The sequence below is a fragment of the Lithobates pipiens genome, unplaced genomic scaffold, assembly GCF_037356315.1.
Source record: "Lithobates pipiens isolate NorthernLeopardFrog02 unplaced genomic scaffold, aLitPip1_a1.2 Scaffold_28, whole genome shotgun sequence".
Taxonomy (NCBI): Eukaryota; Metazoa; Chordata; class Amphibia; order Anura; family Ranidae; genus Lithobates; species Lithobates pipiens.
The window spans coordinates 6,889,317-6,961,405 of record NW_027507789.1 but is presented as its reverse complement, the minus strand read 5'-3'; the positions used below and the strand labels follow the sequence as shown (position 1 = coordinate 6,961,405).

The 72,089-nt window shown below is 46.3% G+C and overlaps 2 protein-coding genes and 1 long non-coding RNA gene across 3 annotated transcripts; 2 read left to right on the top strand and 1 right to left on the bottom strand.

Moving 5' to 3' along the window:
* Nucleotides 1–20,632: 20,632 nt before the first annotated feature.
* LOC143935040 (E3 ubiquitin-protein ligase TRIM39-like) lies at nucleotides 20,633–23,514 on the bottom strand. The gene has a single exon (XM_077458626.1). It carries the CDS (start codon nucleotides 23,286–23,288, stop codon nucleotides 21,717–21,719), a length of 1,572 nt encoding a protein of 523 aa, XP_077314752.1. The 5' UTR covers nucleotides 23,289–23,514; the 3' UTR covers nucleotides 20,633–21,716.
* Nucleotides 23,515–29,906: 6,392 nt separating this feature from the next.
* On the top strand, nucleotides 29,907–61,319 carry TRIM16 (tripartite motif containing 16). The gene is made up of 6 exons (XM_077458625.1): nucleotides 29,907–30,643; nucleotides 43,549–43,644; nucleotides 47,449–47,682; nucleotides 48,001–48,172; nucleotides 54,078–54,173; nucleotides 59,553–61,319. The coding sequence occupies exons 1-6, from the start codon at nucleotides 30,137–30,139 to the stop codon at nucleotides 60,323–60,325; spliced, it is 1,878 nt and encodes a 625-aa protein (XP_077314751.1). The 5' UTR covers nucleotides 29,907–30,136; the 3' UTR covers nucleotides 60,326–61,319.
* A 3,344-nt stretch (nucleotides 61,320–64,663) lies between these two features.
* On the top strand, nucleotides 64,664–70,553 carry LOC143935038 (uncharacterized). The gene is made up of 2 exons (XR_013263449.1): nucleotides 64,664–70,068; nucleotides 70,186–70,553. It is a non-coding gene; the product is annotated as an uncharacterized LOC143935038 (long non-coding RNA).
* Nucleotides 70,554–72,089: the final 1,536 nt, after the last annotated feature.

Sequence of the window (72,089 nt, the reverse complement as noted above, 5' to 3'; positions counted from 1 at the left end):
AGTTCTGTGCAGCCGCAGCACCCCCCTCAGTTCTGTGCAGCCGCAGCACCCCCCTCATCTCTGTCCTCATCTCTGTCCGTGCCACTGGTAGGGTTACAGTGAGACAAGCCTAGTTCTTGGGTGAGGAGTACCTGGAAATGTGCGGTGTGAATCCAGCTCAGGATAAAGGAGGATTATCTCTGCTTTACACAGCTGACTGCTCGGGTTTAGGTCTCACCCTTCACTCTCATCCCTCTTTTATGTTCTGCTTTGATCATCTTATTAGGGAGAGAATATGTCCTGATGGGGATGACACGTGCCAAAAATTCCGGCTCTTCATCTTCCTAATGAGTGCGCCGCGTATCTGCCACCTCGTTATGGAAAAATACTCAAATCCTCCTTCAAGGAGAAAAGTCGCCAGCGAACGTTCGATCCCCGGGCACCTTTTTTTTTTTTTGTTTCGGTGTCAGAACACACTTTTGTGTTTGGGTGCGTTGGGGGAGGAGGGGGGCCACGCACGCGCGCGATGTCTGTTAGAAGGTTGCGGTTCCATTTTAAATTTGAATGTCAATCCAACACACTGACACCCCCCTGCCTTAAACTCGATTTCATTGTGGGCTGCATCGGCATTATTGACGCCCTCAAAGGGTCGTTTGTATCTGTAAAAATATATGTCAAGGGCACCCCCCCACCCCTTACATCAGAAGTCCAGTAACCCCCCCACTCTCCCTTACATCACAGGGCACCCCCTTACCTTGTTCTGCTGCCAAGAAGAAGCTGGGGGCAGAGCTGGGAAACAGAAAGGGCAGGGTCTGGAGGAGGACCAGAGGAGGGCTGAAGTCAGCCGCTGGAAGCTGATAAATACTTTGAATGGGGTATTGGAGATGAGGGGGGGGGGGGGGTGCTGCGACCACACGGAGAGGTACAAGATCTGCAGGAGGAGTTCTATCCTCTTCTCTGCTGCCGACTGCTGAGATGGGAGGGAGGGGAGGGGCAGAGATGTACTGTATCTCTTCGTGGCTGCACAAAGAACTACAGGATCTGGAGGAGGAGTACTGTCCTCCCCTTTGCTTGATGAAGGAGCGCGGCTGTCAAACAACCTCAGCCTGTACGCTCACGAAACCGGTCGCACCCACCTCATGATGTCATCTCTCTCTGCGTCTGTGCCACTTCCTGGCCACTAGCGGCTACAGTGCCTCAGCTTAACGGACTACTAGATGACCACATCCATGCTCAGCTTTTAAAGTGACTGAATGCTCATAGACCACATCCAAAATGTGAGTTGCCTGTATTAAATACGTTTTTTTAATTAAAGTGTATGTTATCTCTACACCCAGAGGCGCCTCTTCCTTTGCTTTTTTTCTCCCCTTTGCTGCCGACTGCTGAGGGGGGGGGGGACAGATACAAGCCTTTCCGTGGCTGCACACAGAAGTGCAGGATCTGGAGGAGTACTGTCCTCCTGTCTGTTGCTGACTGCTGAGAGTGGGGGGGATGCAGAGACGAGCCTCTCGGTGGCTGCACACAGAAGTGCAGGATCTGGAGGAGTTCTGTCCTCCTGTCTGCTGCTGACTGCTGAGACTTGGGGCAGAGGTGAGCCTCTCTGTGGCTGCATGAAGAAGCACAGGATCTGGAGGAGTTCTTTCCTCCTCCCTGCTGTCAACTGATAAAAGAGGCTGGAGGCAGAGATGAGGGGGTGCTGTGGGTGAGGTGCGAGGGTCATATGAAATGGCCTGGCCTGGCAGGCCACATTCGGCCCCTGGACCTTGTGTTTGACAGGTGCGCGCTAAGAGACATGGGGGGATGGGAACAGACTCCTAACACACACACACACACCGCTGGAATGTCCCAGAATTCCACAAAAAAATCTGTGCAGAAAGGAATTAAGGAAAATGAAAATGTTGGAAACCTTGCTGAATCTGAAAAATATATAATTCATGATACCAAATACCAGAGCGCAAAATCTGGTGCAGCTCTGCATAGAAACCAATCAGCTTCCAGTTTTTATTGTCAAAAGCTCAATTGATGAAGCTGAAATTAGAAGCTGATTTACTATCATCATGCAGAGTTGCTTCAGATCCTCAGTGCTCCAGTTTTAGTAAATCTCCCCCCCCCATTAGAATTTTTACTTTGTCTTGCTATTGTGTCTTATGGGGGGATTTCATGATATGTGGTTATGGTGACATCTAGTGGTTAAAGTAGGTCCATGCACACGACCAGCAATTTGGTTAGTTCAATTTTTATTAGAAGATTTGGTCATAGCAATTCAGAGAAACGTATTAAAGATTTCCAAACAGAGTTAGAATATGATGTCCATACACCTGAAGAATTTCACTATCGGTATTTATTCACAGTGTATGGTGTGCTTTTCACGGTTTTGGATCTCCCATCTTTTTCAGTCTCGGTAACAACGGTAAGCAGGACCAATAGAGGAGGCGGCACACAAAGCAACAAAAAATCTGTATAGTTAACCCTTCCGTACGCTAAGAAAAAAAAAAGTTTTAGCTTTTGCTACACCTTAAAGTGTACACGCCTCCTGTAATGGAACTCCCCCCCCCCCACCCACTCTGGATGAAGGAGCACAGGGGGACACCTTTTGGCTGATTATCCGCTAAGTCGCATTTAGAATCAGCAGATTGTCACCCAGCCACCCCCGCATCCCCCCTTCCCACCACTCGCCCGGTGTTTCTCTGGCTTTCACCGGGAAGCCCGGGATCTGATCCGGCGGTCCGGGTGGCGGGCCATATAGGTGAAGAGAGACCAGATTGTCTCTGTTCACCTCTATGATCTTGGTCAGAGATATGCAATTAGCAGACTGTGCTAATTGTTTGCAACAACTCCAGCTGCTGCAAAACTACAAGTCCCATCATGCCTCTGCCTCTGCGTGTCATGCTCGTGGCTGTCGGAGTCTTGCTATGCCTCATGGGACTTGTAGTTCTGCAACAGCTGGAGGTCATCTTGATTGCATATCCCTGGTGTAGGTGGCTGCAAGCGATGTCATGACATCACTTCCAGGTTAGGGCAGATGGAAACAATTTATTTTTTTATTTTTTGAAAAGCATCAGATGAATTTTTTATTTTTGAATTTTTTTTTAATCGAAAGCTTTTTCAAGAAAAAAGAGGAGAGAGCTGGGGTCTTGTAGACCCCAGATGTCTCCATAATGATGACCTGTCATTCTTTATTGTTATCACAATGATTGCTTACATTTCTTGTGATATTGATAAAAGTGATTAAAAAAAAATAAAAGGACAGTGTAAAAATAAATTTTTTGAAATAAATATTTTTTTTTTAAAGCATTTTGAACTACATAATGAAATTTTTTTTTTTAAAAGCATCCCTGTACCCACCCCCCTCCCCCCCACCCCCACAGGGCGAACGCATACGTAGGTCGCGCACACATATGTAAATGTTGTTCGTGCCACACATGTGAAGTATCGCCGCAAACACTGTAGCAATAGCAATAATTCTAGCTCTAGACCTCTCTAAACTGGTAACCTGTAAAAAAAAAAAAAAAAAAAAAAATTTACAGCATCGCCTATGGAGTTTTTTAAATATCACAGTTTGCCACCATTCTACAAACATGCGCAATTTTAAAGCGTGACAGGTTAGGTATCTATTTACCTGGCGTAACATCATCTTTCACATTTTTCCTAAAAAAATATGGGTTATATATTGTGTTTAAAATGTAACAAAATTACATTTAAAAAACCTCTGAGCGAATACAGTGTGACATAAATAGTGATGGCCGAACGGTTCGCCCGGCGGTCGTTTCGCGGCGAATTTCCGACTTTCGCCGTCCGCGGGTTCGAACGCCTTTTTCCGTCGTTCGCCCCGGCGGACTTACGTGTTTAATGTATACAAGAACTTTAACCTTTCGTGACACGTTTATCATGTGTTACAGGACAACCAATTGAGACATGACAGCTCATGGACACTTGGACATTCCCCCTAACCTATAAATACACCCGATCCGGTGGCCATTTTACATTCTTTCTTCTGTCACTGTAGGGAAAGGATCCTGTGTGGAGTAGGGACAGAGAAAACGCTAGCTATTTGGTACACAAAAGTTCTTTTCAGGACTGGTATAGGTGTTAGGTCAGCAGCCTGAGTTTCTTTTGTCAGTTTAGATAAAGGGACAGAGCGCTGTATGCTGCTATTTTAGGGACAGCTCAGCCAGATTAGTCTTTCTTCATCATCATCATCATCATCATCATTAGCTGTTACTATCAGGTCCACAAAAGAGCTGTTCCAGCTAATCGTTCCAGCCTACTCTTTTTTGCCAATTTGTATAGGGACAGGCAGGAAGCAGTGTGTCAGGCAGTGAGGATAATTTTAAAGACTTGCTGTTACTATTAGTTCCACAAAGGTTCTTTTCAGGACTGGTATCAGTGGTACGGTAATAGGCTTGTACACGTATAATATTCTTTCTTCCAAATATAGAAAGAATATTATACTTGACTGCTGCCCTTCTGCTGCAGTCTGCTAATCATTCACAACTCACTTGTTCCACAAAGCTCTTTATCAGGACTGGTAACTTGGTCTGTCTAGGGTGCTACGGTACATAGGCTTGGGTGCGGTACAGTCTGCTGTTCTGTAAGGACCGCTATCGGTCCACAATACATAGGGTTGCCGTGCACTACTGCTGACCGCTGCCCTATACTGCAGCAGTCCTTCATTGGTATAGGGACTGACGTACAGTCTGCTAATCACTAACACACAACCTGCTTGGTCCACAAAAGTTCTTATAAGGACTGGTAACTTGGTATAGGGTGCTACGGTACATAGGCCTGAGTGCGTTACAGTCTGCTGTTCTGTAAGGACCGCTATCGGTCCACAATACATAGGGTTGCCGTGCACTACTGCTGACCGCTGCCCTATACTGCAGCAGTCCTTCAGCGGTATAGGGACTGACGCACAGTCTGCTAAACACTAACACACAACCTGCTTGGTCCACAAAAGTTTTTATAAGGACTGGTAACTTGGTATAGGGTGCTACGGTACATAGGCCTGAGTGCAGTACAGTCTGCTGTTCTGTAAGGACCGCTATCGGTCCACAATACATAGGGTTGCCGTGCACTACTGCTGACCGCTGCCCTATACTGCAGCAGTCCTTCATTGGTATAGGGACTGACGTACAGTCTGCTAATCACTAACACACAACCTGCTTGGTCCACAAAAGTTCTTATAAGGACTGGTAACTTGGTATAGGGTGCTACGGTACATAGGCCTGAGTGCGTTACAGTCTGCTGTTCTGTAAGGACCGCTATCGGTCCACAATACATAGGGTTGACGTGCACCACTGCTGACCGCTGCCCTATACTGCAGCAGTCCTTCAGCGGTATAGGGACTGACGTACAGTCTGCTAAACACTAATACACAACCTGCTTGGTCCACAAAAGTTCTTATAAGGACTGGTAACTTGGTATAGGGTGCTACGGTACATAGGCTTGAGTGCGGTACAGTCTGCTGTTCTGTAAGGACCGCTATCGGTCCACAATAGATAGGGTTGACGTGCACCACTGCTGACCGCTGCCCTATACTGCAGCAGTCCTTCAGCGGTATAGGGACTGACGCACAGTCTGCTAAACACTAACACACAACCTGCTTGGTCCACAAAAGTTTTTATAAGGACTGGTAACTTGGTATAGGGTGCTACGGTACATAGGCCTGAGTGCGTTACAGTCTGCTGTTCTGTAAGGACCGCTATCGGTCCACAATACATAGGGTTGCCGTGCACTACTGCTGACCGCTGCCCTATACTGCAGCAGTCCTTCATTGGTATAGGGACTGACGTACAGTCTGCTAATCACTAACACACAACCTGCTTGGTCCACAAAAGTTCTTATAAGGACTGGTAACTTGGTATAGGGTGCTACGGTACATAGGCCTGAGTGCGTTACAGTCTGCTGTTCTGTAAGGACCGCTATCGGTCCACAATACATAGGGTTGACGTGCACCACTGCTGACCGCTGCCCTATACTGCAGCAGTCCTTCAGCGGTATAGGGACTGACGTACAGTCTGCTAAACACTAATACACAACCTGCTTGGTCCACAAAAGTTCTTATAAGGACTGGTAACTTGGTATAGGGTGCTACGGTACATAGGCTTGAGTGCGGTACAGTCTGCTGTTCTGTAAGGACCGCTATCGGTCCACAATACATAGGGTTGCCGTGCACTACTGCTGACCGCTGCCCTATACTGCAGCAGTCCTTCATTGGTATAGGGACTGACGTACAGTCTGCTAATCACTAACACACAACCTGCTTGTTCCACAAAAGTTCTTATAAGGACTGGTAACTTGGTATAGGGTGCTACGGTACATAGGCTTGAGTGCGGTACAGTCTGCTGTTCTGTAAGGACCGCTATCGGTCCACAATAGATAGGGTTGACGTGCACCACTGCTGACCGCTGCCCTATACTGCAGCAGTCCTTCAGCGGTATAGGGACTGACGTACAGTCTGCTAAACACTAATACACAACCTGCTTGGTCCACAAAAGTTCTTATAAGGACTGGTAACTTGGTATAGGGTGCTACGGTACATAGGCTTGAGTGCGGTACAGTCTGCTGTTCTGTAAGGACCGCTATCGGTCCACAATAGATAGGGTTGACGTGCACCACTGCTGACCGCTGCCCTATACTGCAGCAGTCCTTCAGCGGTATAGGGACTGACGTACAGTCTGCTAAACACTAATACACAACCTGCTTGGTCCACAAAAGTTCTTATAAGGACTGGTAACTTGGTATAGGGTGCTACGGTACATAGGCTTGAGTGCGGTACAGTCTGCTGTTCTGTAAGGACCGCTATCGGTCCACAATACATAGGGTTGCCGTGCACTACTGCTGACCGCTGCCCTATACTGCAGCAGTCCTTCATTGGTATAGGGACTGACGTACAGTCTGCTAATCACTAACACACAACCTGCTTGTTCCACAAAAGTTCTTATAAGGACTGGTAACTTGGTATAGGGTGCTACGGTACATAGGCTTGAGTGCGGTACAGTCTGCTGTTCTGTAAGGACCGCTATCGGTCCACAATAGATAGGGTTGACGTGCACCACTGCTGACCGCTGCCCTATACTGCAGCAGTCCTTCAGCGGTATAGGGACTGACGTACAGTCTGCTAAACACTAATACACAACCTGCTTGGTCCACAAAAGTTCTTATAAGGACTGGTAACTTGGTATAGGGTGCTACGGTACATAGGCTTGAGTGCGGTACAGTCTGCTGTTCTGTAAGGACCGCTATCGGTCCACAATAGATAGGGTTGACGTGCACCACTGCTGACCGCTGCCCTATACTGCAGCAGTCCTTCAGCGGTATAGGGACTGACGTACAGTCTGCTAAACACTAATACACAACCTGCTTGGTCCACAAAAGTTCTTATAAGGACTGGTAACTTGGTATAGGGTGCTACGGTACATAGGCTTGAGTGCGGTACAGTCTGCTGTTCTGTAAGGACCGCTATAGGTCCACAATAGATAGGGTTGACGTGCACCACTGCTGACCGCTCACCTATACTGCAGCAGTCCTTCAGCGGTATAGGGACTAAGAGTTTTGTCACAGGGTCATTTAAAAAATGACATGCAGAGGAAGAGGCAGGCCCTTCCGCAGGGGTGGTAGGGGTAGGGCAGGAGCAACAGGCTTGAGCCAAAGTGGGAAGTTGCAGAAGGTGCGTTCAATTACTTTAAAGGATGCACCAGACTTGGTTGAGTGGCTCGCTCAGCCTTACTCTTCTGCACCCTCCTCATCCTCTCGATCTGCACCCTCTTCTTCACTCTCTGCTATGTGCACCCCCAAAGACACTACCACCAACAACACGACCACCACCACCACCACCACATACCTTCCGCTTGAGTCACTGGAATTATTTTCCGATCCATATCAAGAGGACATTTCTGATGCGCAGCCACTCTTGGTATTGGATCAGGAAGAGGAGGTAGCAACAAGCGCTACTCAGCAGTCTGACGCCAGTACCCAGATCAGCCCAAGGAGGAGGTTGGTCCCCGGTGTTGCTGCCTACTCTACTTATAGCGGTGGGGAAGGTGACGTTGATGATGACGTGTCTAGTGATGTCACGTGGGTGCCCACAAGAGAGGAAGAGGAGGGGAGTTCAGAGGGAGATATGGACCAGCAGATAGGGAGGAGAAGCAGCAATGACTTACATTGCACAGCAGGGACAAAGCAGACTGCAAATGTATCAGGAGCGAGTCATCGACCATGTACGGTCACATCTGGCGCTCCCAGGACACCGGCACATGGCTCCGCAGTGTGGGCTTTTTTTAACGTGTCCGCTGCTGACAATAGCGTTGCCATCTGCAATCTTTGCAGTCAACGCGTTAGTCGCGGTAAGCCCAATACTCACCTAGGGACGACCGCCTTAAGAAGGCACATGAGCAGCCATCACCGAGCCCAGTGGGAGCAACGGAACACACAAAGCCACACTGCAGGCTCTCACCGTCCAGCCTCGTCTTCTACTTCTCCTTCTCCTCTCTCCTCACAATTGTCCTCCACTCCACCTTCCATCACGCCAAGCTCACATTTTTCTGCAAAAAGGCAGGCTTCCGTGGGCCTAATGTTTGAGCGTAAAAAAATGATGACGCCGGATAACCCTCTTGCCCAACGGTTGGCGGCTGGCTTGTCAGAACTCATAGCCCGCCAACTACTGCCATATAAACTGGTGGACTCGGAGGCCTTTCGCAAATTTGTGGCCATTGGAACACCACAATGGAAGGTCCCAGGAAGGAAGTATTTCTCAGAGAAGGGCATCCCAGAGCTATATGGCCATGTTCAGCGGCAAGTGAATGTATCTCTGGCACACAGTGTCGGTGCCAAGATACATCTGACCACAGACACGTGGTCTAGCAAACACGGGCAGGGAAGGTATATCAGTTTTACTGCCCACTGGGTGAACCTTCTGACGGCCGTCAAGCATGTAACCCGTGGCACCCGTGTAGATTTGGTTTTACCGCCACGGATTGCATGCAGGCCTGACTCTTCTTCTCCTCCTCCTACTCCATCCTCCTCCCTCTCCTCCTCAGCTGCCTCCTCCTTTTCCGCTGCTAGCGTCTCTTCCACTGCACCGCCCAAGCTCCCCAGAACCTATTCCACATGCCAGGTGAGACGTTGCCATGCCGTGCTGCGTCTGTTGTGCCTGGAAGCAAAGAGCCACACTGGCCCGGCACTCCTTTCAGCTTTGCGTTCACAGGCAGATGAGTGGCTAACACCGCTCAATTTGACAGTTGGTAAAGTGGTGTGTGACAACGGTGCCAATCTGCTTAGCGCATTGAAACAGGGCAAAATCACGCACGTGCCGTGCATGGCACACGTCTTAAACTTGGTCGTGCAGCGATTCCTTGTCAAATACCCTGGGGTCCAGGACATCTTGCGGCAGGCAAGGAAAATCTCGGCCCATTTCAGAAGATCTTACACGGCCATGGCTCGCCTTGCTGACATTCAGCGGCGACACCATCTGCCGGTCAGACGTCTTATTTGCGATTGCCCGACGCGATGGAACTCAACCTTCTATATGCTTGATAGGCTGCTCCAGCAGAAACGTGCAGTTAACGTCTACCTGTATGAACTCTGCGAAAGAAACGGTTCTGGGGAGCTGGGTTTTTTTTCACCGCGCCAGTGGCTGCTCATGCGCGACACATGCAGACTTCTGCGGCCATTTGAGGAGATCACCAAACTGGTCAGTCGCAGCCATGGCGCCATCAGTGACATGGTACCTTATGCCTTCTTTCTGGAGCGTGCATTGCGTCGTGTCATTGATCAGGCTGTGGAGGAGCAGGAGCGGGAAGATGAGGAAGTCGCAATGCTGGATGAATTCCCAGGGGGGGCTACTCTATCTGAGACAAGTCAACAACAGGAGTCTGATGAGGAGTCAGAGGAGGATGGTGCCGGGGCGGATGAGCAGGAGCAAGAAGAGCATGCTTTAAACCTTTCTGGGATCCCTGTTGTGCGAGGATGGGGAGAGGAGAATGAAGAGGACGACATTATCCTGGATGATGAGCAGGAGCCAGGCCACCACACCGCTTCCACTTTAGTGCAAATGGGGGCCTTCATGCTCCAGTGTTTTAATAGGGACCCCCGTATAAAAAGCATGAGGGTCAAGGACCAGTACTGGGTGGCAACGTACTTAGACCCCCGGTACAAACACAAAATGGCGGAAATGTTACCGCCGTCGCAGAGGGCTGTCAGAATGCAGCACTTCCAGGCCTTGCTTCGAGAAATGCTGCATTCTGCTTTTGCGTGCGCTGGCAGAGGAGCAATTCCCACTCCCAGAGAAGGATTTGCGGGTACCAATCCAACAGCGCCTGCAAGAAGAGGCCGGTTTGAAGATGTGTTGGTGACTTCGGATATGAGGTCATTCTTTCAGCCGACCCATCGACAGGTGTCATCCGGATCCAGCATCAGGGAACGCCTAGACCGTCAGGTGTCCGACTACATTGGGTTAACGGCCGATGTGGACGCTCTGAGGAGTGATGAACCCCTAGACTACTGGGTGGGCAGGCTTGACCTCTGGCCAGAGCTTGCCCAATTTGCAATCGAACTGTTGGCTTGCCCCTCATCCAGTGTCCTGTCCGAAAGGACGTTCAGCGCAGCAGGGGGGATTGTGACCGATAAGCGTACTCGCCTAGCTCACCACAGTGTTAACTACCTCACATTTCTAAAAATGAATGAGGCATGGATCTCGGAGGAATTCAACACATGTGATCAGTAGACCATGTATATGTCTATAAACAATTTTTGGAATCAAGCACACAGACCTTCTTAATTCATTTGGCTCACTTCCCTGACCCAAAAAAGCACACCGTACTATATGCCCCTACCCTCCTCTTTGAAGAGGTTGAGCGGTGTCATATTTCTACTGGGGCTGCTTATTATGAGGGGTTCCCACCATCCCTGTGCTGTGCTGACTTCCTCCTGGGTGTTCTTATTATGAGGGGCTCCCACCATCCCTGTGCTGTGCTGACTTCCTCCTGGGGGTTCTTATTATGAGGGGATCACACCATCCCTGTGCTGTGCTGACTTCCTCCTGGGGCTGCTTACGGTGCTGCTGTCAGCGCTGTATGTCACGGAGCTGCTGTCAGCGCTGTATGTCACGGAGCTGCTGTCAGCGCTGTATGTCACGGAGCTGCTGTCAGCGCTGTATGTCACGGAGCTGCTGTCAGCGCTGTATGTCACGGAGCTGCTGTCAGCGCTGTATGTCACGGAGCTGCTGTCAGCGCTGTATGTCACGGAGCTGCTGTCAGCGCTGTATGTCACGGAGCTGCTGTCAGCGCTGTATGTCACGGAGCTGCTGTCAGCGCTGTATGTCACGGAGCTGCTGTCAGCGCTGTATGTCACGGAGCTGCTGTCAGCGCTGTATGTCACGGTGCTGCTGTCAGCGCTGTATGTCACGGAGCTGCTGTCAGCGCTGTATGTCACGGAGCTGCTGTCAGTGCTGTATGTCACGGAGCTGCTGTCAGCGCTGTATGTCACGGAGCTGCTGTCAGCGCTGTATGTCACGGAGCTGCTGTCAGCGCTGTATGTCACGGTGCTGCTGTCAGCGCTGTATGTCACGGAGCTGCTGTCAGCGCTGTATGTCACGGAGCTGCTGTCAGCGCTGTATGTCACGGAGCTGCTGTCAGCGCTGTATGTCACGGAGCTGCTGTCAGCGCTGTATGTCACGGAGCTGCTGTCAGCGCTGTATGTCACGGTGCTGCTGTCAGCGCTGTATGTCACGGAGCTGCTGTCAGCGCTGTATGTCACGGAGCTGCTGTCAGTGCTGTATGTCACGGAGCTGCTGTCAGCGCTGTATGTCACGGAGCTGCTGTCAGCGCTGTATGTCACGGAGCTGCTGTCAGCGCTGTATGTCACGGTGCTGCTGTCAGCGCTGTATGTCACGGAGCTGCTGTCAGCGCTGTATGTCACGGAGCTGCTGTCAGCGCTGTATGTCACGGAGCTGCTGTCAGCGCTGTATGTCACGGAGCTGCTGTCAGCGCTGTATGTCACGGAGCTGCTGTCAGCGCTGTATGTCACGGTGCTGATGTCAGTGCTCTGTATTACGGTGCTGCTGTCAGTGCTCTGTATCTCCTGCACCCTCTTGTTTGCCTACCCTGGTCCCTGACCTTCCCTCTCCTCCATTGCCTTCATTAGCTCCATAGTCCTGAATTGTCAGAACAATTTCCCAAATAAAAAAAAAATGCTTGTAGTTATCGATCCCAAATTCACCTCATACATGTATTATGCTATTGTCCAGGTGGTGGGACTACGTGCTACCCCCTAATAATTACCCCGTGGCCGCAAATTCGACCTAAAGGTTTGCGAAATTCGCCTCCCATTGAAGTCAATGGAGCCCGCGGCGAACGGTCGTTTTCGCGAACGTTTGTGTCCGTTCGCGTTTCGCGTTCGCGAAACGTCCCGTCGGAAGTTCGTCCATCACTAGACATAAACAAAATTGCAACAACCACCATTTTATTCTCTAGGGTCTCTGCAAAAAGAAATATATATGTACATATATATATATATATATATATACACACACACACATACTCTGAGGAGCTGTATGTCATGAATTGGTCCCGTTAGGCCAGTGATGACGAACCTTGGCACCCCAGATCATTTGGAACTACATTTCCCATGATGCTCAACTACACTACAGAGTGCCTGAGCATCATGGGAAATGTAGTTCCAAAACATCTGAGGTGCCAAGGTTCTCCATAACTGCCTTAGTTTCTTGAGGCACTATGAACCCGATATAACCAGCGCCACCCAGTAGTTGGTTCCATAGCTTCTTCAGGACTTATGGCAATGGACCCTAATATCAGTTTTCGCCCAGGACTTGTCCATTTCCAGAAGATGTTGCCTTTTGAGGTTAGGAGAAAGAAGAGTTCACATAACCCTTTACTGGAGGGCAGTTGGTTTATGAATATACATCTTTCCATTCATTCCAATGGTGATGGCACATGCCTGGGTTACAACCAGGGGTTCCCCTACCAAATGGAGATGAGTAGTCCCATTAGTCCTGGTACTCTACTTTCTTGCTCCCCCCCCCCCCCCCCCAAAGGGGAAGCTCTCTGAAGCTAGAACCTCAAAGATTACTTCTTTGCATGCCTTAATCATTGCACTGCTTCTCATGGCCAACTCCCTAGGTCAGTGATGGCGAACCTTGGCACCCCAGATGTTTTGGAACTACATTTCCCATGATGCTCCACTACACTGCAGAGTGCATGAGCATCATGGGAAATGTAGTTCCAAAACATCTGGGGTGCCAAGGTTCGCCATCACTGCCCTAGGTGGTCTCCTTCTAGATTATTTAAGCAGAGCCCTCTCACCCAAGATGCCCCAGATTGGCACGGGCAGGGCTGGCACTACCTAACTACGTATTCTACACCCCATTCACTATTCTGGGGATCTCCAGCGACCACCTTCACTGCCTGCTTTTCACTACAGGGTACCCAACCCTAACTATGGTGACTTCTAGTGGCCAATTTGGGGAACTACATTCGGAACTTTACCCTATTCCTAGCTGGAGCTAGTGGGAGGGGATGTCAGGGCACCCTTCTTTTACCTGTAGAGTGGGGCTGTGGGTGCCTGCATGGTCAATGATATGGGAGCAAGAAACTCTCACAGGCAGGGCTGGGGCAAGAGAGGGGCAGAAGGGGAAGCTGCCCTGGGCACAGTGCTTTCATATGTTAGACTTCCCTGCACTTTGTATGTTGGTAAGACAATTCGCAGAGGAGAGAGGAGCAATTTAGCATCTTGGTACTGGGTGCTGGGTGACCTTCTCCAGTCGCTGCTCAGAAAGACTCACAGATTGCACAAGTACAGGAACGGTGCAACACTTGCAGTTTATGGTTTTCTTCCTCTAGCTTCATAACAGAAGGTCCATGGGGCTGGATCTAAACAATGCAGGTACCTGTGCACTGCACCCACAATTGCTGTTGCAATGCTCTGCAGGCCTCAAAGCAAACATTTAATAAATACACTTTTTTTTCTAATTTTATTAATTTTTATTTTTTTATTTTTTTATTAATTTATTTTGTAAAAGGTGGACAATGCCTTTAAGATCTGCTCCTTACATCCCTATAGTGCAAAAGAACATTGCTTTAAAGGCTTTAGTAAATCTGCCAGAAACTTGGGGAAAGCTTTGCCTTAGTCACAAATCATGCAAAAAAAAAAAAAAAAAAATCCTTTGCTTAATATCAGCTGTAAATCTTTCTGTATCCTTCTCCATTTACAAAGAGCCATGGTAAGAGCTATTACACTAAATTGCATGTGAGCCTTAGCTTAAATCTTTGGTGCATGCTGGGAGATTTTACAATCCCTGTTGTAATCCTTTGATGTAAATTGAACAGGATCTGCAGCTTTAAAGAATCATTAGGGGCGTTGATCATTAGGGGGGTTGAATTTTTTTCCCATAAAAGTGGAGTTACCCTTTAAGCATTCTTTATAAAAAATACTCACAAATCTATATATTCTTGAGGTCCTTTAGTCTTGCCCACTTTTGCAAATATTTCCATCTGCCGTGGTTGATCCATACACACGTGGCTGTGCTATTTATCCAGAATAGAATGGTTGCTCCATGTGCTTATACCTGACAGCCATGCACAGTCCAATGCACAGCAGCCTCAGGAGAGAAGAAGCGGAAGCTTCAAAGTATCTATTATGTATAAAGTTCCACCTGTAGAATGAATCAAGTCACTAAGTATCTATATACCTGGTGCCCAATCCCAACCTGGTGCCCAAGCTGCAGCCCAAGGGCCACCTGTGGCCCTTTGGTGTAGAATCAAGTTACTAAGTATCTATAACCCTGATGCCCAGCCTGCGGCCCTCTGGTGTTTGCAGTGTGGCCCTCAGACCCAAGGACCACATGTGGCCCTCTGGTGTTTGCAGTGTGGCCCTCAGGCCCAAGGACCACATGTGGCCCTCTGGTGTTTGCAGTGTGGCCCCCTGCCCAAGCAATCATTTGGTTTGTAAAGAGGCCTTTAATATCAGTAATCTCTAGCAGTCTCATGTAACGTGGCCCTAGTCTCTGACTGTCCCATACAGCAACTCGAGTCTCCAACCATCTCCGGGAACACAGTCTTATTACTTGTACACACAGTCGGAAATTCTGACGGAAAAGGTCCGATCAGATTATATTGTTGGAAAATCCGATCGTGTATGCGGGCTCTATCGGACTTTTTCCATCGGAGATGCTGACAGAAAAAAATGTGAGAGCTGGATCTCAAATTTTCCGACAAAAAAATCTGATCGCACTTTTTCCGGTCGCTTGTAGAGAATTCCAATCGGACAAAGTGGCACACATACTCAGATCAAATTACGAGACCAAAGCTATTGGCTACTAGCCTCAACCTAGTCCTGTCGTAATGAACGAACATCACCACGTTCCGAGCGATCGGATTTTCCGACAACTTTGTCCGACCGTGTGTATGCAACACCAGTTTAGGACAAAATCCATCAGAAAATATCAGACTGATTTCTTGGTCGGAATGTCTGATGTGTGCATTAGACCATTTTCTCCTCTAAGTCTCCAGACTATATGTTCTGTAACATTACGTATAATTAATATTATTTACAGCCCTTTGGTGAAATCAGGGGCCACATATAAGGCCTCCTATAACTTGTACAGGCATACCCCACTTTTAAGTACACAATGGGACCAGAGCATGAATGTAAAACAAAAATGTACTTAAAGTGAAGCAATACCCCTTTTCTCTTCTGGGGTGTCAGGGGCTGTAGAGGGGGGGGGGCAGGGACTGTAGTGAGGGGGTTCAGGAACTATAGTGAGGGGGGTCAGGGACTGTAGTGAGGGGGTAAAGTACTGTAGTGAGCGGTCAGGGACTGTAGTGGGGGGGGTCAGGGACTGTAGTGGGGGGGTCAGGGACTGTAGTGAAGGGGTAAAGGACTGTAGTGAGTGGTCAGGGACTGTAGTGGGGGGGTCAGGGACTGTATTGGGGGGTCAGGGACTGTAGTGAGGGGGTAAAGGACTGTAGTGAGTGGTCAGGGACTGTAGTGGGGGGGGGTCAGGGACTGTAGTCAGGGGTCAGGGACTGTAGTGGAGGGGGTCAGGGACTGTAGTCGGGGGTCAGGGACTGTAGTGGGGGGATCAGGGACTGTAGTTGGGGAATCAGGGACTGTAGTTGGGGGGTCAGGGACTGTAGTGGGCGGTCAGGGACTGTAATGGGGGGTCAGGGGCTGTAATGGGGGGTCAGGGACTGTAGGGGGGGTCAGGGACTGTAGTGGGGGGTCAGAGACTGTAGTAGGGGGGTCAGTGACTGTAATGGGGGTCAGGGACTGTAATGGGGGTCAGGGACTGTAATGGGGGTCAGGGACTGTAGTTGGGGGATCAGGGACTGTAGTTGGGGGGTCAGGGACTATAGTGGGGGGGGGGGGGGGGTCAGGGACTGTAGTGGGGGGGTCAGGGACTGTAGTAGGGGGGTCTGGGAGTGTGTTTATAAGTAGCGGGGAATCTGAACTATCTCAGCTGCAGCTTTAGCTTGAGAGCCATACACTCACGGGTATGTCCTTACTCGCGAGTGTATGTAAAGTGAGTGTAAAGCGGGGTCTGCCTGTAAGTTGATCACCACTAATCTATAAGAACATGATATATAAAAAAAAATAAAAAAAATAAAGAAGCATCTTTTTTTTATTTATTTGTATTTTATTAAAGATAAATGTATATATATTGCTCATATATGATTTTTTTATAACAACACAATACAGAATGATAATGCACATAGCAAATGAGGGCTTGTTAACCACTACAATACAGGGCACTTTCGCCCCCTTGCTTCCCAGCCCAATTTTCAGCTTTCATCGTTCTCACAATTTCAGTGACAATTGCGCGGTCATGCTACACTGTACCCAAATTAAATTGTTATAATTTTGTTTGCACAAATAGAGCTTTATTTTGGTGTTATTTATTAACGACTCCGATTTTTATTTTTTGTGATATAAGTGAAAAAAGAGCGGAAATTTGGAAAAAAAACAATATTTTCTTCTTTCTATTTTAAAAGAAATCCAATAAAATCAAATTTTGGCATAAATTTAAGCCAAAATGTATTCTGCTACATGTTTTTGGTGAAGAAAATTTGGTTAAGTGTATAATAATTGGTTTGTGTGATCACGGACATATGTACGCAAATGATCATGTACATACGTGTGCAGGTGATCACGTACATATGTGTACAGATAATCATTGGGACATGTGATTTTAGTGGGACATATGTGGGGGTCATGTTTTTATTATTAGGGACGTGTGTTTTTATTATTTGGGGACATGTATGTTTTGGGGACATGTGTGTTTTGGGGACATATGTGGGGACATTGTGTTTATACTGTGTGGTATGTTGTGTGTTTACACTAGACTAGTGATCAGTGAGTAAAAAGCTGTAAAAACAGCTCATACTCACTGATCATCAGCCGGCTGCAGCGATCTGCTCTCCTCTCCTCAGCGATGACTTCCGTGTGAGGAGAGGAGGAGCCGATTACCTAGCAACCGGCTTGTTTGTTTACATCACATGATGGCTGTGATTGGACACGGCCATCATGTGATCAGGAGGGCCAATCACAGAGCCCTCCTGCTGATCCGAGATGCGCCGTGTCCGGCTGACACGAGCACATCGGGATCGCGCATCGGGATCGCGCTCTCTGCTTCTGAACGTCCACTCAGAAGCAGAGAGCTCCCACCCGGCCGTATATGTACATTGGCTGGGTGGGAAGTAGTTAAAGTGGACCTGTCATTAGATCTTGTGTAGTGAAGTACATGCATAGTAAGTACAGTTAGTAATGCACTGATCACAATGTGAGCCTCAGGCTCTAATCACGTGCTTCAAAAAAAAAAAAAAACCCCCATTGGAATCCATGCATCCGGCTCCCTGCATGTAGATTAGGGGCTGGACGCATGGATCAGGGGAGCGGCACCCCCGCGACCCCAATGGAGTGGCCGCCACTGGTTATAACCCTCACTTACTCTATTTAAAATTCAAAGACGTTCTGCCTTCAGGTCTAATTTAAGCCCTCGTTCACATTGAACACAGCTTTGAAATCACATCATTTCAAAGCCACATTTTAGAGCGACTTTTGGATGCAGCCTGAAAGACATCTATGTGGCTTCAGGCTTCATGCACAGATGTCTATTGAAGTCGCACCCGACATCGCAAAGAAGTAGCGCAGGAACTACTTTTGCAAATCGATGTGGCGGCGCCGCAAACTCGGCGTCGGACCGTTTGGAGCGGGGCCATTGTCGGCAATAGGCTGGAACATTTGTTATGTGAATTGACCTGTCAAATCGCATGACAAATCGCTCCAATGTGGACGAGGGCTAAAGAAGAATTCCAGGTATGGATATTGTTACATAGTTACACTGGTTCAACTTGGACCAATGTAATTACGTATACACTATACCTGTTGAATCCCCCTGGAAGCTGGAAACCATTATATTAGGCACCACTACTACAATGGTCTCCACCAGCTTCCAGGTCCTGTGCCGAGTCCTGTGCCGAGTCCTGTGCCGAGCGGCTGCCCTGCTGCATTGTGAATACAGAAAGGTCGCTATGCTCAGCACAGGCACCATTGAGAGAATATGTAGCTTTTTCTCAATGAATGCAAAGAATTCTCTGATTGGCCAAGGTGGAGAGCGCGACTTCACCACCCTGCCTCTCCACCCTGTCCAATCAGTGGGTACTTTGCATTCACTGAGAAAATGCAAAGCAGTCTCTGCATGGTGCCCAGGCCAAGCGGGGGCGACCTCCCGTGCTCACAGTGCAGCAGGGCAGCATATTTTGTCTGGCAGAAAACGACCATGAAGACAAGACTACAATATAAGAGATTGTATCAGCCTATGCAAAACCTATCCACTATAAAACATCCGGGGTTGCCCAATGGCCAATCCAATGGACCAATATGTTCAAATTCATGTGTCATGCAATTCATACAAACAATAAATATTACAATGTCGAGTAAATATCTGATCAGAAAAAAAAAATGGGGGGCAAGGAGGGACAAACAGAAAAGGAATATCTAGGCAGGGGGTCAGTGGAAGATAAATCTACAGCAGTGGTTTCCAAATTGTGGCCTGCAGGCTGGATGTGGTCCTTTATCTGGGCCTTGGGGCACTAGTCCTCCCACTTATAGGGACACTATTTCTCCCACTGACACCAATAATGAGGATGAGGAACAATTCCTTCCACTGAGACCAACAGTGGTGCAGAATTCCTTCCACTGACACCAATGATGGGGCACTATTCCTCCCACTGCCACCAATTATGGGGCCCTATTCCTCCCACTGATACCAATGATGGGTCACTCTTCCTTCCTTTGACACCAATGATGGTGCACTATTCCTCCCACTGACACCAATGATGGGGCACTATTTCTCCCACTAACACCAATGATGGGGCACTATTCCTCCCACTGATACCAATGATGGGGCATTATTCCTCCCACTGTTACCAATGATGGGGCATTATTCCTTCCATTGACATCAACAATGGGACACTATTCCTTCCATTGACATCAACAATGGGACACTATTCCTTCCATTTGCACCAATGAAGGGATAATATTCATCCTACTGACACCAGTGATGGGACACTCTTCCTTCCTTTGACGCCAATGATGGGCCACTCTTCCTTCCTTTGGCACCAATGATGGGGCATAATTCCTCCCACTGACACCAATGATGAACTGTTCCTTCCATTGACATCAACAATAGGATGCTATTCCTTCCATTGCATCAATGATGGGACACTATTCCTCCCACTGACACCAATGGTGGGGCACTAATCATCTCACTGACACCAATGGTGGGGCACTATTCCTCTTATAGACATCAGGTGCTATGCAATTTTTTTACCCTTACTTGCAACCAAACCTGAGACATTATCTATTCCCACTGATGCCAGGATATTTTTTCGACTACCACTGGCCAAAATCCAGCCCCCCCCCCCCCCCCCAGGTCTGAAGGACAGTTATCTGACCCGTTATTTAGAAAATTTGGAGACCCTTGGTCTACAGAGGAACAAACGAGAGGAAAAATAGAGAGAAAGGAAATTAAAGAGAAGAATATAAAAGATGGGGTGTCCCGCATACATTTATGCCTCACACGCAAGTAAATAAAATATTTTACAGAATTAGAACCATGCCATTTATTAAGGCTCCAGTCTGCTCTCTTCATGGAAGATCATCTGTTCAACTGGTTTTGTTTAAAGAGGTTGTAAAGCTTTGTTTTTTTTATTTTCTAAATAGGTTCCTTTAAGCTAGTTCTTTGTTTTTTTTCCTTTGTCTGAATTTCTCACTTCCTGTTTCTCCTCAGTAAACTTCACACCATCAGCTGAGCGGTGTTTAGTCAGCCAGAACAGCTTACTGAACAGCTTACTGAGGAGGAACAGGAAGTGAGAAATTCAGACAAAGAAAACAAAGAAAAAAAAACATTTAGAAGGGAAATCGAAGGAAAGGGTAAGCGAAAAAAACAATGCACTAGCTTAAAGGAACCTATTTAGAAAATAAAAAACAAACCTTTACAACCCCTTTAAAGCATTTCGCACACCAGCTCCATAATGGTTTGGGAAATCTCCAAATGCCAACGTCAAGCAATAAACAAATGAGTGCCAACCAGAACACGCCAGAGAAGATCTTTTTTGATACATTTAAAAGAACTTAGTAAGATGAACAGCAGGTTGATGCAAGTTTTATTTTTGAGATCTTTACCCATTGCACATGCTATATTTTCTATCAAGCAAATATTTGTAAAGAAGAGCCTAAATACTGACATTTCCTGGTGTCCACTGTGCTAAAGGCAACTCTGATCACTAAAATAGTCCCCTGAAGAGTATGGTGGAAAACACCCTTCTCCACTTGACCAACCATCACCCTACCTCAACCCTATGCGGGAAACCAAGTGTCACTCTCTTGGGTCTCCTGCAGCTTTCATTGGTTCCTTCCATCGACCTCCACATCACTACAGGAGTGTGGAGGTCAGGAGTGGCAGGAGGAACTCTTGAAAGCTTCAAGGGAACTAGGAGATGTTCATGGAAGTAGACTTCATTTGAAGATTTGTGAGGATCGGCTGGGCACTCAGCAGGAAAGGTGAGGAGGTAAGCTTTTCTTTCTGACTTGGATTGAAAAAAAAAATTGCATAGCATTTGACAGCTCAGACCAGATGGCCAGGCAGGGCCGTCTTAATAGCATTGTGAGCCCCAGGGCAAAGTAATGCACTGGGGCCCCCTACCAATTTGCCCCAACTTAAACGCCAACACGAAGTATAAGTAGTTAATAGCATTAAGCATATACTTATTAGTACTTTCAATGAAATCAATTTTAAACAATAAAAAGAAATGCCATAAATCAAAGACTAATCAACACAAAGAACACGGTATGGGGAGGCAGAAGGGCACAGTACAGGTTCTGGGACACTGTCCGGGACACAGCCATCCCGGGACAGCATAGTAAAAAGCATGACTGTCTTGGTAAATCCAGGACAGTTGGCAATTATGATATAATGCAAGATTATCATGGGGCCCCCATGCACCTGGGGCCCCTGAGCAGTGCCCACAATGCCCATGCATTAAGACAGCCTTGTGACAGGGCAATGTAGAGACTGGAGAGGCTTCCACTGCAGCATGGGGTCCAAAGCGTGTACCTGTGCTACCACTGCCTTGCCCCAGCCCTATGTATGCAATCAAATGTTCCTAAAAATTGAAATTTTTTTTTTTTTAATTAAAAGTATACGTGATCAATCCCCAAAACTATTCCTGACTCAGAATTGTCACATATGCGCTATCCCAGACACTTACGGCAGCATGGAGGGGCTGTGTAAAGGTGGTGACAAAGGTATGTACTGGTATAGTCAAGTTGTTTAAATCATAAAAGGCCAGGCGCCCGGCCTCGTAATCCAGACAGATCCTGAATTTCCTACAGCCAAACTTGACATTAAGTTGGATCTGTTTTCTGTTGTGCAATGTAAAATATAGATTACTCCATTTGCAAAGACTCCATGACTTATCGTTTTTCCCAATAATGGCCTGACTCCCCTCCCTCTCAATGTTGGGATAGGCCACTCCCACCATCCAGTTGCCCGTTTCACCCGTTTCTACCTCCCAATAATGTCTTCCACTTGAAAAAGCCTGAGAACTTAACACCTGGTGATACTGAAACCTTTCGGGCACCTTCGGGCGCCCTTGGTTCACTTGCCACAAGGCAGTTTTGCAGTCATCTGAAATAAAAACATTATTAGCCGCCGTTTGGATATCTAGCGTTATTTTTGCCTCGCTCTCTGACAGCAACTTATTCTTATAGCTACTGAAAATATCAGATAAACCCTTATGTAACATCTTTAAAAAACAAGACTCGTCCACGTCTTCTTTCGTTGTCTTGCTACAATCCTTTAAATCGTCTTGATCCTTACTTTCAAAATGTAAAATCTGGTTGCTGCCCACGTCTAGCTCTTGCAAGGCGGTGATGGGATTGGTCATGCTGCACAGCTCCTTGATGTGATCCATCTTCTCGCTCAGTTCCCGCTTCTTCGCGTCCAGCTCGGAGATTTGCTCCACGAAATGGTTCAACGTTTCTTTTTTCTGAGCTTTCAGATCTTGCAGGATCCTTTCCTTGAGCTTCTCCAGCTGTTGTCGGATGTCCTTAAAGATGGAGGACACTTTTTCTTGGGTTGTCTCAAACTTGCTCTCCAGTTTTTTCATGGGCAACTCCAAACCTTGTATCTTTTTCTCAAGGTCCGTTTTCACGAGGTTGAGTTCAGTGTAGACTTCCATTAACTTTTCCTTTTGCTTTTTGCAGAAGTCACTTAGTAGCTCCAGCTGGTGCCCAGTGTGCTGTCCTGACAAGGCACATGAAGCGCACAAGTGGGCAGCGTCTTCGACGCAGTAGTACATGAACACTTGATGGTGAGTGGAACATTTCACTTTGTTGAAGGAGGAGATGGGCTCACACAGGACGTGCTCTGGTGACTTGCTGTGGACTTTGAGATGTGTTTCGCACAGAGAAGCTTCGCACATTAGACACGATTGAATAGAAGGTACAGAAGATCCGATACAGTACGTGCAGTAAATCTCTTCCTTCTGCCTCTTTCCTGAATAACGTTCTGCAATATTTCGAAGGTTTATGTTCTTCTGTAGAGCAGGACATTTCCCAAATTCTGTCCTGCACTCAGGGCAATTATAAACCCCAGATGCCCCCTGGGTCTCCAGAACCTTATTAATACAGACCCGGCAGAAGTTGTGTCCACATTCGAGGGTCACGGGATCCGTAAAAATGCTCAGGCACACGGAACAATTCAGCTCGTTTGTGACATCTAAAGACGCCATGGTGGAGGACAAACTGAAAGTAAAAGCTGCTACATGTTTGTCAGGAAGTATGTATGGCGCTGAGCTATTAACCCCTCACGATCTCAGCTGTAGTTTGCTTTGTAGCTATGTGAAAATAATTGTAAAAAAATGACACGTCCGTGACAAGTTTCTTATATAAAGAGAAGAAATAGCCCATCCTCATAAAATACACAAAGGGCTTTGGTGTTACATTGTAACTTATTTTTTTTAAACTTGTGAATGTGCCTTTTAAGAAGGAAAAACATCAGAGCGTCGTGGGAGTGTCCTAAAAGGGTGGTTTTTTTTTACCATTACGACAAACGTAGAGGAATTGTACTCAATCTACAGGTCAAAAATGTTTAAGTGAGTTGAATAGTTATAAATAAACCTTATAATGTTCTACGGCTTCATTATGTCTCCCAAGATACAGTATGCTGCAGGAAAATATCTGCTATATTTCTTGACAAATTTGTTTATTGATTTTGAAAACATAAACATTGGTACAATTAACAAAATATTGATTACATTAAATGGTAGCATTAGTTGAATTTATATGTCAGATCTTAGTATTTCTGGTAGTTACAAGTATTTAAAGGTTTAAAGCGGGAGTTCCGCCGTTTTTTTTTTTTTAAAAGCCAGCAGCTACAAATACTGCAGCTGCTGACTTTTAAAATAAGGACACTTACCCGCCCAGCGCGCCCGCGATGTCGTCACCCGAAGCCAATCTCTCGATCGTCTCTCGGGTGCTGCCGCCGCCATCTTGGGTATGGGAATCAGGAAGTGGAGCCTTTCGGCTTCATTTCCCGGTTCCCTACTGCGCATGCGCGAGTCGCGCTGCGCAATAAGGATGGACCCGCTGCCTCTGGGATCTGTGTGTTTCCCAGCAGGCAGCGGGGGACTTTCGGAAAGGGGCATAGTCTACGCCCCTTTCCGCAGAGAGCTATCCCGGAAGTGGGTGCAGATACCTGTACTGTACAGGTACCTGCACCCCCCTCCCCCCTGAAAGGTGCCAATTGTGGCGCCGGAGGGGGGGAAGGATTCCAATGAGCGGAAGGTCCACTTTAGGGTGGACCTCCGCTTTAAGTAGGCTATATGTTTTTTAGAAAGACTAAGGTGTTACAATCAATTTTAACAATTATATAATCAAGAGCAACAAAAATGTAAAAGTTGTTAAAGTTGAGTAATATGTCATGAAGAATTAGTATTAATTACTATGAGATTCAGTTACTTATAATAGGACAGTAGAGCTTACTCAATTATAATACAATAATAGTTAGTATCTGCTATATTTCATTCTCTTGACATATTTATTACTACTGCCGCACTGGACTATGCAAAATATGTGACTCTTTGAACCCTGCTTTGCACTTTTTTTTTGTTGCTTGTGTTCAAATTTTTGGCGCTGAATAATAATGTGAAATTAGTAACAGGAAAAGAAAACAAGAATAAAATGAAAGAGGTATAAAACCCCAAAAGAAAACATTTATTATATTGCAGTTTACCAATTCTTAGCCCCCCCCCCGTACACACGGTCGGAGAATCCGTCGGAATGTGTCCTATCGGACCGTGTTGTCGGATAATGCGACTGTGTGTGGTCTGCATTGGACTGTTTCCGTCAGAATATCCGTCGGACCAAATTTTCCAACTTGTTGGAAATATTTTCCGACAAACTGGTCCGATCGGACATACTCCGATCATGTGTAGAAAAATCCGATCGGACAAAGTGCCACGCATGCTCAGATCAAATTCCTACATCAAAGCTATTGGCTACTAGCCTGAACGTAGTCCCATCGTAACGAAATTACGTCATCACGTTCTGAAAGATCAGATTTTTCGACAACTTTGTCCGACCGTGTGTATGCAACAGTTTCAGACACAATCTGACGGACAAAATCCGACGGATTTGGTTGTCAGAATGTCCGACCGTGTGTACGGGGGCTTAGACCCCTTTCACACCAGGGCGTTTTGCAGGCGCTATAGCGTCAGAACTAGCGCCTGCAATCTGCCCTAAAAAAGCTGCACAATTGTCTGTAGTGTGAAAGCCCGAGGGCTAAAAAATGTACATTTTTTAGTTATTTTTTACACTGTCTCTTTAACCACTTCAGCCCCGGAAGATTTGGTGGCTCAATGACCAGGGCATTTTTTGCGATGCGGCAATGCGTCGCTTTGACTGACAATTGCGCGGTCGTGTGGCGTTGTACCCAAACAAAATTTACGTCCTTTTTTTCCCACAAATAGAGCTTTCTTTTGGTGGTATTTGCAGTTTAGATTTTTTGCGCTATAAACAAAAAAAGAGCAACATATTTAAAAAAAACACAATATTTTGTACTTTTTGCTATAATAAATAGCCCCAATTTTTTTTTTAAAAAGCATATTTTTTCCTCAGTTTAGACCGATACGTATTCTTCTACATATTTTTGGTAATAAAAATCACAATAAGCATATATAGATTGGTTTGCACAAAAGTTATAGCGTCTACAAAATAGGGGAAAGATTTATGGCATTTTTATTATTATTTTTTTTTTTACTAGTAATGGCGGCAATCTGTGATTTTTATTGGGTCTTTGACATTATGGCGGACAGATCTGACACTTTTTACACTTTTTTGGGTCTATTGACAATTATACAGCGATCAGTGCTATAAAAATGCTATAAAAATGCACAGATTACTGTATAAATGTGGTGGGTGGGACTGACAGTAGGAACACACGATCTGTCTCTCCTCTCCTCACAAAACAGGGATTTGTGTGTTTACACACATACGTCCCTGTCCTGGCTCCTGTGCCCGTGATCGCACGTGGCCGTCAGTCATCACAACTGCCAGCCGCGCGCATTGACACCCCCGCAGTGCAGCGAGCACGTGCCGCCAGATGGGACCATGATATAAAAGGAGGGGGACTTTTGGGTCTCTGATGTGAGGTGAGGAATCTGGGAACCCTGATCTATGGAGGTGGACACTGAGGACCCTGATATATTGGGGGGGAATTTGGGGACCCTAATGAAAGGGTGGACTTTGATGTAAGGCAAGATCTTTGAGAAACCTAATGAAGGGGGGACCCTGATGTAAGGAAGGGGGACTGTAGGGAACCTGATTTAGGGGGACTCTGGAAGCCCCGATGAAAGAGGGGAAGGGGACCTTTGGAGACCCTAATGAAAGGGGGAACCCTGATGTAAGTAAGGGGGACTCTAGGGAATCTGATTTAGGAGGACTCTGGAAAACTTGATGTAAGAGGGAAAGGGGAACTTTTGGGACCCTAGTGAAGGGGGGGGGCTCTGATGTAAAGAGGGAACTCTGGGGACCCTGATGTAAGGGGGAGACTCAGAGGACCCTAAAGAAGGGGCGGACTCTGATATAAGGGGGAGGGACTTTAAGGACCCTGATGTAAGTGGGTAGGTTGGGTGCATTTCTCTCTTCTGCCAATAGGTGGCACTGCTGCCTTTGGCATTAGAATGACTATAGTGAGTTCAGGTTGTGAATAGACATATTTTCTCAGAGTAGCTACTTGACAAGCTGGGATATTCTATTTAAGGGTAATGAGTCAGATTACCAGTGTTCTTTAAGCCCCAGGCTAAGGCCTGGGGGGCTGTATGTGAAGCAGCAGCTGAAGGTTAGGCCTAAGCCTTAGGCCTAGTAGCCACATGTGTAGAGGCTCAGCCCAAGGGGAGCCTGATCGTTACAGAGGTTCAGCCGGACGGTGAACTGAGTGTTGCCAGAGGTGAACAGAAAACATTTGTGTATAGATATAAAAAGCTCTTCTCTTCCACTGGCTTACTCCTGTGCTTCCTTGTGCCCTGGGGCAGAGCCCTCCCCCCCTCCAGGCATGGGGAGAGCCCTCCAGGCTACTGGAGCCTGGATTCTGCACACTCACTGCCACTATTACTCCTGAACATTTATGGCCTGTCTCCCCACCTTCTGGGCCTTGCCTACCCAGGGATTGGTGGACCCACCATAAACAATCCAGCTTTAGCCTCTGTTCCTCCACCCTCTACGTTCCAGAACTATCCAGCAAATTCTGGAAGACAGGGGGAGGTAACGTAGAGCCAGCCCTTGGAGCTCTGCACAGCTAACACAAACAAATTAGCTCCCAGATCCTCTGCCTACAGGGGAGCCAAATTCAATTTCCCTACTCTGTACACTCAGGGTGCTACACTTATTCTTCCATTAAGAAATAACGTCATCACGAACGCGTTTCGTGTTTTTGAAGCAATTCTATAATCCAGAGTCCCGTCACATGCCCGGCCCAGGGCTGAGGCAGGAAATCCAAACCAAAGCAGGGAGTCAGCTAGGTGGCAGTTCAGGACATGCCATTTTTTTTTCACAATTCATTCATTTTACACACCACTCACCATACAATCATTATCTTCCAGATTGGTGCGGATTGTTATTAGACCATCTATCCTCTCTGGGATTGCATTGTGATGACCTGACCTGCCAACTAGCTGACCCCCTGATTTGGTTTGGGTTTCCCGCCTCAGCTCCAGGCCGGGAATGTGATGGGGACCCCCGCTCTCCCACTCTCTTCTTCCTCACATGAGCCACTTCAGTTCTTGGGCTGTTCTGTAAGTATCAGTTTATCTTAGTACTCTGGAACCTTTTTCTAAGTCGGAGCAACTTGTGTCGCTCCGATTAGAACGGTTCCATTGTACAGAACGGGACGCGACTTGTCAGTCGCCTGACACGTCATCCTAGTGTGAACCGACCCTTAAGGGAACTTTTTTGGATCCTTCAGAAAGTTTTCCCTCCCTCATTTTTATGAAGGGTTTATTGTATTTATATATCAGATTTTCTGTACTTACAGTGAATGAATTTTTGCATCCATACTCCTGATGAGTGAATGTGATTCACACAACCAGTAGAGTTTTTCCATTCATGTGATCCCAAGACAATTTAGGCTTTTATATAGGATGTACTCAGTTGTATATACAGTATCTCACAAAAGTGAGTACACGCCTCACATTTTTGTAAATAGTTTCTTCTCTCTTTTCATGTAACAACGCTGAAGAAATGACACTTGTCTACAATGTAAAGTAGTGAGTGTACAGCTTGTATAACAGTGTAAATTTGCCACTGTGGTTCCACGGAGGAGTAGCAAAGCAACTGACATTGAGCAGGCTTGAGGCCTATCTACCTTGGCTCCTCAAGCGTTGTAGACAAGTTATTGGAGTTACACCAGGAGCACTTCAGCTTAACCCTCCACAGACTTTGGATTACAAATAACAAAGGAGTGACTTTTAGCTAGCGAAGAAAGAAGACCCCGGATAAAGTACTTTAAGTGAGATCTCACGTTTAGCCTTTAAAGTAGGGGGAGCTCCCAGGTCTATATATACTGTGGTTCCACGGAGGAGTAGCAGAGCAACTGACATTGAGCAGGCTTGAGGCCTATCTACCTTGGCGCCTCAAGCGTTGTAGACAAGTTATTGGAGTTACACCAGGAACACTTCAGCTTAACCCTCCACAGACTTCGGATTACAAATAACAAAGGAGTGACTTTTAACTAGCGAAGAAAGAAGACCCCGGATGAAGTACTTTAAGTGAGATCTCACTTTTAGCCTTTAAAGTAGGGGGAGCTCCCAGGTCTATATATATATATATATTATAAATATACAGTTAATATTGTTTTTATATTGAAATATATTGTGCCGTTGTCCTATGTTGGGATGACAGCGAAATTTCTGTAACCACCTGTCGAAATATTTAGCAGTAAACAATATTTCTGGTTAAGTATCCAGTTGTATGCTAATTAGAGAATGTATCTCACACAGAGTGGTGCTGTGGATACATAGAGGTATAATAAGTGCCACGTCCCAATTAATATTCTACAACAATGACAAAAAGTGGGGCTTCTGGACTAAAAAGTCCAGAAGCCCCACTTTTTGTCTTTGTTGTAGAAGTATCCAGTTGTGTTGCGTACTGTTTTTTCCCCACCAGGTGGAGCCAGCGGATCCTGAGGGTATAATTCAGGTACTTTGCATTGTCTTATATTGTACTGTATTACATTGCACCACAGCTGTATCAAGTGGATTTAGTCAAGTTAGTGAGGTTTCTTCGGGGGTCAGTGCTACATATATATATACTCCATAGACCAGGGATATGCAATTAGCGGACCTCCAGCTGTTGCAGAACTACAAGTCCCATGAGGCATAGCAAGACTCTGACAGCCACAAGCATGACACCCAGAGGCAGAGGCATGATGGGACTTGTAGTTTTGCAACAGCTGGAGGTCCGCTAATAGCATATCCCTGCACTAGACTTATTTTTGCAGCAATAAGCCTCATTTAAAGTCCCATTCTTTTTCCTTTGTTTTTATTCTTGTAGTCAGGAATGGAGGTCTTTTACTGTGGACATGGCAAGTCACACTTCTCTCTCTTTTATATAAAAACGTTCCATATAATACATGACAATCTTAAAATGTATTGTTTAAATGCATGTAATTTTTTAACATAATAAAATAATTTACTTATTACAAAGGTTACAAGACGAAACAGTGCTCCTTTAAATATTTTTTTAATTTTCGGCATTAATAGGAATACTGTACATACTTCACATTGTCCTTGCATGCCTGATGTTCAGATGACATTCTTGACTGCTGTCTGGTTGTTTGTTCATGGTCAGGGCTAAACCAGTAGAGTCTGTTTGGAGGAAGAGAAACTAATTTGGGGAAGGAGCCTACTCCTTGCGTTAACCCACTCCTCGCTCATTATCTTCCTGCCTTTTCCTTCTTCTTCTGGCACGCAGTTGGTTAATTGCTCCTGGCTGCATTGCTCATTCAGGTGTGGCTTTCTCACAGCCTGCTGATATCCTGCTGTGGAGTTGGAAACTGCAGAGAAAGTTAGAGAGCTCCAAAGACATGGCTGACACTTTCATCAAGCCCGTCTCCAAATGCCAAAGCTGCATAGAAATTTCAACCCTTACAGCGACAGAGGACCCTAAGGTGGCCAAGTATTGTAAGAGCCACTCCGTGACGGAGCTGGGATCATTAAAGGTCACGTCCAATGGCTCCACAACTGGAACTTCAAGTAATGTGCATCTTCCAGGCAACAAGGAGGCTGAGGGTGAGGCAGTCCTTTGTGACTTCTGCTTGGAGGAGAAGGTGAAAGCGGTGAAGACTTGCCTTACCTGCATGGTGAACTACTGCACCACCCACCTCAGACCCCACTTAGATAACCCCAAGCTGCACTCCCACCAGCTGGTGTCCCCTCTGAGCGATGCCGACTTGCGGACTTGCGCGTTGCACAACAAACCACTGGAACTGTTCTGCAAGTTGGACCTTGTGTGTATTTGCGAGGAATGCGCAGAGTGGGAGCATAAAGACCACCAACCGATACCCTGCGGTGAAGCAAAGAAGCAAGTAGAGGTATGTGGAACAACCTCGTATGGACAATCATTCATAAAAATCTGAGTACAAAATGTATCTTTGGATAGAGTTTATTTTACAAATTTTACCAAAATTTTATTGGGCTTTAAAATTTTCAAAAAGATGTACAAAGACATAGAATACCGGCATTGTAACCGACAAGAAAGGGACAACAGGGGATAACCAATGCCATTGATTTTCATATCAGAAATATCAGACAACCATTGTTGCAATCGGAAAGTCGAATAATCGGGGAGAGATAAATGATATATCAACTGTACTGTAGATCCCAGCGTGTGGAAGGTAATAATATAACATAGTAAATTAGATGCAAGCTCTTATTACAAGGTAGGGGGTGGAGTATGAATTAGAATGAGTTGCTGAGGCACAAAAGGGGAAAATACAAGAAAAATAGGAAAGAAAAGGTCGGATTGTGGGTTAAGAGAAGTCGGGGGGTTGCAGGAGAGATCCTTGGGATCCGGGTGGCCATACAGCTCAGTGAGCACCTTGCAAGTTATGTTAAAGTAAAAGCCCCTTCAAATACTAACCATACTTAACCTACTCCCACCCCCATTCTAAACCTATTCTAACTACCCTATTCTATACTTACATATTCTAAGGGCACACCGGTCCGGTCATATGATCTCTCCAGCTGCCGGCTTCAATGAAAAGGGGGATCGCCGACAAAGCCTGGGTGGTGACATCATCCACAGGCATCCATTTTCGGCGGTCCTTCCTCTATACCAGCGGTTCTCAACTCCAGTCCTCAGGACCCACCAACAGGCCAGATTTTAAGTATTACCTTGGCGGGAGATGCAGCCTAGAATACTGCAATCACTGAGCAGCAAATGATATCACCTGTGATGTATTTCAGTTATCTTGCAAACCTGGCCTGTTAGTGGGTCCTCCTGAGGACAGGAGTTGAGAACCACTGCTCTATACTGAAGCCGGCACTGGGAGCCAATCGTATGACCGCACCAGAGTGCCCTCAGAATAGGTAGGTATAAACATCTTTCCTTTCACAGGGTAGTGAGAATAGACTTAGAATGGGGATGGAGGTTTGTTTAAGTACTGTAAAGTTAGTATTTGAATTGAATTCCACTTGAAAGTGAGGGGGGGAAGACTGATCGAGGGTCAGGTGGCTACTGTAGTCCAGCCAAGGGGACCATATTTTCTGAATTTTAGGATGGGTGTCATTGAGCAGTTAACTTCTCATGCACCATAACGCCCATCATCCGTTGTTTAACTTCATTGTTGGTTGCCTCCATGCTTTAGCTAGCGTTTGCCTGGCTGCTAGAAACGCGAAAACCTGCCAGCTTCTGTTGACCTTTTAGAAAGGTCTGTCACTGGCCTACGAAGCCATGCTACCCAAGGATTCCTACTCAGATTGGTACTCAGAACCTAAGAATATGGTAAACATCCAGAAATGAGTAGCTTTGGGGCAATGCCATAAAGTGTATATCAAGGTCAGCCTCAAAAGCAGGTATAAGAGGCTTCTGAGCAGTGGCGTAAAAAGAAACTTCAGGGCCCCGATGCAAGAAACCATGAAGGGCCCCCCTGAACCCCAGCCCGTTCCCTCCAAGTCTGGCGGTGGAACTCCAGGGCGTGGTCACAGGTATGACCTTTGAGAGCCCTGTAGTTCCACCACTGGCATCAGTAGTTTTTTTTTTTCACTCTGGCTGGGGAGAACAGACATCGGACTGAGCGGCAATGCATGGAGCAGGAGTGGGGTACTCTGAGGAGCCGGCCGAGGACACAGGTCATGCGGGGAATGTACAACTAAAGAGCAGCCAGTGCGATAGTCGAGCATGGAGCTCTGCTAGTCACCCTCCACCTCCAGCCACCCTTGTGCATGGTGCACTGGTACCCCTAGCTGCCTATGCTGCTGCCGGCCATATGTAGAGGGGGCTGCATGGGCCCCCTGCAGCACAGGGCCTAGTTGCGGTCGTGACTGCTGCACCCCCTATAGTTACGCCCCTGCTTCTGAGGCAAATTTAGCAGTGTGGTCAGGTCAGGTGTCCTATACCATTATGGGAGAATCTTATAAAGGTTCTCTTGAGCTAAGATGTTGGGAGAGCACTTTGCTACCGCAGCCCAAATTTTGTTCCATCATGCTTGATCCAAAGATTACCTCAAGTCTTTTTAACATTTGCCTAAATATTGGAGTTTTGTTGGTCCACAGAATCAGTAAGAGCCGAGTACAAGGCAGAAGTTAGGCCTTTGGGGTGAGGGTCTTTTCAAGCAACGATTTTTCAATTGCATTAGCCAAATTGGACAATCTGCTCGGTTCTCAATCAAACTATTTATGTAGCTCCTTATTTGTATCTAGTGGAATGTTTTTGTGGGGGAAATTTCCATTGTACTTCAAGGTAACAGCGAGAGAAATTCTTTGGGTATACAGTAGTTTAAAGTCGAACCCTATCCAATGCTTGTAGGAGTTGGTCAAAGGTGAAGAAGAATGGCCACCTGACCATCACACCTATATGAGTTTTTCAGACATCCCATTCCACAATTATGGGTATCGGCATGGAATTGCTCCTACCTTTTAGACCAGGGTTTCTCAACCAGGGTTCCATGGAGATCTAGGGTTCCTCCTGAGGTTGTAGGGGTTCCTTGAGCAATGAGCAATTTCTGCCTTTCAGATAAGTTCCCAATGACACCATTGATCTTTTTAGCTATATCTAAGGAGCTCATTCTTCCCAATGTCCACAAGTGTAAGGAGCATTCTTCCTACCGACCATCACACTAATGTACCATGAATTTTAGATATAGTAATTTTTAGCAGGGGTTCCCTGAGACCAGAAAGTTATTTCAAGGGTTCCTCTGTGCTGAAAAGGTTGAGAAAGGCTTTTTTAGGCTATAGCAGCCTCCGCTTTTCCAGCAAATCTTTCCACAGATTTTGGAGTGTGTCCAATTGTGAGTTCAGGTACTGATGTTGGACGAGAAGACCTGGCTTTCATTCAGCATTCCAATTCATCCCAAAAGATATTCAGTAGGGTTGAGTTCAGGGCAATGTGCAGGACACTTCAGTTCCTCCACACCAAACTGGTCAAACCATGTCTTTATGGAGCTGGACACCATTTATGAGGTCAAGTACTGAAGTTGGATGAGAAGATCTGGCTTGCAATTGGTGTTCTAATTCTTCCCAAAGGTGTTTAGTAGGGTTGTGGTTAGGACCCTGTGCAAGACAGTCAAATGACTCCACACCAGACTGATCAAACCATTGACCGGTTATTCCTATTCTGGTGTCAACCCAAAATGAGGGGTTCTCTTTACGGAGCTGGCTTTGTACTCAGGAGTACGGTCATACAGGAACAGAAAAGGGTCTTCACCAAACTTTTACCACAATGTTGGAATCATCCAATTGTCTAAAATGTCTTTGTAACATTAAATGTGCTGCCCATTCAGCTGCAACTTGTATGTAATGTAGAAGAAGACATTTCATTGCTCTTCAATTAAAAAGGAGTGTTAGGCACATACCCCAATATTAGTTACACCATATAGACCAGGGATGTCCAACCTTTTGAAGAGCAAGGGCCACTTAAGCGACTTGGTAACCGGTCGCGGGCCACAATGAGCGGAGTGGGCGGATGACAGGTCCATGTACACTCCGCATATGCAGAGCGGACACATCCAACTCTACTGTATGGGCCCTCTGATCTGCCCAGATGGAAGGGGACAGGTCCCCTTCTGTTTTTTTTTCTTTTAGCGGATTGGATTGAAGGTATGCAGGTGTAAACGGACACAAGTCTGTTTACATTTGCCGCTCCATAGAGGTGAATGGAAAGTCTGATTGGGTTGGACCGATCATGTGAAAGGGGCCTAAGGCTGCTTTCACAATGATGTGCTGTGGTCTACCCAGAGCAGTGCACCTCTGGCTTTTCTTGGGGTTAGCTGCACTTTGCCATAGAATTCTATTATATCCTGCAGGTGTTGTGCACTTTCTGAAAGTGCACCAAACCCGTAGGTAATAACAGAGGTCTATGGCTCAGTGCAGTTTGAAAGCAGCACCTTAACCACTGCAGAACAGATATGCCCATATATACACTGTGATTATAGAATTAAACATACCTTTAATAACAACAGTCTTCAATTCGGGTATCGCCAGCTGTTGCTGTTCCAGGCAGAGTGCATTTGGTATCACTTTGGCTGTGACAGGAGGTGGCGCTATACAGGAAGCATCATCTTATGTGGCTCTGCTACACAACCGCTTGCTTCCTCTACCGCCGGCTTCATTCACAACACTGATGCACTGGGATGCCGGGCCAGGAACCTGCGATCTGGGCTTGCCAACCAGCCATCCCAGAGCAGAAGGTCGCGGGCCACATCAGAGGGCTCCGCGGGCCACTGGTTGGGCACCCCTGATATAGACAAACTTTTTTTGGGCACATGACCATCATACCTACCTACTGTATACAGCCAAAAAGTATTGAACACCCCTCCAAATTAATTCAGGTGTTCCTTCAATTGGTCATCTCAACCACGGCACTACCTGCCTGGAGTTTGCATGTTCTGCTGGGGGCCTGTGAGGGTTTCCTCCGGGTACTCCAGTTTCCTCACAAACTCCAAAGACATGCCAATAGGTTAATAGGTTAATTGGCTCCTGTCTAAATTAGAGCGGGGACTGCAAAGCCAGGCCTTCTCGTCCAACATCAGTGCCTGACCTCACAAATGTGCTTTTGGAAGAATGCTCAAACATTCCCATAGACACATCTCCTGGAAATTTTTTATCAGGTTCTGATGTTTGTGCACTTTCAGATTTCACGTCCTCACTTCCTCTTCCTGATGTGAGTGATCACATCTCCCGGACAGTGACACAACAATAAAAGGTTGTCAGAGATGAAAAGATATTTTAGGCTGAACACAGTATTTGGCACATAAAGGAAATAATAAACTTAGACTGAAGTGGAAAGTCTTTGTCGGGGTATAACTCTCACCATGAGGAGTCATCACATGTATGACACATAGATACAGAGAAGCAATTGTTATATAACAAAAGCCGAAATCACCCGGCCCTCCCCAGACTGGGCAGTTTTCGGAAACACTTGTAGTGAGAGTTTTTATTTTTTTTTATTTTTTTTAACAGCTTCCATAATGTATACAATACAAATATTAACTGCTTCAGCTCTGGAAGATCCACCCCCATTCCCGACCAGGCTATTTTTTGAGATACGGCACGGCGTCGCTTTAACTGAAAATTGCGCGGTCGTGTGACGCTGTACCCAAATAAAATCGATGTATTTTTTTTCCCCCACAAACAGTGTTTCGTTTGGTGGTATTTGATCACCTCTGCCATTTTTCTTTTTTGCACTATAAACAAAAAAGACAGACAATTAAAAAAATATATATATATATATAAATATATATATATATATATATATATATATATAAATATATTTTAGGACTGTGGAAATGAAAGATTAATTCCTCAATTAATCGATACATTTTTTTGATCAATCAAAATTCTTTTGATCAGTACTCACCTCTCCGCTGGAGGGAGTTCCGTCACCGGACTCCTCCCCCTTTCCCCGAGTGCCTCCGTCTGCTAACAAAGGGAAGGGGGAGGAGTCTGGTGACATCACGGACATCAATGTCACCAGACTTCTCCCCCCTTCCCCAAGTGCCTCCTTCTGCTATCGAAGGGAAGGGGGGAGGAGTCCGTTGACGTTCCAATTGAACGTAACGCGTAAGTGGGAGGAGCTACGCATGACTTCACCCACTGCTGCCCTACGGAACGAACACGATTGTCGGCCTTACATGCTGTGTTTTTATCATCTTTATGTAAATAGTTTGAACACAAAAATTTAATCTTATACTTAAGCGGTGAGCACTTAGATCTTTTCTTTCTACCCGTGACCCGGCGTCCTTGCTGAGATCTAAGGAGACGTGAGAGAAGTTTATGGTCCGTGTTAAACCTTTTGATACCCGCTTGCATGACCACCTGTCTGCACAGGGGTCCATGCCATAAGGTGAGAGTGATTAGTTAGACCGAAGGTGGAGGGATTGTCACGCTACTGTGGAAAAAAAAAAAGACTTACATCAGTGCTACAGATTGAATTTAGAACGTATTTGTGTGAACTGTGAAGTTAAGTCATGGATTGTGGAAACACTTACTAGTGTCAGGTGATTGTATATATAGTGTATACCACATTTACCACTGACTAATGTAGAGTTGCACAGAATTACAAGTTCCGTCCTTGTAATTCACACTGGAAAAAAAACAAAAAACGTTGTAGGTCCGGTCCACTTCTGGTTTGTTCACATTGTTGTCAATCAAGCCCTGATGAAGAGGGTGCTCTTGGACCCCCGAAACACATTGGCTACTTTTTGGATTGTACTACTTTTATCGTAATAACTTTTGTATATGGACCTCCTTAGTAGAGGTATGGTCAGTGGCGTCTCGTCGATTAGGGACGCTCAGGTGCCACCCCCTCAGCTATGCGGCCGGCCCCCTAATCTACAATCGGGGCGCTGAATGGATTCCAATTGGGTTTTTTCTTTTTTTTTTTTTAAGCACGGGATTAGAGCCTGAGGCTTTCATAGGCTTTGAAATAGATTGGGCTTGGGGCACAGAGCACTGTGCTCCGAGCCCACTCAGTTGTGTGACAATAGCGAATGAATAATTGCTATTCTCACACTGATCCTCCTCCCGGCCAATCAGGAGGTGGATGGTCATGAGACCCGTCACCCAATTGGCTGAAAGGATGCATAGCAGGAGGAGGAGGAAGGATGAGACGCACTGCGGAAGATGCCATGATGCAGGGGAGGAGGAGGAGACACCCGCCCATCGCAGAGCTGCCTGCCCGGAACCTAGATGGGGTAAGTGCTCGGTGACCGACGGATAGGGTTGCCACTTTTTATTCAAGCCAAACCCGAACACTATAGTGGCGTACAGCAACATTTTTCCTTTATTTTTTTTCATATACATACACTATAGGATGCACTAGAGCAGTGATGGCGAACCTTGGCTCCCCAGATGTTTTGGAACTACATTTCCCATGATGCTCTGGCACTCTGCAGTGTAGTGGAGCATCATGGGAAATGTAGTTCCAAAACATCTGGGGTGCCAAGGTTCGCCATCACTGCACTATAGGATTGTAATAGACATGGGACATCTTTTGGGCACTCCGAAGAGAATAGTAATGTGGCATGCATAGTGCATCATTCACCCTCCTATCAGGCCCTGTTCTGAGCCACATTCCTCTCCTGAAGCTTGTGTCCTGCCGGACACATGATTCAAAACCCGAACTGTCCGGGTAAATCCCGGAACAGGTGGCAACCGTACCGACTGACCACAAAACCCGGGGGGGGGGGGGGGGGGGTTGTTTGCACCCCCCTCCCCCCCAAAAAAAAAGAAGTCCACCAGCTGCCGCTGGGTATGTTGTATCAATTTTCATTTTTGTTACATTACAAGCCAAGGAGACTATGGAGATCTCCTGGGATGTAGAAGCTGCCTTTTCTTTCAGAGCGCATGCGCCGATGACGCAATCAGCGGAGTATACAGCAAATATCTCCTAAACGGTGCAAGTTTAGGAGATATTTACAATACCTATAGGTGAGTCTTACTATAGGCTTACCTTATAGGTACAAAAAGACCAGGGGAGTTTACTTCCTCTTTTTAATCCATCACAACTGTGAAGTCTTTGAAGCACCTGTATGGTCCCATTGTTAAATGAACGCTCATTAAAGCTGATTTTCTTAATGAGTCGAACGTCCATCTAGTGATGTGAAGCTGCGTTAACTTCAAACACCCAATTATGTGAGGGACAATTCTTATTTTTTTTTTTTTTATTCCCCTACACATAGCCAGGTATTAAAAGTGCTGTGTATTTCCCCAAAAAATTTGCATAGCTGTTTGTCTATCAAAACGGCACGGAAATTCCTTCTGTGCGATGCAAAATCGGATATTCTCAGACTATAGTCTCTTGCAGATCGAATGTTACTCATTGCAAAAAAAAGTGGTAATAAGGAAAATAACACATTTTGGCCACAAGATGGCGGTAAATGTCACAAGTGTGCCCCTCAGCTTCATCTAGTGGCCATAATGTGGTCATTTATTACCATTCAGGCTGTGTTTTTTTTTCCCCCAATGATAAACATTTGATCGGCAGTGAATATAAACATTTGATTTTGCCCCATTTGCACAAACGTTACACAGTTTCGATGGACGGACAGTTATGCAAATTGCCTTTATTATAAAACCCCATAGTGTATCTTCTCTTGTTTGCTTACTCATGGTCTGTTAAATATACCAAATAAAAACCCAGTTGGTCCTGCCATATTCAGTGTCTAGTGGGCTGATATCTTCCTGTGAGCCAACAAAAGCTGAAGTCTCAAAACCATCAGAAACCCATCGCAGCCAATCGGTTAAAGCCATTAAACCACGTTTATAAGGCCTCGTGCACACGACGTTATAAAACAGCCAGTAACCAGTGGCGGCTGGTGTTTTTTTTTTTTTTTGGGGGGGCCCCCCTCTGAGCGGCCGGCGACACCTTCCTCGCCCCCCTCGCTGTCTGCCAGTCTTACCCCAGTTTCTCAAGACCTGCTTCCTGATTGGCCGGGAGGAAGATCAGTGTTACAATAGCAGATATTCATTCGCTATTGTAACACACCTGGGCGGGCTTGGTTCGCATTCTCTGCAACCCGAGCCCACTCTATTGTGAAGCCTATTAGAGCCTCTGGTGCCCCTATTGTAATCCATGCATCCGACATCCTGCAAGGGGCCGGACGCATGGGTTTGGGTGGTGGCAGGTCCTTAATGGTCGGGCCCAGTGGCGGCTGGTGCCTAGCATTTTTGGGGGGGTGGCATAACCAACAAAACTATTGCCCCCCCCCGTGGGAGACACAGCCAGCGGCACCACTCCCCCACCCCCGGGGGAGGAGACACTGACACATCCAGTGGCGATCTCCCCGCAGCACCCCCCCAACTCTAGTCGTGGTAAGAAACCACGTGATCAGCTGGTGACCAATCACAGCTGATCATCGCGGGAAACCAGGAAGTGCCGGTAAACGGCATTCCTTGGTTCTGCGCTGCCAGGGAGAGCCGATCGGCATCTCTCCCTGTTCAAGGTTCTGTGCTGATAATCAGCCCCATCAGATGTGCCACCACAGCTGTCAAAAAAGTGCCCATCAGCTGCCAGTCGGTGCCCCCTCAGGATCGCCTGTCAGCGCCCAATAAAGCGCCAATCGGTGCCAATTGGGGCCCACCACAGTGCCAATCAGTGCCGTACAGTAACACCTGTCAGAACCTCATCAGTACCTCATCATCAGTGCTGCCCATCTGTGCCACTTATCGGTGCTGCATATCAGTGCCGCCTATTGTGCCCACCTGTCAGAACCTCATCAGTACCTCATCAGTGCTGCCCACCTGTGCCGCCTCATCAGTGCCCATCAGTGCCACCTCATCAGTGTCCATCAGTTCCACCTCATCAGTGACCATCATTGCTACCTCATCAGTGCCCATCAGTTCCACCTCATCAGTGACAATCGGTGCCGCCTCATCAGTGACCATCATTGCTGCCTTATCAGTGCCCATCAGTGAAGGAGAAAACAGAATTTTATAACCAAAACGAAGAAAAGCTTTTTTTTTCCCCAAAAATTTCGGTCTTTTTTAGTTTGTTTAGCAAAGAATAAAAACCCCAGAGGTGATAAAATACCACCAAAAGAAATCTCTATTTGTGGGAAGAAAATGATAAAAATTTGGTTTCGGGTGCAGCGTTGCATGACCGCGCAATTGTCATTCAAAGTGCGACAGCGCCGAAAGCTGAAAATTGTCCTGGGCAGGAAGGGGGTGAAAGTGCCTGGTATTGAAGTGGTTAAGCTTCAACAAAAAGAAAAACCTGGAAGCTGATTGGTCCCTATGAACAGCTGCACCAGGTTTTGCTCTCTCCAGTTTTGGTGGTAAATCAGCCCCCATTGTATTACACATTTAAAAGGATTATAATTGGCTGTACATCCTGGGACTTGTAGTTCTTCTAGAAGCTGCAGAGCCAATAACAGCATGCTGTATACCGCACACTCAGGCTGTATCCAAGCTGTAGTCAGACTGAGCAGCAGGCAAAATGCCCAGTAATTGTTTTCAACCAAAATATATTGTGTGTTCTCTCCGAGTTCCCAAGAATATGATGAAGTGGTCCCGGGATATGGGAGTGCACTGCTCTGCCCTGAGAAACATTTCCTGCTGTGATCCGGTTTAGATCAGATTGGACGGCATCAATGATGGGAATATGTTTGCCCTAAATAAACCTTGCAGTATCGGCTGACCTATTTGCAACTAATTAGTGCCCTGTACCATCCATCATTCTGATTGGGCACTTCAGGCATATAGCTGAACACAGACACAATATATATATGGGAGATGTCACCAATGGATTTGTATTTGCCCATCCAGTCCTGCAATTTGCTCAGCTCTGCTACACAGACCAGCGCTCCCTGGCAGGGCAGGGAGGTTCAGTAACACTTACAGGTCTGGTCTTGTGCTGTGGTTCAATAACACTTACAGGTCTTGTCCCCTCCTGCAGACAGGGCTGGTGTTACCACTAGGAAAACTAGGCAGCCGCCTAGGGGACACTGCTGCCTAGGGGCCCCCGGCCATTGGTGTTCCTACTCTCTTCTCTCTGCAACAAGCAACTAAGTCTCGGCATCAGCGGGCAGCCACCGCTCCGTCCTCACATAGTGTCAGAGGCGCAGTGGTGGCAGAGGACTGTGTCTGTGTCCCAACTGCCGAATGAATGGAAGCAAGCAAACGTTCATTGATGGGCGCTGGTGAGGCTGCATTTGATGGGTGCTGGTGAGGCTGCATTTGATGAGTGCTGGTGAGGCTGCATTTGATGGGTGCTAGTGAGGCTGCATTTGATGGGCGCTGGTGAGGCTGCATTTGATGGGCTCTGGTGAGGCTGCATTTGATGGGTGCTGGCTAGGCTGTATTGATGGGCGCTGGTGAGGCTACATTTGATGGCCGCTGGTGAGGCTGCATTTGATGGGCGCTGGTGAGGCTGCATTTGATTGGCACTGGTGAGGCTGTATTGATGGGCGCTGGTGAGACTGCATTTGATGGGCGCTGGTGAGACTGCATTTGATGGGCGCTGGTGAGGCTGAAATTGATGGGAGCTGGTGAGGCTGCATTTGATGGGTGCTGGTGAGGCTGAATTTGATGGGAGCTGGTGAGGCTGCATTTGATGGGCACTGGTGAGGCTGCATTTGATGGGCGCTGGTGAGGCTGCTTTTGATGGGCTCTGGTGAGGTTGCATTTGATGGGTGCTGGCTAGGCTGTATTGATGGGTGCTGGTGAGGCTACTTTTGATGGACGCTGGTGAGGCTGAATTTGATGGGCTCTGGTGAGGCTGTATTGATGGGTGCTGGTGAGGCTGCATTTGATGGGTGCTGGTGAGGCTGCTTTTGATGGGTGCTGGTGAGACTGTATTTGATGGGCGCTGGTGAGGCTGAATTTGATGGGTGCTGGTGAGGCTGCATTTGATGGGCGCTGGTGAGGCTGCATTTGATGGGCACTGGTGAGACTGCATTTGATGGGCGCTGGTGAGGTTGCATTTGATGGGTGCTGGCTAGGCTGTATTGATGGGCGCTGGTGAGGCTGATTTTGATGGGCGCTGGTGAGGCTGCATTTGATGGGCGCTGGTGAGGCTGCATTTGATGGGCGCTGGTAAGGCTGCATTTGATGGGTGCTGGTGAGACTGCTTTTGATGGGCGCTGGTGAGGCTGTATTTGATGGGTGCTGGCTAGGCTGTATTGATGGGCGCTGGTGAGGCTGATTTTGATGCGCGCTGGTGAGGCTGCATTTGATGGGCGCTGGTGAGGCTGCATTTGATGGGCGCTGGTGAGGCTGTATTTGATGGGCGCTGGTGAGGCTGCATTTGATGGGTATTGGTGAGGCTGCTTTTGATGGGCGCTGGTGAGGCTGCTTTTGATGGGCGCTGGTGAGGCTGCTTTTGATGGGTGCTGGTGAGGCTGCATTTGATGGGCTGAAGTTAAAAAGATGGAGTCAGGGGTGGAGCTAAGGGGGGGTGCAGCAAAATGAGGTTTCACCTATGGTGTCAAAAATCCTTGCACCAGCCCTGCCTGCAGACTGTGACTAGACCATGAAAGCAAAAGCAGCAGACTGATGAGCTCATCTCTCTGCCACTCTGCTCTCTCCCCCCATCAGCATACCTCTCGTTAACACATGGCTCAGACTCACTCTGCTTACCAACCTCAGAAATCAGCCACGATCGACTCAGTGTTGCAGCTCAGGCTTAATCAGCATGGAGAGTAACACGAGTATCTCCGCATCCATTGCGGGAGTGCAGGCGAGGGATGGAGCTTGTCCCAGCTCCTGCAATCATTGAGGGGGGAAAGGAAGAAAAAAAAATCCCTAATGTCGCACATCCACAGAGTCTTGTAGTGATGGTAGTGATACTGGCAACCCACCAGGCCACACCCACGAATGCATTTCGCTCCGCCCCCACCGGAGCTTTATTCAGAGATCAGCCACACAGGGAGTGCATTGTTTTCAGTAAGTTGACCGATTATTTTTATTTTTTTTGTTATGGGTTTCATTGTGAGCAGTAAAGCGCAACTGTTGTTCAGCTCTTCAAAGTAGAAAGCAAGAATAATAATAATAGGAATAATGAGAATAAAATGTCACCACACAAAATCGTTTGACCCATTAGCACAATGAAAGCTCTGCTGAATCTGCCTGCTCAGAATAATGATAGTCAGGGTGGATTTTAACACTTCTGCAGCTTCTCCCAGCAGCTCGGTGTTTGATGTTGCCTGGAGGGAGCGCGTACATTCAAGCCAGGGGGCGTGGGTTTGAAATAACAAAATGCAAAAACAGAGATCTAAAGTAAATTATTATTTTATATATATATATATATTAATATATATTTTTTATTTCATGTCCCCCCCAGGAGGAAATACTGCAAATAGTGACGGACTATGACTGGAAGCTGAAGTCTGCTGAGAACTCCATTGTCAAATTAGAAGCCAATAGCACATCAATACAGGTGAGCCAAAGATAAAGATCTCTCCATTCTATATAAAATGGTCAAAATTATTTTCCGTGAGAAAAAAAATAAATAAATAAAATAAAATTCTATAGCCAACAGGTGATATTGTCAGAGGAGGCTTGCCCATAGTACGGACAATGTTCCCAAGCGCATATGTGTGCGTATATGCAGGCCTGGCGACCGGACGGGCAGATGTGCACAGATGTGCGCGTATGCACGTGTGAATGTGTGCGCACGTATGCATGTCACCAATACCTTGGTGGAATGGGCTGTTTAAACAGGGCTGTAGCACAGCGTTCCATGTGCTTTATTTCCAGATTCCTGTGCCTGACCTCTGATCCTGACCCGGCTTGCCTCTGACCACGCTTGTTTCCACTGACCTCGGCTTGTCCTCGGACTCTGCTTCCGCCTTCTGCTCATGGCTGATCTGCTTCACCATTGTTGACCCTGGCCTGTGACTATTCTACTGCCTACCGTTTATGCCCAGTGGCAGCTGGTGCTAAAAAAAATTGGGGGGGGAGGAAGGGGTGCGAACAACACCTACAGGTCCGCAGTCACGGCTCCCCTGATACCGGATCTCGCGGCTTCTATGCTAACCTGGTCTTCCTGCGGTGTTACAAATATTCAGCCTCCTGGCCTGATTAGATGTGCGGATCGTTTTGTTGCAAATTAAAATTCAATCAAATTTTCATTATTCGGAAATTCGGATGTATCCAAATTTCCAAATTAGAATAGTACCGAACTTGAACGAATCCGAAATGACGAAAAAAAAAATTGGACGAAATTCTAATTCCATTCCTTTTCGAATTTGAAAACTTTTTGAATGGTTTTCCAATTTTCAAAGAATATAAAATAGAATAGAAAATAAAGGAATAGGATAGAATTATTTATTATTTTCTATCCTATTCCTTTATTTTCTATTCTATTTTATTCTTTTTGGAAATTGGAAAACTATTTATATTGAAAACTTTTCAAATTAGAAAACGATTTAAATTGAAAACTATTTAAATTCGAAAACTATTTAAATTGAAAACTTTTCAAATTCGAAAACTATTTAAATTGAAAACTATTTAAATTCGAAAACTATTTAAATTGAAAACTATTCAAATTCGAAAACTTTTCGAATCGATTCAAAAACGAAAAAACAAAACGACTTCTGAAAACAAAGCAAACAAATTTAATTAAACAAATTTTTGTAAATACCAAATCAAAACGAAACAAATTTTTTCGTTCTGCAAATATCTAGTCCTGATTGATTAGCCGGGACGAGAAGCCGGAAACTGATGCCGGTTCCTTAAAATCACAAAGTGGGAGGGTTTCGGGGCGCAGTGAAAACATAAAACAGACCAATTAGAGCATCAGGCTCTAATCATGCGCTTGTAAAAAAAAAAAAATGACTGACCGAAACCTACTAGTCCGGCGCCCCACGCAGTGCACAGCCACACACATAGAAAGAATGATTTTTACATAAATGATAATATGGCTAACATTTTTTTAACTTTAAGAAGTCATTTAAAAATAAATCGCTCTATGCAAACTAGGTGGGCGGCGCCGAGCGCCCCTTATGGACCGGCTGCCACTACTTATACCTGATCTGACTGTTTTTTACCGACCCGGCTTGTCTGACCCTGCATCCTACTTGCCCAGCCTGCAACAGCTCCTCCAGTCCAGCACGCTCTCATCTGGCTCCTCCTCTCCACCAAGCATTTGTCGCCAGTCAGCTCTTCACCTGCCAGTGGTGTCCCTATCGGGGTGCGGACCATCTCAGGGGTGACACCATCACTTAGGAAAAGATATCCGACCAAGAGGGTGCCACCCCTTCATCCGTGGTAGAGCATGGATCGGCACACCGGCACCAACAGCATGATTTACAGGGGCCGGTTTGGGGTGCCCACCATGACCATGTGCTGCCGGCCCGAAACTAGCGCCTGCAGGGCACTGTGACAGGCTAGGCAAGAGACAGCCCAATGCGCTAGCTTGCCAAGTGTCTACTGCTCTGTTTCTGCTGTCACTCCACAGCAGCAGGACAGAGCACTGTGCCAGGCTGGGGGGGCGGGTGACACCATGTTTTACAGCACCAGGTGACACCAAGTCTAGCCAGCAGCCTTCATTGACTGCCTTGCCTGCCTGCTGCCAGGTGCTTCTGTCTCCTGGCTTCCAACCAGGGGAGTGTCGCCTACCACCAGCACAGACTAGCGGAGTGATCACAGGCACTCATACCTCGCCGTGCTCTCGCGACCGCTGTTCCACTATCAGTGGCCCCTGAGCAGGGGCGTAACTATAGGGGGTGCAGCAGTCGTGACCGCAACTGGGCCCTGTGCTGCAGGGGGCCCATGCAGCCCCCTCTACATATGGCCGGCAGCAGCATAGGCAGCTAGGGGTACCAGTGCACCATGCACACGGGTGGCTGGAGGTGGAGGGTGACTAGCAGAGCTCCATGCTCGACTATCGCACTGGCTGCTCTTTAGTTGTGCATTCCCTGCATGACCTGTGTCCTCGGCCGGCTCATCAGAGTACCCCTCTCCTGCTCCATGCATTGCTGCTCAGTCTGATGTCTGTTCTCCCCAGCCAGAGTGAAAAAAAAAACTACTGATGCCAGTGGTGGAACTACAGGGTTCACAAAGGTCATACCTGTGACCACGCCCTGGAGTTCCACCATCGGACTCGGAGGGAAGAGGGAACAGGCTGGGGTTCAGGGGGGCCCTTCATGGTTTCTTGCATCGGGGCCCTGAAGATTCTAGTTACGCCACTGCCCCTGAGCCAGAGCTGTAAGAGACGCCTTCTTGTTTACATCAGGCTCAATAACCAGGTATGTGACAGATATCCGGAAAATAAACTCAGGTTTTGTGGGATTGAAAAGTGCTTTGGTACAAGCCAAAGTGTTTATTATTTGTAGTAGTGCCTCCTATTTCAGTGAATTTTCTGCTTTCCAGCTAGATTTTAGTTAAGATCTTCTTAGACCAGCAGGGGTGCATTGGATTTTTAAATGGTGAACTCCAATGGCATCTAAAAACAAACATTTCCAATGACGCTTTATATGGCCAAGAGTTTGTGGACACCTGATCGTAGCACCTATATGAGCTTGTTGGACATCCCATTTCAGACCCATGACCAATAATATGGAGTTGCCCCCCTTTGTTGCTATTATAGGTTCGACTCTTCTGGGAAGGCTTTCCACAAAATTTTCAAGAATGCCTCTGAGAATTTGTGCCCATTTGTAAGGTCAGGTACAGTTGTTGGACGAAAAGGCCTGGCTCACAATTATCATTCCGGAACCATGGCCATTAACATGGAGTTGCCCCCTCCTGTGTGACCATAACAGCTTTGGCACTTCTAGTAAGGCTTTCCACAATGTTTTCAAGGTTGTCTATAGGAATTTGCACCCATTTATGAGGTCAGGTACTGATGTTGGATTAGAAGACCTGGCTCACAATTGGCCTTATGATTCATCCCAAAGGTGTTCAGTAGAGTTGAGGTCAGGACTCTGTGGAGGACAATTGATTCCTCCACACCAAACTAGTCAAACCATGACTTTTTGAGCTGGCTTTGTGCACCTGGGCTGGTTCATGCTGGAACAGAAAAGGGTCTTCTCCAAATTGTTACCGCAAGGTTAGTAGAGCACAAGATGTCTGTGTATGATGTAGTATCAACAATACCCTTCACTGGAGATACCCAAACTTAATCATTTGGAAAGGGGTCCTCATACCTATGGCCATAGAGTGTATATTGCAGCTTTGAATGCTTTCCACACCATACTTGGATAATTTTAGGCCTTTCTCTTTTTTTTTCTGCATTCCTCAGAATTCTGTCTTGGAAGCCAGAAGGTCCATCGACCTCCAGTTTGAAGAATTACAGGAAGCAGTGAAGAAAGCCCACACGAAAGTCCTAGAATTCCTGGATCAAAGGGAGAAGGCCGCTATCAACCAGTCTGTAGGGATCAAGACCCACCTTGAACAGAAATGCAATGACCTGAAGAAGACCAAAGCCAAAGTGGAGGGCATCGCCAAACACAAGAGCAAGTCCTGTTTCCTTCAGGTATGAGTTGTCAAATAAATATTAAGACAAAAAAATAAAGAACAATAAGTTATGGCAACTAGTCTATAATTATCTTTAAAGTTTATCCAAAGTCCAGTTTTTGTTTTTTTAATTCTTGGGTTGCACGAAGGGTGGTTAAAAAGCAAAGAAAGGGGAAAACCACTCTTAGATAGTTGCCACCAGGACAGGTGATCCCATTGGAAGATTTCTCCTCTACTCCCTTCACCATTCTATCCAAAACAAAAAAAAATTTTTGTCTTTGTTCGCTTTTGTTTTTACACCCCTCTTCTAATCATGCCTTCTGCGTTGCATTCAAAGGAATACTGTGAATTTAAGAAGACTGTGGGTGACGACACGATCCCCAGCGTTTATATCGGGCTCAAAGACAAGTTGTCTGGGATCAGGAAGGTGGTGACGGAGTCAACGGAAAAACTTATTCAGCTGCTGCAACCCTCGTACATAGATACGCTTGAAGAGTTTGCAAAGGAAGGTGGGTCGGCGTGTTGTTACATTGGCCATACACACATGGATCTGACATGATCTTTTTAATTATGTTTTGATATCCATTTCATCTGAAGAACTTGTAGGCCTGTGGTCAGGGGTGTCTTGTATTTGGGTTCTGGTCCCTTCCTACCTCAATCCAAACACAGATTCTAGTAGTATATGATAACCTCAGGCCATGTTTCACAGTTTATGCCAGAGGTGCCCAACCAGTGGCCCGGGGGCCACATTTGGCCCGCGGAGCCCTCTGAAGTGGCCCGCGACCTCCTGCTCTGGGATAGAATTGAAAGAATACTGTTATTAAAGGTCGGTTTATTGCTAAAATCACAGTACATACATGGGCATATCTTTTCTGCAGTGGTTATTGGGCTGCTTTCAAACTGGTGCAGGTGCACTGAGCCATAGACTTCTATTATTACCTGCGAGTTTGGTGAGCTTTCTGAAAGCGCACCAAACCTGCCGAATATAATAGAAGTCTATTGCAAACTGCAGGAAAGCCAAAGGTACACTGCGTTGCACAAGTGTAAACCGCAGCGCATCAGTATAAAAGCAGCCTTGGACCCCTTTCACACGGTCAGTCCAACAGTCCGACCAACTGTATCCTTCATTCACCTCTAAGTAGTGACAGACATAAACCGACTTGTGTTCTACTTCCAAATACAATCCGCTAAAAACTATTGTGGGCTGCGTCCGTGTCCGCTCTTTAAATGCAGAGCGGACACGGACATGCCATCCACCCGCTCCGCTCATTGTGGCCCGTGACCAGTTACCAAGTCACTCAAGTAGCCCTCAACAAGTAGAGGCACAAAAATCACATAATAATATACTCAAACAGGCTGTCTGTATAGAGTTATATGAGACGATAATACATATGAGGTCTTTTTGTTATCAAGTCCCAGGAAAGTGTCTTTCGTTCCTTGGGTGGGAATTCAACATGCAGGGCTGCCACCGCAGGGAGCTGAAACCAGGCTCCTAGACTGTTACAGAGAAAAAAAGAAGGAGAAGGGGGCGCCTCTGGGTGTAGATTTTTTTAAAAGCAATTTATTCACAAGTCTAAAACAGAGAGATTTTGCACTCACATTTTCCAAAGCATAAAATGGCATGAAGGAGAAGAGGGGTCATCTGATTTGTCCGTCACTTCAAATCCGGTCTGCAAGTGTCCTATTGTCCTCTCTTGGCGTTACCACTGGTTTGTTGTTTCGAAAAAGCCGGCTCGGTGGACGCAGAGGATGTTTATCCAAAACGAGGCTTGGTTGACTGTGACACGCGGGTCGCGGAATTGTGACGTCACGGCGGGCGACGCGTTTCCTGAGCGTTCGGGTCGAGGTGGAGAGACGACCGCGCTCTTTCATCAGGCCAATCAGATGTGGCCCGCCACCTCCTGCTCTGGGATAGAATTGAAAGAATACTGTTATTAAAGGTCGGTTTATTGCTAAAATCACAGTACATACATGGGCATATCTTTTCTGCAGTGGTTATTGGGCTGCTTTCAAACTGATCCGCAGGTGCACTTAGCCATAGACTTCTATTATTACCTGCGAGTTTGGTGAGCTTTCCGAAAGTGCACCAAACCTGCCGAATATAATAGAAGTCGATTGCAAACTGCAGGAAAGCCAAAGGTACACTGCGTTGCACAAGTGTAAACCGCAGCGCATCAGTATGAAAGCAGCCTTGGACCCCTTTCACATGGTCAGTCCGACAGTCCGACCAACTGGACCCTCCAATCACCTCTAAGTAGTGGCAGACATAAACCGACTTGTATTCTACCTCCAAATACGATCCGCTAAAAAATATTGTGGGCTGAGTCCGTGTCCGCTCTTCAAATGCAGAGCGGACACGGACATGCCATCCACCCGCTCCGCTCATTGTGGCCCGTGACCAGTTACCAAGTCGCTCAAGTGGTCCTCGCTCTTCAAAAGGTTGGTCACCCCTGATTTATGGTATTGTATTACATTGTTTTTTTTTGTTTTTTAAAACCAACCTTCCATAGCAAACAGAAGGTTCTCTTTTTTTTTTTTTGCCAGACCTCAATACAAATGGCTTTAACCTCTTGCTGGCCGCCAGCAGTACATTTACTGCTGGTAGGTGGCAGCTCCAGGCAACGCAATGTACCCATACATTGCCGTGTATTTCTTGGTTGTCTTCCAGCTATGTTTGTTTGTTTATTTATTTGTAAAAGAAGTTGCTTAATTCACTTAAATGAAGATGTGTACTTAGGAATAGAAGACTAAATAGTACTGTATTATAACTTTGTACTTTTGTGTCATTAGTAATGATGGTATTAGGGGTGTAGTTAGGGGTGTATAGCATACATTAGTAAGGCTCTGTAGTGCATAATTCGGTTCCACCCCAACGGTAAATTCCTTCCCTCAATGACCGCACCTTACAGAACACGTCAAGCGTTGCATGCAAACACAGGAACATGATTATGGATTTGACACGGGCAGATAAACAATCTCAACACAGATTATGGTTCAGGATAGTTATCGGCTCCTTTTGGTACACGGCGTGTCGGTTGACCGTTTTTAGTGAGCAAATGTTTAAACTTTGTGCTTTAAGCGACCTAAATGACCTCGGTAAGAGGCTGGTGAAATGTCCTCGTGACTGAAAAACAGAACTGAGGATAAAAACAATTTGAAGTTGAAGTTACATGTTTAAGGCGCAGGCTCGGTCTGTCTCCACTTGACTTCACACACAACAATCAACTGCTTTGTTACAATAGACTTCACCAGCCGCCCCGTTGGTTCCAGGTCATTGATCCATTAAGGTTTTAGATTGCAGTTCTGGATCTTGTGCTAATAAAGGCAAGGTAATAATGGCAGCTCCCATAAGTTTCCCTTTAACCACTTGCTTACTGGGCACTTAAACCCCCCTCCTGCCCAGACCAATTTTCAGCTTTCAGCGCTGATGCACTTTGAATGACAATTGCGCGGGCATACAACACTGCACCCAAATTCTTTTGGTGGTATTTAATTACAGCTGGGAGTTTCATTTTTTTGCTAAACAAACAAAAAAAAGATGCAAAAAAAAAAAAAAAATCATGTTTCATAGTTTGTTATAAAATTTAGCAAACAGGTCATTTTTCTCCTTCATTGAAATGCGCTGATGAGGCAGCACTGGTGGGCACTGATAGGCACAGTTAAGGCAGCACTAATAGGCACAGATAAGGCAGTACTGATGGGCACAGATAAGGCAGTACTGATGGGCACAGATAAGGCGGCACTGATGGGCAAAGATGGGCACAGATAAGATGGCACTGATGGGTGGCACGGATGGGTGGCACGGATGGGTGGCACTAAGGGACACTGATAGATACCACTGATAGATGGGACTGATGGGCACTGATAGGTGGCACCGATAGGTGGCTCTGATAGGTGGCACTGCTGGGCACTGATGGGCGGCACTGATGGGCACTGGTAGATGACACTGATGGGCACGGATATGTGGCACTGGGGTGCAGCACTGTCGTTGAGGCAGATTGTGGGCACTGATGGGTGGCACTGTGGGTACTGATGGGTGGCACTGTGGGCACTGATGGGTGGCACTGTGGGTACTGATGGGTGGCACTGTGGGCACTGATGGGTGGCACTGATGGGGGGCACTTTTTATCATTTAGGTGGCATTGGCAGGGGGCAGGTGGGCACTGACAAGCTGGCCGTGATCGGGACTAATGTCCCGATCACGGCCGCCGGTGATCGGCTTTTTTTTTTCTCCTCGCGCTGTCAGCGCGAGGAGGAAAAATAGCCGATTAGCAGCTCTGTCATGTCACATGATCAGCTGTCATTGGCTGACAGCTGATCACGTGGTAAGGGGTCAGGATCGACCCCTTGCTTCGATCCGTGATCAGGCGAGTCTCATAGACTCGCTGATCACAGAGCGCGCCGCGCGCGCCCCTCAGACATAGTCCCGGCAAAGCAGGTCCCTAGTGGTTAAAGTGGAAGTTAAAGTTGAATTCCAGGCATAGTTTTTAATTGCATGGTCATATTGGTCCAGCTTGGACCAATGTAAATATACATACCCCATACCTGTGGAAGCTTAGACTCGCTATAGTAGTCAATGCTACTACAGCGACTGCCATGCTCTTTTGGGTCTTGTTCCAAGCGTTTGTAATTTTGCATAGTGATTACAGGGCTCACTCGCTTAGCACAGGCTCCATTCACAGAACACTTTTTTTTCCGATGAATACATGGCGTTGTTTGAATGAATGATGTGGGGCAGCAACATCACGTTACATACAAGACCTGGAAGACTGCTGTAGCCGTCGCAACTACAGTGATCACTATGGTCTTCTGGGTCCTGTGCCGCTCGTGACATCACCGTCCTGCCTCATCCAATCACAGCGTGCCTTGTATTCATTGATACAAATACACAGTGTTCTGTGAAAGGTGGCAATGTATGTCCCTGACTCTCTAGGGCCAGGACGCAGGATACCATTTATTGGTATGGTGTTGGCGGTTGGTTCATCTGCACCACGGCAATTCAGGTCTCTGATTCAGGGCATGCAGCATGCAGGCCCACCCCATATAATCATGGAAGTTAGAAGTCCGCCTCCCCCAGACGTTGTTTTCCCCAGGGCCTGCTGCCGGAGCCAAAAGATAGGGCTCTGATGTGAAGTGGAACCGTATAGTGATGGGGGGACTCATTTTTAGGTGGGATTCTAATGTATGTGTGGAGATTCTGATTTGATTGGGGGGGGGGCTCTAAAATGATAGGTGGACTCTGATGTTCAGAGGGGCTCTGATTTGAATGGGACCTTTGATGTGGAGGGGGGACCTCTGATGTGATGGGGGACCTCTAATGTGAAGGGGTAGCTCTGATGTGAAGTTGGGACCTCTGATGTGAAGGGGTGGCTTTGATGTGAAGGTTGGACCACTGATATGATGGGGCGGCTTCTAACATGATAGGGGGCCTCTGATGTGACAGAGGACCTCTAATGTGAAGGGGTGGCTCTGATGTGAAGTTGGGACCTCTGATGTGATGGAGGACCTCTAATGTGAAGGGGTGGCTCTGATGTGAAGTTGGGACCTCTGATGTGATGGAGGACCTCTAATGTGAAGGGGTGGCTCTGATGTGAAGTTGGGACCTCTGATGTGATGGAGGACCTCTAATGTGAAGGGGTAGCTCTGATGTGAAGTTGGGACCTCTGATGTGAGGGAGGACCTCTAATGTGAAGGGGTAGCTCTGATGTGAAGTTGGGATCTCTGATGTGATGGAGGACCTCTAATGTGAAGGGGTAGCTCTGATGTGAAGTTGGGACCTCTGATGTGAAGGGGTGGCTTTGATGTGAAGGTTGGACCACTGATGTAATGGGGCAGCTTCTAACATGATAGGGGACCTCTGATGTGATGGAGGACCTCTAATGTGAAGGGTTGGCTCTGATGTGAAGTTGGGACCTCTTATGTGATGGAGGACCTCTAATGTGAAGTTGGGACCTCTGATCTGATGGAGGACCTCTAATGTGAAGTTGGGACCTCTGATCTGATGGAGGACCTCTAATGTGAAGTTGGGACCTCTGATCTGATGGAGGACCTCTAATGTGAAGTTGAGACCTCTGATGTGATGGAGGACCTCTAATGTGAAGGAGTAGCTCTGATGTGAAGTTGGGACCTCTAATGTGAAGGAGTGGCTCTGATGTGAAGTTGGGACCTCTGATGTGATGGGGCGGCTTCTAACATGATAGGGGACCTCTGATGGGATGGGAGGACCTCTGACATGATGGACGACCTCTTATATGAAGGGGGGGGGGGCATTGACCCAGGCCCAGTTTTCTCATTGATATTTATGAACATTTTAAAATGGGCTGCTTTGAGACTGTGCATACTTTTAAGGGGTGCCATGAATGAAAATATAAATATAGAAGAAACTCAATTGTTCATTTTTGCTACATTTTTCAGATGAGCTTCTGATTAAGAACGTGGTGTCGGCAATTGTCCCTGCCAATCACAGGATATCGGCTCCGGAGCCCTCGACCAGAGAAGAGTTCCTAAAATGTGAGTGATTTTAAAGAAATTCTAATTGTTTTAAAGAGAAGAGAACTTAGATCCGCTGGCTCTACCACAAACATGAATATCTGTATTCAGAGAAGGGTGGTGTTGTCAGATTCTACTGGAGCTATTTGATAGTTATCCAGATCTGTTCTTTCCAAGTCCTATATTAAAGTTTAAATTTGGTCAAAACTTTTCAACAGGGAAGGATTTGAACCCTTGTCGGGTTTTTATTTTGTCCCCGCCAGGTAGATTCATCCTCCTTTTTTTTTTTTTTGTCCTGTCACTGAGACAGTAAGTGATACAGAGACAGAGTACATTAGCCTTTACATTTAAGGTTGTACATGAGTTCACTGAACATATTTATTGAACTTCTCATTCTGTTCAAGTTTTTGGTTTTCCTTCACCTGACCGGTGAAACCATTTTTACCACAACAGAAATGGGTAAAATCTCTCTAACGAGTTTCAGATAGCAGTAGAAACCCAATTCAGGACTGTCTTAATGCATGGGCACTGCACAGGGGCCCCAGGTGCATAAGGGACCCATGATACTCTTGCATTACATCATACTTGCAAACTGTCCCAGATTTGCTGGGCCAGTCACGCTTTTTACTAAGTTGTCCCAAAAGTGTCCTGAGCAGCATCCTGGAACCTGTATTGTGCCCTCCTGACCCCCCCTGTATTTTGCCCTCCTGACCCCCCTGTATTGTGCCCTCCTGCCCCCCCCCGTATTGTGCCCTCCTGACCCCCCCTGTATTGTTCCCTCCTGACCCTCCCCGTATTGTGCCCTCCTGACCCCCCCCGTATTGTGCCCTCTTGACCCCCCCGTATTGTGCCCTCCTGACCCCCCCCCCGTATTGTGCCCTTCTGCCCCCACCCCTATACTGTGCCCTTTATCTTGATTAGTCTTTCATTTATGGAATGCTTTTTATATTGTTTAAAAGTGATTTTATTGAAAGCACTGATAAATATAGGTTTAATTCTATCAACTATATATAGTTTAATTCTCGAGAGTAGGTGCATACAATGGGGCAGTCTGGTAGGGGCCCAGTGGATTACTTTGCCCGGGGGCCCATGATGCTATTAAGACAGCCCTGGCCCAATTTGGGTTCTATTCCAATCCTTCCTCACTCCATCCAAAACTAAAAGAAAAGCTTTTGATTGGACCTCCACTTAAAAGATGTACTTCACCCTCCCCCAACATTTATTTTTACCTCCACTTACCTCTATAGTTGGGTTGTGCACAAAAGACATACTTACTCATCTAGAACTCCAGTCATAGATCCATGTTTCCATCTTCCTCTGATGTCATCAGGGGGCTGCTCGTCTCTTCTGGGTTCCTGCAGCCGGCCCCATAATGATGCGCCTGCCAGGGGGGGCCAGCTGCACAACCAGGAAAAGAAAGCTGGTTTGCCCTTATGATGCTGCGAGGTGTAGAGCACCATACCTCCCAACAGTCCCATATTCTGCGGGACTGTCTTGGATTTTGATACAAGCCCCAGAGTCCTGCAGTTCCAAGCCATGTCCCACAACTCCCCTGCCCTGCATTGAACAGCAGTGTAGGGGAAATGACAGCCAACAGGACTTAATCAGCGCCATTCAACCGTTTATGACGTTCAGAAGTTCTACAATGATGGCCAATCAGGAGGTTCTGACACCGTTTCCTGAATCCTAGGTCAGGAACCAGGATGTGCAGGGATGTGTTTCCTTGTAAAATGTACTGTATACAAAAAATAAAATAAAAATCAACATTTCTGATGATGTGAGAGGAGTCGGGTAGGAAGGGAATGAGAAAAAGTGGGTGGGAAGGTTCACTTTAACACAGGTGACTGAATTATAAACATGTTCTCCTTATCCTAATTATGCGCTAAACTCTCTTCCTGCGTGCTCAGACATGCTTTCTATAAATTCGGCATCCCTGTTCCACAAACATCTCATGGTCTGCTACTGCTTGTAAAAGTTTCCCATTCACATCTACTGTATATATTTTAAACTGCTTGCATCCCATGGCGTGTTTCCGCACGTGTTTTGGCGTGCTTTTTCATGTGTTAAAAAAAAAGGAACAATGTATGAAATGCATTAGCAAAAAAAAAAAATGTAAACATGCATGAGGGTTGATGGGGGAATCTCTCCTGCAGAGCTATTGTGTTCTCCAGGTGGGCGGGGGGGGGGGGGGGCGGGGGGGGAGCCCTCCTCGCCAGGAGAACACAGCGATTACCGCTAGCGGCTATAATAGCTGCTAGCAATGATTGCATGTAAAGTCCATCTACGGCCGGCTTGACCGTTTTTGGTTTTAAGCATTGGGGTCATTTGGTATGGATAAATATTAGAGCTGCACAATTGTGGAAAAAATCTGAATTGTGATTTTTTTTTTTTTGCTTAGAATAAAGATCACGATTCTGACAGCGTACCATCATCTTTCACATTAGACCAAAAAATTGGGCTAACATTACTGTTTTTTTTTTTTTTAATTCATTAAATTGTATTTCCAAAAAAACTGCATTTGAAAGACCGCTGCGCAAATACAGTGTGATATAAAATATTGCAACAACCGCTGTTATATGTGTGTGTTTATAGTGTATATTTGTGTGTGTGTGTGTGAGTATATGTATATATATATTTTATATATATATATATATATAATTTTTATTTTTTTATTTTTGAATGAGCCCTAAAATATTTCCTGCATTGCACCTTTATAGACGGCCTGAATGAGCGGTGCTGGGATTCGCCCAATGTTTCCTTGTAACAATGCCATTCCTCAGGTTACTGTGGTTGCTGACGCTGTAACTTTATACCCAGGGTTGTATGTAGGTCACCCTCACAGTCAGATTATCTTTATCTGAGGACATAGTGATACTGGGTGGAGGGCGTGACTTTAAATGCATTATAATGAACTCTGCCAAGCATTTCCTCTGTTGATCTTACAAACTCATAAACGCCAAAATGTTGCAATTTGGATTGCAGAAAGTTTCAACAGACATCTAATATTCACTCCTTATGTACACAAACTCCATACTATCGATTTATAAAAGTGTCGTGATAAGAACTTTTTTTGTCTACAGCCAATCATATTCAGATTAGTACTGGAAATTGACTTTTGTTAATCCCATTGTTTGCTGTAGGGCAATACAGATCATTCTTATTGAACAGAAGTGCGGCCTAATTGGAGCTGTCTGTAACTTTTATATACAAACTGTTTAGGGCTGATAATTGTCCAAGAATAGGCGGTTAACCACTTGAAGACCGAGCCTCTTTCTGAGTTTTTTTGTTTACAAGTTAAAAACTGTTTTTTTTTGCTAGAAAATTACTTAGAACCCCCAAACATTATACATTTTTTTTCCTAACACCCTAGAGAATAAAATGGCGGTCGTTGCAATACTTTCTGTCACACCGTATTTGCGCAGCGTTCTTACAAGCGCACTATTTTTGGAAAAAATACACTTTTTAAATTAAAAAATAAGACAACAGTAAAGTTAGCCCAATTTTCTTTTTTTTTGTGAAAGATAATATTGATACCCAACATGTCACGCTTCAAAATTGCACCCGCTCGTGGAATGGCAACAAACCTTTATGCCACGTACACACGACCGGACTTTTTGACAGCAAAGGTCCGACGGAACGAGTCCGTTGGACAATTCGATTGTGTGTGGGCTCCATCGGACCTTTGCTTGCCAAAAATCCGGTGTTCTGGCATATTCAGTCCGGCAAGAAGCTTCGTAAAATTTCCGAAGCTGAACGGCGCCTGCGCCGTGAGTGGAGGTGGTTGCCCCACCATCCAAACGGACATAGGGCTTTGCTCGCCACGCTTCATCCTCGGCGCAGGCGCCGTTCATCCTCGGCTATTTTTGGAATCTGTGTTGCTGTGTACTGTGCATGCGCAGTACACAGCGGACACTATCTGATGGGGGACCTTATATGATGGGACACCGGCGGACTTTAGAAATGGAACATGTTTTAAATTTTCTCACCGGAACTCTGCCGGACTGAGAAATCTGTTTGTGTGTATGCTGGTCCGACAGACAAAAACCGACGCTAGGGCAGCTATTGGCTACCGGCTATGAATTTCCTTATTCTAGTTCGGTCGTACGTCATCACGTTCGAATCCGTCGGACTTTGGTGTGAATGTGTGTGGCCAAGTCCGTTCATTCGGAAAGTCCGTCGGAACTCCGCCGAAAGACCGTCGGACCTAGTCCCTCGAAACGTCCGGTCGTGTGTACGCGGCATTACCCTTAAAAATCTCCATAGGCGACGTTTAATAAATTGTACAGGTTGCATTTTTTGAGTTACAGAGGAGGTCTAGGGGCTGGAATTATTGCTCTCGCTCTACTGATCGTGGCGATACCTCACATGTGTGGTTTGAACACCGTTTTCATATGCAGGCGCTACTCATGTATGCGTTCACTTCTGCACGCAAGCTTGTCGGGACAGGGCTTGCTTAAAAAATTATTATTTTTATTTATTTCACTTTTTATTGTTAAAAAAATAAATAAAAAAATTTCACTTTTATTCCTATTACAAGGAATGTAAACATCCCTTGTAACAGAAAAAAAGCATGACAGGACGTCTTAAATATAATATCTGGGGTCAAAAAGATCTCAGATATCATATTTACACTAAAATACAATAAAAAAATAATAATTTTGTAATTTAAAAAAAGAAAAAAAAAATGTCCCTTTTAAGAGCTATGGGCGGAAGTGACGTTTTGATGTCACTTCCGCCCTGCAATGATATGGAGACGGGTTGGGGGCTTCTTCCCCTCACTCATCTCCATGTCAGGCCACAGGAAGGATCCGATCACCTGCGCCGCTGCCGGCGGCTCCGGTAAGGGGCGGAGGGCACCCGCCGCCGATAAAAGTGATCTCGCGGCGAATCCGCCACAGAGACCACTTTTGTCTTAAAGCGGACCACTAGCTGCTGCCATAACAACGATATCCTCCTTCAAAGTACTGACGTATAACGATGGTGGGCGGTCCGGAAATGGTTAAAGGTGAACGCTCATCCATGTCTTTATGGACCTTGCTTTGTGCACTGGTCCAAATCATTTGGTGGAGAGGGGGGATTATGGTGTGGGGGTTGTTTTTCAGGGGTTGGGATTGGCCCCTTAGTTCCAGTGAAGGGGACTCTTAAGGCGTCAGCATAGCAAGACATTTTGGACAATTTCATGATCCCAACTTTGTGGGAACAGTTTGGGGATGTCTCCATCCTGTCCCAACATGACTGCCCACCAGTGCACAAAGCAAGGTCCATAAACACATGGATGAGCAAGGATGAGCGAGATCCTGCACCACTTATTTTATGGACTTTTTATAAATGTGTTTTTATTTCTATTGTCCGATTTTATATTTATACCTGTTTTGTTTTTCCTCCTATCTACCTTTGCAGATAAATCGAATGTTACATGGGACCCAGCGACGGCTCACTGTTTCCTGAGACTGTTACAAAACAACCGCAAAGTCTCCAACGCTTCCCCTTGGCAGCAGTCATACCCCGAATGCCCAGAACGATTTGAAAACTTCTGCCAGGTCCTCAGCGCAGAAAGTTTTTACGTGAGCCGCCACTATTTTGAAGCCGAGTTCAAAGGCGACCTCTTGTACATTGGCGTGACTTACAAATGTATCGACAGGAAGGGGTCGGAGAGCAACAGCACCATAACGGGCAACGACTTCTCCTGGACCCTAAAGTGGAACAGCAAAGAGTTCTCGGCCTGGCACAGCGACGTGGAGATTCCAATAAAGTCGGGGAAGTTCTCAAGGATCGGCGTCTACATTGACCACCAGAGAGGAACCGTGGAATTCTATGGTGTGACGGACTCAATGATACTCCTCCATAAGTTTGAGGGAGCTTTTGCTGAACCTTTGTATGCAGCCATTTGGCTTCCCAAGAAAGAAAATTGGGTGACCGTTATTGCACCCGAAAACATGGCCCAAACTGTGGAGGCGTTGCCACCACCTGAGACCAAGATGTCGCCAACCACCTCGAAAGAAACCATCACACCAAATACCAAGACCGAGGTTACCATCAGTACTACCACCGTTCAGATCATCAAGGTGGAGAAAAACATTACAGATGCCTCAACTGTGTCTATAGATGGAAAACCCAACGACCAAATAACGATGGAGTCAGAAAAAACATTGCCCAAAATCAGCACTGTGTAGTGCCTCAGCTTGTGTTAACCATAATGCCCCGTACACACGATCGGACATTGATCGGACATTCCGACGACAAAATCCATGGATTTTTTTTTCCGACGGATGTTGGCTCAAACTTTGTCTTGCATGCACACGGTCGCACAAATCTTGGAAATTCCGAACGTCATAGAACGTTCGACGAGCCGAGAAAAATGGAGTCTGATAGCCAATGCGGGTCTTCTGCTTGATTCCGAGCACGCGTGGAACTTTGCGCGTCGGAATTGTGTACAAACCGACGGATTTTGTTGTCGGAAAATTCGAGATCCACATCTCAAATTTTGCGTGACGGAAATTTCTGATGGAAAAATGTCCGATTTGAGCCTACGCACGGTCGGAATTTCCGACGACGAGCTCCCGTGGAACATTTTTCCGTCGGAAAATCCGAGCGTGCGTACGCGGCATAAATGTTTAAGACTGATATTGCCCATGTTGGTTTTATTTATACAATTGCACTTTAGCTAGAACTAAAATGTCAAAATATTGTCTACATGTAAAAATGAATACTTACCTGCCCTTCTCACGGTCACTCTCTCGGAGAGCTAAAGCTTTTTCCAGGATTCAGTCCCTTCTGTGTCCTGTGACGAGGCCAACATATCCAACAACAGAGGACTGCAAGGCATCCGGAACTCTCAGAAGTGTCAGATAACGATTCTTCGGGGAGCTTTAGCTGTTCAAGAGAGTGAAGAATGTGGAGGGACAGGTAAGTATTCATTATTTGCTTTACAGGTGGACCTTCTTTTGAAGTTTTTTTTTACCATCTAACCTCATAGAACCCTACGCTTTAACTGTTAATACACTACTGCTGACTCCTCCCTAACACTACATGGTAGTGTTAGCTTTCCTACGGGGCCATGTTTGAATAGACTCCTTTGCCTCACGAATGGAGTTTTTGTTATTTGATGCATTTTGTTACTACCATCTTTGTGAGTACACTAATAAATTTTAATTCAATACATTTTAATGGTGGTAATACACTAGGTTGGTGGTCTCTAAACTGCGGCGCTTTGCTCGCCTTTATCCAGCCCTTACGACACAATGCCTCTCACTGATATGGGCCACTATTCAAAACCAACGATGAGGCGCCATTTCTTCCACTGACACCAACAGTGGGGTATAAATTCTCCCACTGACGCCAAGAATAGGGGCACTATACCTCATACTACTACCAGGGCCGTCTTAAAAGTGGAGGTCCACCCTAAAGTGGACCTTCCTCTCATTGGAATCCCCCCCCCCTCCGGTGCCACAATTGGCACCTTTCAGGGGGGAGGGGGTGCAGGTACCTGTACAGTACAGGTATCTGCACCCACTTCCGGCATAGCTATCTGCGGAAAGGGGCGTAGATTACGCCCCTTTCCGAAAGTCCCCCGCTGCCTGCTGGGAAACACACGGATCCCAGAGGCAGTGGGACCATCCTTATTGCGCAGCGCGACTTGCGCATGCGCAGTAGGGAACCGGGAAATGAAGCCGAAAGGCTCCACTTCCTGATTCCCATTACCCAAGATGGCAGCGGCAGCACCTGAGAGACGATCGAGAGATCGGCTTTGGGTGCCGACATCACGGGCGCGCTGGGCGGGTAAGTGTCCTTATTTTAAAAGTCAGCAGCTGCAGTATTTGTAGCTGCTGGCTTTTAAAAAAAAAACGGCGGAACTCCCGGCGGACTCCCGCTTTAAGGCAGGGCAAAAGGGGCAGCTGCCCTGGGCACTGTCATTGTTGTGGGGCCCAAAGCAGCTGCCTCGTACTTGCCAACTACACCAGTTTAAAGTGGTTGTAAACCCTTACAAACCACTTTGACCTACAGGTAAGCCTAGATTAAGGCTTACCTGTAGGTCCAAGCAATATCTCCTAAACCTATATGGTTTAGGAGATATTTGCCCGAAAACGGGCACCGCTGTCTACGGCGCATGCGCCGTAGACAGCGGCGCGCAGGCGCACTGAGCGCGGCATTTCCAAGAATGGAGCTGCCGCGCGTGTCGACTCCCGTGCGCATGCGCGGGAGTGACGTCATCGCGGCTTCACCGAATGACAGCGGCGGAGCTGCGAGACGCCACCAGCAAGATGGATGCGGCGGACTACAGGGGACAGCGGCGACTTCGCTGGCTCCTGTGTCAGGTAAGTGACACATAATGGGCTACTATGCGATGCGATGCGATGCATAGTAGTCCATTATGCTTTGCCTTTGCAGGGAATGAAAGAGGAAGTAAACTCATCAGGGTTTACTTCCTCTTTAAATTTCCTTGTCCCTTGAAGTTTTAGCCCTGTTGTTGTGTGCAGATGACTCACCTGCACACCCTGTGTTTACATGTAAATAACTGGCATTCATATGTAAATAGCAGCGGCATTACTAAGCAAAGAGCTGTGGCCATCTGCATTGATATGTAAATATAGGTGGCATTCATATGTATATCATGCTTCCCTGCAGTGAGGAGATGATGTGCTGTAACCTCTAGCAATCAGTAAGCAGTATTACTGTACAGTAATCTCTAGCAACTAATTAACAAGCAGAAATCATTTGCTGTAACCTCTAGCAACTAATCAGTGAGCTGTAATGTGTGCTGTAACTTCTAGCAACCAGTCAGTAAGCAGTAATGATATGCTATATCCTCTGGCAACCACAATCACAATTGCTGCCTGATCTGATACAGTAAACTGATTTTAAGTCCAGCTTCTATTTATTGTATGTCTCAGAGCAGGTGGAGAGTGAAATTGCATGGGAGGGGGCCCCAAAAAATTTTTTTGCCCGGGGTCCAATCAATATTAAAGACGGCCCTGACTACTACCAATGATGGGGTACTATTCCTCCCATTGACACCAATGATGGGCCACCATTCCTCCCACCAATACCGATTATGGGGCATTATTTCTGGGCCTACTGGACAATTATTTTTACCCCCACTGACCACAAAGTGTGAGGCATTATTTACATTCATTCTGGGATATTTTCAACTCCCAAAGGCCACAGTCCCGGCCCCACCCCCCTAATGTCTGATGGACAGTAAACTTGCCCTTTTGTTTAGAACTTTGGAGACCCCTGCGTCTTCCTGTGTGTTTTTACCGTTTGTGGAAGATTTCCCATTCTGAGGAGGGCTGCACGGGGCGAAGAATTATGGTGACACCATTGGATGCGCTGCTGCTTGAGCGCTGGAGTTCTTTATACACATTTTATGATTGCAAGGCTAAGCTCGCCCAGTTTTGCATAAGTTTAAAGTGGTTGTAAAGTTATAAGGTTTTTTTTTTTTTAATCTTAGAAAAACCTGTGTGCAGCAGCCCCCCTAATACTTACTTGAGTCCCATCTCGATCCAGTGATGTTGTAGGAGACTCTCAGCTGCCCAAGACTCTCTCTCTTCATTGTCTGAGAGGGCAGCCTGGCGCCATTGGCTCCCACTGCTGTCCACAACAGTCTGTGAGCCAATGTGGAGAGAGAGGAGGCGGGGCCGCACTGCGGCTCCATGTCGGAATAGACACACAGAGCAGCGGCTCGGCTCGGGTGCCCCCATAGCAAGCTGCTTGCTGTGGGGGCAGGAGAGAGGGGTCAGGAGCGTCAGCGAGGGACCCAAGAAGAGGATGACCTGGGTAAGTAACATGTTTGTTATTTTTAAATAAAAAATAAAAAAAATGAAATTTTAGTATCATTTTAATCACATTCTGGCACCTTATAGTTTTAAGATGATCCAATACTAGGGTATGCCTATTGAAATATTCCACTACCACAGGCAATGCAAGGTGAGATGATGGCGTTATGCTGTTAGGAATCAGCAGCAGGGATGGCTACACTAGGAAACTAAGGGCTAGTTCACACCACATGCATTCCAGTGCGTTTATTTTTTCTGCATCTAAAAAGCATAGAAAGTAGGTTAGGAGGTTTTCAATGGCATAGTTCACATTTGCAGTTCCAGTGCGTTCCAGTTCCAGAAAAAAAAAAGTAGAACTGTATTTTTCTTGCACAGAACTGTACTGGTAAAAGAGATGGGGTTACCACCGCTCCAGGTAGGTTTGCTGAAACAAAAAGGTTTTTCCTCCAGGAAATGAAGAGCCCCAGGTGCCGGCTAATGCATATAGCAAATCAAGGTGAGTAGAAAATTCTGGACAGCCGCACTCCAAATGAAATTTCTCGTGCCTTTATTAGAACATCAGGATCACACTGTGCATGTCACGGCAAAGTAATACAGAACCAAAAACAACTGACGCGTTTCACACTAAACGTAGTGCTTACTCATACGTTTAGTGTGAAACGCGTCAGCTGTTTTTGGTTCTGTATTACTTTTCCGTGACATGCACAGTGTGATCCTGATGTTCTAATAAAGGCACGAGAAATTTCATTTGGAGTGCGGCTGTCCAGAATTTTCTACTCACCTTGATTTACAGAACTGTACTGGAACGTGGTAAAACACATAAAAAATGCGGGACACACCTACACGCATGAACAATGCACCAGGCGCTAATACAGTGGAAAAAAAAAACACGGATGAAGAAGAAAAAAACACCTGGAATGGAAACGGAACAAAAACGCACTGGAATGCATAAAAAACGTGCATGCATAAATGCATCCAGAACGGATCTGGAGGATGTTTTTGTGGGGTGAACTAGCCTTGAGACAAGACTATATATAGTAAAATTAATTTATTTAAAGTGGGACACAGTAACAGTGAAGATACAAGTGACAAAATAATTAACAACCGGACTATAATACAATAAATATAAAATGAGGAGCACAGATAAACATGGTAAGACCAAAGATGCACGGAAGGGGGGGGGGGGGGCAGGACTGGGATCGGGATCAAGGGGGAGCAGCTACAAGGATACAGGGCAAGAGCAAGATCCGGAGCAGATAGGAATCAGGTTCAGAATTAAATAGCAAGCAGAATTTGGCTAGCAGAGCAAAACTGGATACCAGTACAGAGCAGGAGCAGGCAAAGAGGCAAAGCAAAACACTGACATGAGAGACACTAGTAGAGGAGGAATTAAATACCCTCCCAGCAGCCAGCACCAGGTGGAAACTGATTACTGGGATCTGCTGGCTGCTGGGAGACAACTGCTGGTGAACTACAACCCTCTGCCCAGGGAATCGCAGTGCCACCAGCAGGTGATCCAGGTTCTGACACACTTTGTTTGGTGGTGATGGTTCAATGGTGATACCATTGTTAAGGCTTTCAGGAACCCCTGAGAAAAATCCTAAAGTAGTGATTTTGGGTGTAGCTGTTCTTTCCATATTAGCAAAATTCCACGTGGTAGTGACCATGTTGTCTTTGAGAACATTTGGAGAACACAGAACTCATACATGTTAAAGCTCTCCTCTAAATCCCTGCTGGACAAAAAGAGAAAGAAAGGGGTGCAAACACGCCATGTCTGCCACTTGTTGGGCATGCCAGGTCCTGGAATACTCTCCGTGTTCCAGCACCCGGTACTCAGCTGATACCGACTGGTGGAGTGAAGAATAGTCCCAGCCAGATTGGGGGGGGGGGGGGGGGGAGGGAAAGTGCCTTAGGAGAATGCGACCAAGCAAAACACTGACATGAGAGACACTAGTAGAGGAGGAATTAAATACCCTCCCAGCAGCCAGCACCAGGTGGAAACTGATTACTGGGATCTGCTGGCTTCTGGGAGACAACTGCTGGTGAACTACAACCCTCTGCCCAGGGAATCACAGTGCCACCAGCAGGTGATCCAGGTTCTGACACACTTTCTTTGGTGGTGATGGTTCAATGGTGATACCATTGTTAAGGCTTTCAGGAACCCCTGAGAAAAATCCTAAAGTAGTGATTTTGGGTGTAGCTGTTTTTTCCATATTAGCAAAATTCCACGTGGTAGTGACCATGTTGTCTTTGAGAACATTTGGAGAACACAGAACTCATACATGTTAAAGCTCTCCTCTAAATCCCTGCTGGACAAAAAGAGAAAGAAAGGGGTGCAAACACGCCATGTCTGCCACTTGTTGGGCATGCCAGGTCCTGGAATACTCTCCGTGTTCCAGCACCCAGTACTCAGCTGATACCGACTGGTGGAGTGAAGAATAGTCCCAGCCAGATTGGGGGGGGGGGAGAGAAAGTGCCTTAGGAGCATGCGACCAAGCAAAACACTGACATGAGAGACACTAGTAGAGGAGGAATTAAATACCCTCCCAGCAGCCAGCACCAGGTGGAAACTGATTACTGGGATCTGCTGGCTGCTGGGAGACAACTGCTGGTGAACTACAACCCTCTGCCCAGGGAATCGCAGTACCACCAGCAGGTGATCCAGGTTCTGACACACTTTCTTTGGTGGTGATGGTTCAATGGTGATACCATTGTTAAGGCTTTCAGGAACCCCTGAGAAAAATCCTAAAGTAGTGATTTTGGGTGTAGCTGTTCTTTCCATATTAGCAAAATTCCACGTGGTAGTGACCATGTTGTCTTTGAGAACATTTGGAGAACACAGAACTCATACATGTTAAAGCTCTCCTCTAAATCCCTGCTGGACAAAAAGAGAAAGAAAGGGGTGCAAACACGCCATGTCTGCCACTTGTTGGGCATGCCAGGTCCTGGAATACTCTCCGTGTTCCAGCACCCGGTACTCAGCTGATACCGACTGGTGGAGTGAAGAATAGTCCCAGCCAGATTGGGGGGGGGGGGGGGGAGGGAAAGTGCCTTAGGAGAATGCGACCAAGCAAAACACTGACATGAGAGACACTAGTAGAGGAGGAATTAAATACCCTCCCAGCAGCCAGCACCAGGTGGAAACTGATTACTGGGATCTGCTGGCTTCTGGGAGACAACTGCTGGTGAACTACAACCCTCTGCCCAGGGAATCACAGTGCCACCAGCAGGTGATCCAGGTTCTGACACACTTTCTTTGGTGGTGATGGTTCAATGGTGATACCATTGTTAAGGCTTTCAGGAACCCCTGAGAAAAATCCTAAAGTAGTGATTTTGGGTGTAGCTGTTCTTTCCATATTAGCAAAATTCCACGTGGTAGTGACCATGTTGTCTTTGAGAACATTTGGAGAACACAGAACTCATACATGTTAAAGCTTTCCTCTAAATCCCTGCTGGACAAAAAGAGAAAGAAAGGGGTGCAAACACGCCATGTCTGCCACTTGTTGGGCATGCCAGGTCCTGGAATACTCTCCGTGTTCCAGCACCCAGTACTCAGCTGATACCGACTGGTGGAGTGAAGAATAGTCCCAGCCAGATTGGGGGGGGGGGGGGGAGAGAAAGTGCCTTAGGAGCATGCGACCAAGCAAAACACTGACATGAGAGACACTAGTAGAGGAGGAATTAAATACCCTCCCAGCAGCCAGCACCAGGTGGAAACTGATTACTGGGATCTGCTGGCTGCTGGGAGACAACTGCTGGTGAACTACAACCCTCTGCCCAGGGAATCGCAGTACCACCAGCAGGTGATCCAGGTTCTGACACACTTTCTTTGGTGGTGATGGTTCAATGGTGATACCATTGTTAAGGCTTTCAGGAACCCCTGAGAAAAATCCTAAAGTAGTGATTTTGGGTGTAGCTGTTCTTTCCATATTAGCAAAATTCCACGTGGTAGTGACCATGTTGTCTTTGAGAACATTTGGAGAACACAGAACTCATACATGTTAAAGCTTTCCTCTAAATCCCTGCTGGACAAAAAGAGAAAGAAAGGGGTGCAAACAGGCCATGTCTGCCACTTGTTGGGCATGCCAGGTCCTGGAATACTCTCCGTGTTCCAGCACCCGGTACTCAGCTGATACCGACTGGTGGAGTGAAGAATAGTCCCAGCCATATTGGGGGGGGGGGGGGGGGGAGAGAGAAAGTGCCTTAGGAGCATGCGACCAAGCAAAACACTGACATGAGAGACACTAGTAGAGGAGGAATTAAATACCCTCCCAGCAGCCAGCACCAGGTGGAATCTGATTACTGGGATCTGCTGGCTTCTGGGAGACAACTGCTGGTGAACTACAACCCTCTGCCCAGGGAATCACAGTGCCACCAGCAGGTGATCCAGGTTCTGACACACGTTATCTTTAAAATCCTTCTAATCTGCATAATAACAAAAAAATAAGAGTAGTATCCAGCTGTGAGGGTGATACCATTGTTTAGGATTTTTCTCAGGGGTTCCTGAAAGCCTTAAGTAGTGATTTTGGGTGTAGCTGGTCTTTCCATATTAGCAAAATTCCACGTGGTAGTGACCATATTGTCTTTGAGAATGTTTGGAGAACACAGAACTCATACTCTAGCTTTAAAGCTCTCCTCTAAATCCCTGGTGGACAAAAAGAGAAAGAAAGGGGTGCAAACACGCCATGTCTGCCACTTGTTGGGCATGCCAGGTCCTGGAGTGCTCTCCATGTTGGAGCACCGGTACTCAGCTGATACTGACCGGTGGAGTGAAGAATAGTCCCAGCCAGATTGGGGGGAGAGAGAGAAAGTGCCTTAGGAGCATGCGACCAAGTAAATAACTACTGGCCACCAATGTTGAGGGGTTACATTTTTCAGTCATTGACCAACAATGGGGGGTTGTTATAAAAAAAAGAAAAACACTGGCATTGACCACCAATGGGGAGGGTGGGTACATATTTCTTCTACTGACCACCAATGATGCTGCTGGATTAAAAATTGCTCTCACTGACCATTTTGGGGGGGGTTGGGCGAAGGGTATAAAAAACAATGCCCCTGACCACAAATGCAGGTAGTGAGATAACACTGTCATTGCCCGCTAGTGCGAGGGGGTTACCAGCTTATTCTTTTCTATTCTATTCTTTTCTATTCTATTATATTCTTTTCTCTCATATTCTCTTATTTTCTGTATTATTTTATTCTGTTCTATTCTATTATATTCTTTTCTCTTCTATTCTCTTATTTTCTATTTTATTTTATTGTGTTCTATTCTATTCTGCAAGTAGGAATCATCATCCTTATACATTGCAGTATTTATTGCAATGTTTCCATTTAAAATTCAAATACAATTTTGAATTCAAAATCATTTTCGAATTTAAATTCTCAGAACTTGTTTTGTTATAATTTATTTTGGATTTGTGGAAATTTGTAACTATTGTCATTTAGAAATTTTGGATACAATCAAGTCATAAAGAAATGAATCGCACATGTCTAACAGGTTGAGTGAAACTATGGGAGCTAAAAGGCACTGTGGGCAGATGGTGGGTCTGCAGCTGGCCGGAGGCCTGGGAGGAGAGATGCCACGGCCTTGTGGTTGAGAACCACTGCTATGGATCTCTAACTTTTTGACACGTTTTACTTTCTTTTTTTTTTTGGAAATTATTTTAGGAAACAACTGTTCAACTGGCTGTTAAAAACATATGCTATATTGTTAAAAGTATTGGGACACCTGTCTTCACACGCACATGAACTTTAATGGCACCCCAGTCTTAGTCCGTAGGGTTCAATATTGAGTTGGCCCGGATGAGAGAGTTTGGGGGAGGAACTTGACTGGCCTGCACAGAGTCCTGGCCTCAACCCAATAGAACACCTTTGGGATGAATTAGAGGGGAGACTGTGAGTCAGGCCTTCTCGTCCACCATCAGTGCCTGACCTCACAAATGCAATTCTGGAAGAATGGTCAAACATTCCCATAGACACCCTCCTAAAACTTGTGGACGGCCTTCCCAGAAGAGTTGAAGCTGTTATAGCTGCAAAGGGCCAACTCAATATTGAACCCTACGGACTAAGACTGGGGATGCCATTAATGTTCATGTGCGGGTAAAGGCAGGTGTCCCAATACTTTTGACAATATAGTGTAGGTATAGCTGCAAAGGGCCAACTCAATATTGAACCCTACGGACTAAGACTGGGGATGCCATTAATGTTCATGTGCGGGTAAAGGCAGGTGTCCCAATACTTTTGACAATATAGTGTAGGTCCATTCAATACAAGCACCCTTAAAAAAAAAAATGGCATGGAGAAATGTAAAAAAAAAATGGCATGGAGAAATGTTTATGTTACAAATTTAAATGTTTGTGGTAGGTTTAGCAGTTCATAAAATATGTTGTGTTGGTTTTGGTGGCAGGAGGAAAAAAAGTGTTATTGTTGTATTCTTTTGTAAATGACTTCCAACACTGCCATAGAGAATAGAAAGCTACGATCGAGCCCAGGAGGAGCAATGGAGGAAAACGGGAGGAATAATAGAGAAAATATCTTTTTGTTACTAGATAGGAGAAAAAAAAATACATTAAATGTATCTTTTGATGCTCATTTGCAAATAAACATTAAAGCATCTTGTGAAGTAGATATTTTGTTACTATTATTATTATATTTACATACCACCAACAGTTTGGGCATCGCTTTATTATTATTATTATTCAGGATTTATATAGCGCCAACAATTTACACAGCGCTTTACAATATAAAAAGGAGACAATACAGTTATAATACAATAAAATACAAGAGGATTAAGAGGGCCCTGCTCAGAAGAGCTTACAATCTAATAGGGTGGGGCAGGTGGTACAAAAGGTTGTAACTGCGGGGAATGGGCTGATGGAAGTGGTAGAAGATTAGTTGGAGACGTGATCGGCTTTCCTGAAGAGTTTTCAGGGATCGCCTAATGCGCCGTACACACGTTCCGATTATCGTAAGACCGATCGTTCACATTTTGTTGTATACAACTAAGATCGAATACAACAGTGCAAAATGTGTGTAAGACTTTTGTCGTACGATTCTGGAAAAATCTTCCGTCGCGCGTAGCTACGTATTTTAAATGATGTCAAAAACGTGTGACCTGTGTGTCCTTCTGGTTTATTTTCATGTTTCCGATCATGCGTGGTGTTTGTCTAATGATTTTTATCGGACGCATACTGTACTGACTACACGACTGTCGTACGATGGGCTGTCATCCGACCAAAGTTTTCCTGTTTGTTCCTTCGGATTTAGTTGGACGGACTGTCGTGATCGGCTGTCGAAAGCTGCGTACTAACGATCAGATTATCGAACGATCTGTCCGAAAGCGACTTTTGTGGTCCGATAATCGGAACGTGTGTACGGGGCATTAAGGTAGCAAGAGTAGGGGGATAGCCGGACCAGTGGAGGTAGCGAGTTCCAGAGGATGGGAGAGGCTCTGGAGAAATCCTGGAGACGAGTATGGGAGGAGGAGACGAGAGAGCTTGAGAGTAGGAGGTCTTGAGAAGAGCGGAGAGGACGATTTGGGTGATATTTGGTGATATTTGCTTTACAATATGAATGGAAAAATGACAACGTTATGAGGTTGTGATCTCACTAATGCCGCGTACACGCGATCGTAATTCCGGCCAGAAAAAGACCGATGAGAGCTTTTCATTGGAAAATGCGACCGTGTGTATGCTCCATCGGAATTTAGCTGTCCGAATTTCCGCCAGCCAAAAATTGATAGCATGTTCTCAATTTTCCCGACGGAAAAACTTTCTATCGGTAATTCCGATCGTGTGTAATGCAATTCCGACACGCCAAAAATCACGCATGCTCAGATTCAACTACGAGAAGGAAGCTATTGGCTACTGGCTATTGAACTTCCCTTTTCTAGTCCCGTCGTACATGTTGCACGTCACCGCGTTATAAACGATCGGAATTTGATGTGACCGTGTGTAGGCAAGACAGCTTGAGCTGAATTCCGTCGGGAAAACCATCAGAGCTTTTTCCGTCGAGAATTCCGATCGTGTGTACGCGGCATTAGGGGTCAATGTATAAAAAATGAATAAGATGAAAATCTATATATAAAAGGATGAAAATTCCTGTACTTCTGTTGTGTGTGATTCCTATATCGTTAGCGCCACCTATTGGCCACAATTAGTTT

What these genes read in the sequence shown, in the direction of transcription:
- LOC143935040 (XM_077458626.1), bottom strand. Translation starts at nt 23,288, where the DNA reads ATGGCGTCTTTAGATGTCACAAACGAGCTGAATTGTTCCGTGTGCCTG.
- TRIM16 (XM_077458625.1), top strand. Translation starts at nt 30,137, where the DNA reads ATGGCTGACACTTTCATCAAGCCCGTCTCCAAATGCCAAAGCTGCATA. An exon ending in AAGCAAAGAAGCAAGTAGAG is followed by an intron (nt 30,644 to 43,548) that starts GTATGTGGAACA and finishes TGTCCCCCCCAG; the next exon opens with GAGGAAATACTGCAAATAGT. An exon ending in CAGAGAAGAGTTCCTAAAAT is followed by an intron (nt 54,174 to 59,552) that starts GTGAGTGATTTT and finishes CTACCTTTGCAG; the next exon opens with ATAAATCGAATGTTACATGG.